Below are 72089 nucleotides of genomic sequence, written 5' to 3' on the forward strand. Positions count from 1 at the left end.
AAAGAGAGAGAATGAGAATGAGGAAGAGAGAGAGAAAGAGAGAGAGAGAGAATGAGGAAGAGAGAGAGAAAGAGAGAGAGTGAGAATGAGGAAGAGAGGGTGGAAAAGAGAGAATGAGAATGAGGAAGAGTGGGGGAAAAGAGAGAATGAGAATGAGGAAGAGAGAGAGAAATAGAGAGAATGAGAATGAGAAAGAGAGAGAATGAGAATGAGGAAGAGAGGGGGGAAAAGAGAGAATGAGAATGAGGAAGAGAGAGAGAAAGAGAGAGAGAGAATGAGAATGAGGAAGAGAGAGAGAAAGAGAGAGAATGAGAATGAGGAAGAGAGAGAAAGAGAGAGAATGAGAATGAGAATGAAGAAGAGAGAGAGAAACAGAGAGAATGAGAATGAGGAAGAGAGAGAAAGAGAGAGAATGAGAATGAGGAAGAGAGAGAGAAAGAGAGAGCGTGAGAATGAGGAAGAGAGAGAGAAAGAGAGAGAGTGAGAATGAGGAAGAGATAGAGAAAGAGAGAGAATGAGAATGAGGAAGAGAGAGAGTGAGAAGGAGGAAGAGAGAGAGAAAGAGAGAGAATGAGAATGAGGAAGAGAGAGAGAAAGAGAGAGAGTGAGAATGAGGAAGAGAGAGAGAGAAAGAGAGAGCGAGTGAGAATGAGGAAGAGAAAGAGAGAAAGAGAGAGAATGAGAATGAGAATGAGGAAGAGAGAGATAAAGAGAGAGGGTGAGAATGAGGAAGAGAGAGAGAAAGAGAGAGAGAAAGAGAGAGAATGAGAATGAGGAAGAGAGAGCGAAAGAGAGAGATTGAGAATGAGGAAGAGAGAGAGAAAAAGAGAGAATGAGAATGAGGAAGAGAGGGGGGAAAAGAGAGAATGAGAATGAGGAAGAGAGAGAAAGAGAGAGAATGAGAATGAGGAAGAGAGAGAGAAAGAGAGAGAGAGAGAATGAGGAAGAGAGAGAGAAAGAGAGAGAGTGAGAATGAGGAAGAGAGGGTGGAAAAGAGAGAATGAGAATGAGGAAGAGAGAGAAAGAGAGAGAATGAGAATGAGGAAGAGAGAGAGAAAGAGAGAGAGAGAATGAGGAAGAGAGAGAGAAAGAGAGAGAGTGAGAATGAGGAAGAGAGGGTGGAAAAGAGAGAATGAGAATGAGGAAGAGTGGGGGAAAAGAGAGCTTGAGAATGAGGAAGAGAGAGAGAAATAGAGAGAATGAGAATGAGAAAGAGAGAGAATGAGAATGAGGAAGAGAGGGGGGAAAAGAGAGAATGAGAATGAGGAAGAGAGAGAGAAAGAGAGAGAGAGAATGAGAATGAGGAAGAGAGAGAGAAAGAGAGAGAATGAGAATGAGGAAGAGAGAGAAAGAGAGAGAATGAGAATGAGAATGAGGAAGAGAGAGAGAAAGAGAGAGAATGAGAATGAGGAAGAGAGAGAAAGAGAGAGAATGAGAATGAGGAAGAGAGAGAGAAAGAGAGAGGGTGAGAATGAGGAAGAGAGAGAGAAAGAGAGAGAGTGAGAATGAGGAAGAGATAGAGAAAGAGAGAGAATGAGAATGAGGAAGAGAGAGAGTGAGAAGGAGGAAGAGAGAGAGAAAGAGAGAGAATGAGAATGAGGAAGAGAGAGAGAGAAAGAGAGAGAGTGAGAATGAGGAAGAGAGAGAGTTAGAATGAGGAAGAGAGAGAGAAAGAGAGAGAGTGAGAATGAGGAATAGAGAGAGAATAAGAGAGAGTGAGAATGAGGAAGAGAGAGAGAAAGAGAGAGAGTGAGAATGAGGAAGAGAGAGAGAAAGAGAGAGAATGAGAATGAGGAAGAGAGAGAGTGAGAATGAGGAAGAGAGAGAGAAATAGAGAGAATGAGAATGAGGAAGAGAGAGAGAAAGAGAGAGAGTGAGAATGAGGAATAGAGAGAGAAAGAGAGAGAGTGAGAATGAGGAAGAGAGAGAGAATTAGAGAGAGTGAGAATGAGGAAGAGAGAGAGAAAGAGAGAGAGTGAGAATGAAGAAGAGAGAGAGAAAGAGACAGAATGAGAATGAGAATAAGGAAGAGAGAGCGATAGAGAGAGAGTGAGAATGAGGAAGAGAGAGAGAAAGAGAGAGAATGAGAATGAGGAAGAGAGAGAGTGAGAATGAGGAAGAGAGAGAGAAAGAGAGAGAATGAGAATGTGGAAGAGAGAGAGAAAGAGAGAGAGTGAGAATGACGAAGAGAGAGAAAAAGAGAGAGAGTGATAATGAGGAAGAGAGAGAGAAAGAGAGTGAATGAGAATGAGGAAGAGAGAGAATGAGAATGAGGAAGAGAGAGAGAAAGAGAGAGAATGAGAATGAGGAAGAGAGAGAGAAAGAGAGAGAGTGAGAATGAGGAAGAGAGAGAGTGAGAATGAGGAAGAGAGAGAGAAAGAGAGAGAGTGAGAATGAGGAAGAGAGAGAGAAAGAGAGAGAGTGAGAATGAGGAATAGAGAGAGAATAAGAGAGAGTGAGAATGAGGAAGAGAGAGAGAAAGAGATAGAGTGAGAATGAGGAAGAGAGAGAGAAAGAGAGAGAGTGAGAATGAGGAAGAGATAGAGAAAGAGAGAGAGTGAGAATGAGGAAGAGAGAGAGAAAGATAGAGAGTGAGAATGAGGAAGAGAGAGAGAAAGAGAGAGAGTGAGAATGAGGAAGAGAGAGAGAAAGAGAGAGAATGAGAATGAGAATGAGGAAGAGAGAGATAAAGAGAGAGAGTGAGAATGAGGAAGAGAGAGAGAAAATGAGAATAAGGAAGAGAGAGAGAAAAAGAGAGAGTGAGAATGAGGAAGAGAGAGAGAAAGAGAGAGAATGAGAATGAGGAAGAGAGACAGAAAGAGAGAGAATGAGAATGAGGAAGAGAGAGAGAAAAAGAGAGAATGAGAATGAGGAAGAGAGGGGGGAAAAGAGAAAATGAGAATGAGGAAGAGAGGGGGGAAAAGAGAGAATGAGAATAAGGAAGAGAGAGAAAGAGAGAGAATGAGAATGAGGAAGAGAGAGAGAAAGAGAGAGAGAGAGAATGAGGAAGAGAGAGAGAAAGAGAGAGAGTGAGAATGAGGAAGAGAGGGTGGAAAAGAGAGAATGAGAATGAGGAAGAGAGAGAGAAAGAGAGAGAATGAGAATGAGGAAGAGAGACAGAAAGAGAGAGAATGAGAATGAGGAAGAGAGAGAGAAAAAGAGAGAATGAGAATGAGGAAGAGAGGGGGGAAAAGAGAAAATGAGAATGAGGAAGAGAGGGGGGAAAAGAGAGAATGAGAATAAGGAAGAGAGAGAAAGAGAGAGAATGAGAATGAGGAAGAGAGAGAGAGAAAGAGAGAGCGAGTGAGAATGAGGAAGAGAAAGAGAGAAAGAGAGAGAATGAGAATGAGAATGAGGAAGAGAGAGATAAAGAGAGAGGGTGAGAATGAGGAAGAGAGAGAGAAAGAGAGAGAGAAAGAGAGAGAATGAGAATGAGGAAGAGAGAGCGAAAGAGAGAGATTGAGAATGAGGAAGAGAGAGAGAAAAAGAGAGAATGAGAATGAGGAAGAGAGGGGGGAAAAGAGAGAATGAGAATAAGGAAGAGAGAGAAAGAGAGAGAATGAGAATGAGGAAGAGAGAGAGAAAGAGAGAGAGAGAGAATGAGGAAGAGAGAGAGAAAGAGAGAGAGTGAGAATGAGGAAGAGAGGGTGGAAAAGAGAGAATGAGAATGAGGAAGAGTGGGGGAAAAGAGAGCTTGAGAATGAGGAAGAGAGAGAGAAATAGAGAGAATGAGAATGAGAAAGAGAGAGAATGAGAATGAGGAAGAGAGGGGGGAAAAGAGAGAATGAGAATGAGGAAGAGAGAGAGAAAGAGAGAGAGAGAATGAGAATGAGGAAGAGAGAGAGAAAGAGAGAGAATGAGAATGAGGAAGAGAGAGAAAGAGAGAGAATGAGAATGAGAATGAGGAAGAGAGAGAGAAAGAGAGAGAGTGAGAATGAGGAATAGAGAGAGAATAAGAGAGAGTGAGAATGAGGAAGAGAGAGAGAAAGAGATAGAGTGAGAATGAGGAAGAGAGAGAGAAAGAGAGAGAGTGAGAATGAGGAAGAGATAGAGAAAGAGAGAGAGTGAGAATGAGGAAGAGAGAGAGAAAGATAGAGAGTGAGAATGAGGAAGAGAGAGAGAAAGAGAGAGAGTGAGAATGAGGAAGAGAGAGAGAAAGAGAGAGAATGAGAATGAGAATGAGGAAGAGAGAGATAAAGAGAGAGAGTGAGAATGAGGAAGAGATAGAGAAAATGAGAATAAGGAAGAGAGAGAGAAAAAGAGAGAGTGAGAATGAGGAAGAGAGAGAGAAAGAGAGAGAATGAGAATGAGGAAGAGAGAGAGAAAGAGAGAGAATGAGAATGAGGAAGAGAGAGAGAAAAAGAGAGAATGAGAATGAGGAAGAGAGGGGGGAAAAGAGAAAATGAGAATGAGGAAGAGAGAGAGTGAGAATGAGGAAGAGAGAGAGAGAAAGAGAGAGCGAGTGAGAATGAGGAAGAGAAAGAGAGAAAGAGAGAGAATGAGAATGAGAATGAGGAAGAGAGAGATAAAGAGAGAGGGTGAGAATGAGGAAGAGAGAGAGAAAGAGAGAGAGAAAGAGAGAGAATGAGAATGAGGAAGAGAGAGCGAAAGAGAGAGATTGAGAATGAGGAAGAGAGAGAGAAAAAGAGAGAATGAGAATGAGGAAGAGAGGGGGGAAAAGAGAGAATGAGAATAAGGAAGAGAGAGAAAGAGAGAGAATGAGAATGAGGAAGAGAGAGAGAAAGAGAGAGAGAGAGAATGAGGAAGAGAGGGTGGAAAAGAGAGAATGAGAATGAGGAAGAGTGGGGGAAAAGAGAGCTTGAGAATGAGGAAGAGAGAGAGAAATAGAGAGAATGAGAATGAGAAAGAGAGAGAATGAGAATGAGGAAGAGAGGGGGGAAAAGAGAGAATGAGAATGAGGAAGAGAGAGAGAAAGAGAGAGAGAGAATGAGAATGAGGAAGAGAGAGAGAAAGAGAGAGAATGAGAATGAGGAAGAGAGAGAAAGAGAGAGAATGAGAATGAGAATGAGGAAGAGAGAGAGAAAGAGAGAGAATGAGAATGAGGAAGAGAGAGAAAGAGAGAGAATGAGAATGAGGAAGAGAGAGAGAAAGAGAGAGGGTGAGAATGAGGAAGAGAGAGAGAAAGAGAGAGAGTGAGAATGAGGAAGAGATAGAGAAAGAGAGAGAATGAGAATGAGGAAGAAAGAGAGTGAGAAGGAGGAAGAGAGAGAGAAAGAGAGAGAGTGAGAATGAGGAAGAGAGAGAGAAAGAGAGAGAATGAGAATGAGGAAGAGAGAGATAAAGAGAGAGAGTGAGAATGAGGAAGAGAGAGAGAAAATGAGAATAAGGAAGAGAGAGAGAAAAAGAGAGAGTGAGAATGAGGAAGAGAGAGAGAAAGAGAGAGAATGAGAATGAGGAAGAGAGAGAGAAAGAGAGAGAATGAGAATGAGGAAGAGAGAGAGAAAAAGAGAGAATGAGAATGAGGAAGAGAGGGGGGAAAAGAGAAAATGAGAATGAGGAAGAGAGAGAGTGAGAATGAGGAAGAGAGAGAGAGAAAGAGAGAGCGAGTGAGAATGAGGAAGAGAAAGAGAGAAAGAGAGAGAATGAGAATGAGAATGAGGAAGAGAGAGATAAAGAGAGAGGGTGAGAATGAGGAAGAGAGAGAGAAAGAGCGAGAGAAAGAGAGAGAATGAGGATGAGGAAGAGAGAGCGAAAGAGAGAGAGAGAATGAGGAAGAGAGAGAGAAAGAGAGAGAGTGAGAATGAGGAAGAGAGGGTGGAAAAGAGAGAATGAGAATGAGGAAGAGAGAGAAAGAGAGAGAATGAGAATGAGGAAGAGAGAGAGAAAGAGAGAGAGAGAATGAGGAAGAGAGAGAGAAAGAGAGAGAGTGAGAATGAGGAAGAGAGGGTGGAAAAGAGAGAATGAGAATGAGGAAGAGAGAGAGAAATAGAGAGAATGAGAATGAGAAAGAGAGAGAATGAGAATGAGGAAGAGAGGGGGGAAAAGAGAGAATGAGAATGAGGAAGAGAGAGAAAGAGAGAGAGAGAATGAGAATGAGGAAGAGAGAGAGAAAGAGAGAGAATGAGAATGAGGAAGAGAGAGAAAGAGAGAGAATGAGAATGAGAATGAGGAAGAGAGAGAGAAAGAGAGAGAATGAGAATGAGGAAGAGAGAGAAAGAGAGAGAATGAGAATGAGGAAGAGAGAGAGAAAGAGAGAGGGTGAGAATGAGGAAGAGAGAGAGAAAGAGAGAGAGTGAGAATGAGGAAGAGATAGAGAAAGAGAGAGAATGAGAATGAGGAAGAGAGAGAGTGAGAAGGAGGAAGAGAGAGAGAAAGAGAGAGAATGAGAATGAGGAAGAGAGAGAGAGAAAGAGAGAGAGTGAGAATGAGGAAGAGAGAGAGTTAGAATGAGGAAGAGAGAGAGAAAGAGAGAGAGTGAGAATGAGGAATAGAGAGAGAATAAGAGAGAGTGAGAATGAGGAAGAGAGAGAGAAAGAGAGAGAGTGAGAATGAGGAAGAGAGAGAGAAAGATAGAGAGTGAGAATGAGGAAGAGAGAGAGAAAGAGAGAGAGTGAGAATGAGGAAGAGAGAGAGAAAGAGAGAGAATGAGAATGAGAATGAGGAAGAGAGAGATAAAGAGAGAGAGTGAGAATGAGGAAGAGAGAGAGAAAATGAGAATAAGGAAGAGAGAGAGAAAAAGAGAGAGTGAGAATGAGGAAGAGAGAGAGAAAGAGAGAGAATGAGAATGAGGAAGAGAGAGAGAAAGAGAGAGAATGAGAATGAGGAAGAGAGAGAGAAAAAGAGAGAATGAGAATGAGGAAGAGAGGGGGGAAAAGAGAAAATGAGAATGAGGAAGAGAGAGAGTGAGAATGAGGAAGAGAGAGAGAGAAAGAGAGAGCGAGTGAGAATGAGGAAGAGAAAGAGAGAAAGAGAGAGAATGAGAATGAGAATGAGGAAGAGAGAGATAAAGAGAGAGGGTGAGAATGAGGAAGAGAGAGAGAAAGAGAGAGAGAAAGAGAGAGAATGAGAATGAGGAAGAGAGAGCGAAAGAGAGAGATTGAGAATGAGGAAGAGAGAGAGAAAAAGAGAGAATGAGAATGAGGAAGAGAGGGGGGAAAAGAGAGAATGAGAATAAGGAAGAGAGAGAAAGAGAGAGAATGAGAATGAGGAAGAGAGAGAGAAAGAGAGAGAGAGAGAATGAGGAAGAGAGAGAGAAAGAGAGAGAGTGAGAATGAGGAAGAGAGGGTGGAAAAGAGAGAATGAGAATGAGGAAGAGTGGGGGAAAAGAGAGCTTGAGAATGAGGAAGAGAGAGAGAAATAGAGAGAATGAGAATGAGAAAGAGAGAGAATGAGAATGAGGAAGAGAGGGGGGAAAAGAGAGAATGAGAATGAGGAAGAGAGAGAGAAAGAGAGAGAGAGAATGAGAATGAGGAAGAGAGAGAGAAAGAGAGAGAATGAGAATGAGGAAGAGAGAGAAAGAGAGAGAATGAGAATGAGAATGAGGAAGAGAGAGAGAAAGAGAGAGAATGAGAATGAGGAAGAGAGAGAAAGAGAGAGAATGAGAATGAGGAAGAGAGAGAGAAAGAGAGAGGGTGAGAATGAGGAAGAGAGAGAGAAAGAGAGAGAGTGAGAATGAGGAAGAGATAGAGAAAGAGAGAGAATGAGAATGAGGAAGAAAGAGAGTGAGAAGGAGGAAGAGAGAGAGAAAGAGAGAGAGTGAGAATGAGGAAGAGAGAGAGAAAGAGAGAGAATGAGAATGAGGAAGAGAGAGATAAAGAGAGAGAGTGAGAATGAGGAAGAGAGAGAGAAAATGAGAATAAGGAAGAGAGAGAGAAAAAGAGAGAGTGAGAATGAGGAAGAGAGAGAGAAAGAGAGAGAATGAGAATGAGGAAGAGAGAGAGAAAGAGAGAGAATGAGAATGAGGAAGAGAGAGAGAAAAAGAGAGAATGAGAATGAGGAAGAGAGGGGGGAAAAGAGAAAATGAGAATGAGGAAGAGAGAGAGTGAGAATGAGGAAGAGAGAGAGAGAAAGAGAGAGCGAGTGAGAATGAGGAAGAGAAAGAGAGAAAGAGAGAGAATGAGAATGAGAATGAGGAAGAGAGAGATAAAGAGAGAGAATGAGAATGAGAATGAGGAAGAGAGAGAGAAAGAGAGAGAATGAGAATGAGGAAGAGAGAGAAAGAGAGAGAATGAGAATGAGGAAGAGAGAGAGAAAGAGAGAGGGTGAGAATGAGGAAGAGAGAGAGAAAGAGAGAGAGTGAGAATGAGGAAGAGATAGAGAAAGAGAGAGAATGAGAATGAGGAAGAGAGAGAGTGAGAAGGAGGAAGAGAGAGAGAAAGAGAGAGAATGAGAATGAGGAAGAGAGAGAGAGAAAGAGAGAGAGTGAGAATGAGGAAGAGAGAGAGTTAGAATGAGGAAGAGAGAGAGAAAGAGAGAGAGTGAGAATGAGGAATAGAGAGAGAAGAAGAGAGAGTGAGAATGAGGAAGAGAGAGAGAAAGAGAGAGAGTGAGAATGAGGAAGAGAGAGAGAAAGAGAGAGAATGAGAATGAGGAAGAGAGAGAGTGAGAATGAGGAAGAGAGAGAGAAATAGAGAGAATGAGAATGAGGAAGAGAGAGAGAAAGAGAGAGAGTGAGATTGAGGAATAGAGAGAGAAAGAGAGAGAGTGAGAATGAGGAAGAGAGAGAGAATTAGAGAGAGTGAGAATGAGGAAGAGAGAGAGAAAGAGAGAGAGTGAGAATGAAGAAGAGAGAGAGAAAGAGACAGAATGAGAATGAGAATGAGGAAGAGAGAGCGATAGAGAGAGAGTGAGAATGAGGAAGAGAGAGAGAAAGAGAGAGAATGAGAATGAGGAAGAGAGAGAGAAAGAGGAAGAGGGAGAGAAAGAGAGAGAGTGAGAATGAGGAAGAGAGAGAGAAAAAGAGAGAATGAGAATGAGGAAGAGAGGGGGGAAAAGAGAGAATGAGAATGAGGAAGAGAGAGAGAAAAAGAGAGAGAATGAGAATGAGGAAGAGAGAGAGAAAGAGAGAGAATGAGAATGAGGAAGAGAGAGAGAAAGAGAGAGAATGAGAATGAGGAAGAGAGAGAGAAAGAGAGAGAGTAAGAATGAGGAAGAGAGAGAGAAGGAGAGAGAGTGAGAATGAGGAAGAGAGAGAGAAAGAGAGAGAGTGAGAATGAGGAAGATAGAGAGAAAGAGAGAGAGTGAGAATGAGGAAGAGAGAGAGAAAGAGAGAGAGTGAGAATGAGGAAGAGAGAGAGAAAGAGAGTGAATGAGAATGAGGAAGAGAGAGAATGAGAATGAGGAGGAGAGAGAGAAAGAGAGAGAATGAGAATGAGGAAGAGAGAGAGAAAGAGAGAGAGTGAGAATGAGGAAGAGAGAGAGTTAGAATGAGGAAGAGAGAGAGAGAAAGAGAGAGAGTGAGAATGAGGAATAGAGAGAGAATAAGAGAGAGTGAGAATGAGGAAGAGAGAGAGAAAGAGAGAGAGTGAGAATGAGGAAGAGAGAGAGAAAAAGAGAGAATGAGAATGAGGAAGAGAGAGTGAGAATGAGGAAGAGAGAGAGAAATAGAGAGAATGAGAATGAGGAAGAGAGAGAGAAAGAGAGAGAGTGAGAATGAGGAATAGAGAGAGAAAGAGAGAGAGTGAGAATGAGGAAGAGAGAGAGAATTAGAGAGAGTGAGAATGAGGAAGAGAGAGAGAAAGAGAGAGAGTGAGAATGAAGAAGAGAGAGAGAAAGAGAGAGAATGAGAATGAGAATGAGGAAGAGAGAGCGATAGAGAGAGAGTGAGAATGAGGAAGAGAGAGAGAAAAAGAGAGAATGAGAATGAGGAAGAGAGGGGGGAAAAGAGAGCATGAGAATGAGGAAGAGAGAGAGAAAAAGAGAGAGAATGAGAATGAGGAAGAGAGAGAGAAAGAGAGAGAATGAGAATGAGGAAGAGAGAGAGAAAGAGAGAGAATGAGAATGAGGAAGAGAGAGAGAAAGAGAGAGAGTGAGAATGAGGAAGAGAGAGAGAAAGAGAGAGAATGAGAATGAGGAAGAGAGAGAGAAAGAGAGAGAATGAGAATGAGGAAGAGAGAGAGAAAAAGAGAGAATGAGAATGAGGAAGAGAGGGGGGAAAAGAGAAAATGAGAATGAGGAAGAGAGAGAGTGAGAATGAGGAAGAGAGAGAGAGAAAGAGAGAGCGAGTGAGAATGAGGAAGAGAGAGAGTGAGAATGAGGAAGAGAAAGAGAGAAAGAGAGAGAATGAGAATGAGAATGAGGAAGAGAGAGATAAAGAGAGAGAGTGAGAATGAGGAAGAGAGAGAGAAAGAGAGAGAGTGAGAATGAGGAAGAGAGAGAGAAAGAGAGAGAATGAGGAAGAGAGAGAGAAAGAGAGAGAATGAGAATGAGGAAGAGAGAGCGAAAGAGAGAGATTGAGAATGAGGAAGAGAGAGAGAAAAAGAGAGAATGAGAATGAGGAAGAGAGGGGGGAAAAGAGTGAATGAGAATGAGGAAGAGAGAGAAAGAGAGAGAATGAGAATGAGGAAGAGAGAGAGAAAGAGAGAGAGAGAGAATGAGGAAGAGAGAGAGAAAGAGAGAGAGTGAGAATGAGGAAGAGAGGGTGGAAAAGAGAGAATGAGAATGAGGAAGAGTGGGGGAAAAGAGAGAATGAGAATGAGGAAGAGAGAGAGAAATAGAGAGAATGAGAATGAGAATGAGAGAGAATGAGAATGAGGAAGAGAGGGGGGGAAAGAGAGAATGAGAATGAGGAAGAGAGAGAGAAAGAGAGAGAGAGAATGAGAATGAGGAAGAGAGAGAGAAAGAGAGAGAATGAGAATGAGGAAGAGAGAGAGAAAGAGAGAGAGTGAGAATGAGGAAGAGATAGAGAAAGAGAGAGAGTGAGAATGAGGAAGAGAGAGAGAAAGATAGAGAGTGAGAATGAGGAAGAGAGAGAGAAAGAGAGAGAGTGAGAATGAGGAAGAGAGAGAGAAAGAGAGAGAATGAGAATGAGAATGAGGAAGAGAGAGATAAAGAGAGAGAGTGAGAATGAGGAAGAGAGAGAGAAAATGAGAATAAGGAAGAGAGAGAGAAAAAGAGAGAGTGAGAATGAGGAAGAGAGAGAGAAAGAGAGAGAATGAGAATGAGGAAGAGAGAGAGAAAGAGAGAGAATGAGAATGAGGAAGAGAGAGAGAAAAAGAGAGAATGAGAATGAGGAAGAGAGGGGGGAAAAGAGAGAATGAGAATGAGGAAGAGAGAGAGAAATAGAGAGAATGAGAATGAGAATGAGAGAGAATGAGAATGAGGAAGAGAGGGGGGAAAAGAGAGAATGAGAATGAGGAAGAGAGAGAGAAAGAGAGAGAGAGAATGAGAATGAGGAAGAGAGAGAGAAAGAGAGAGAATGAGAATGAGGAAGAGAGAGAAAGAGAGAGAATGAGAATGAGAATGAGGAAGAGAGAGAGAAAGAGAGAGAATGAGAATGAGGAAGAGAGAGAGAAAGAGAGAGAGTGAGAATGAGGAAGAGATAGAGAAAGAGAGAGAGTGAGAATGAGGAAGAGAGAGAGAAAGATAGAGAGTGAGAATGAGGAAGAGAGAGAGAAAGAGAGAGAGTGAGAATGAGGAAGAGAGAGAGAAAGAGAGAGAATGAGAATGAGACTGAGGAAGAGAGAGATAAAGAGAGAGAGTGAGAATGAGGAAGAGAGAGAGAAAATGAGAATAAGGAAGAGAGAGAGAAAAAGAGAGAGTGAGAATGAGGAAGAGAGAGAGAAAGAGAGAGAATGAGAATGAGGAAGAGAGAGAGAAAGAGAGAGAATGAGAATGAGGAAGAGAGAGAGAAAAAGAGAGAATGAGAATGAGGAAGAGAGGGGGGAAAAGAGAAAATGAGAATGAGGAAGAGAGAGAGTGAGAATGAGGAAGAGAGAGAGAGAAAGAGAGAGCGAGTGAGAATGAGGAAGAGAAAGAGAGAAAGAGAGAGAATGAGAATGAGAATGAGGAAGAGAGAGATAAAGAGAGAGGGTGAGAATGAGGAAGAGAGAGAGAAAGAGAGAGAGAAAGAGAGAGAATGAGAATGAGGAAGAGAGAGCGAAAGAGAGAGATTGAGAATGAGGAAGAGAGAGAGAAAAAGAGAGAATGAGAATGAGGAAGAGAGGGGGGAAAAGAGAGAATGAGAATGAGGAAGAGAGAGAAAGAGAGAGAATGAGAATGAGGAAGAGAGAGAGAAAGAGAGAGAGAGAGAATGAGGAAGAGAGAGAGAAAGAGAGAGAGTGAGAATGAGGAAGAGAGGGTGGAAAAGAGAGAATGAGAATGAGAAAGAGAGAGAATGAGAATGAGGAAGAGAGGGGGGAAAAGAGAGAATGAGAATGAGGAAGAGAGAGAGAAAGAGAGAGAGAGAATGAGAATGAGGAAGAGAGAGAGAAAGAGAGAGAATGAGAATGAGGAAGAGAGAGAAAGAGAGAGAATGAGAATGAGAATGAGGAAGAGAGAGAGAAAGAGAGAGAATGAGAATGAGGAAGAGAGAGAAAGAGAGAGAATGAGAATGAGGAAGAGAGAGAGAAAGAGAGAGGGTGAGAATGAGGAAGAGAGAGAGAAAGAGAGAGAGTGAGAATGAGGAAGAGATAGAGAAAGAGAGAGAATGAGAATGAGGAAGAAAGAGAGTGAGAAGGAGGAAGAGAGAGAGAAAGAGAGAGAGTGAGAATGAGGAAGAGAGAGAGAAAGAGAGAGAATGAGAATGAGGAAGAGAGAGATAAAGAGAGAGAGTGAGAATGAGGAAGAGAGAGAGAAAATGAGAATAAGGAAGAGAGAGAGAAAAAGAGAGAATGAGAATGAGGAAGAGAGAGAGAAAAAGAGAGAATGAGAATGAGGAAGAGAGGGGGGAAAAGAGAAAATGAGAATGAGGAAGAGAGAGAGTGAGAATGAGGAAGAGAGAGAGAGAAAGAGAGAGCGAGTGAGAATGAGGAAGAGAAAGAGAGAAAGAGAGAGAATGAGAATGAGAATGAGGAAGAGAGAGATAAAGAGAGAGGGTGAGAATGAGGAAGAGAGAGAGAAAGAGCGAGAGAAAGAGAGAGAATGAGAATGAGGAAGAGAGAGCGAAAGAGAGAGATTGAGAATGAGGAAGAGAGAGAGAAAAAGAGAGAATGAGAATGAGGAAGAGAGGGGGGAAAAGAGAGAATGAGAATGAGGAAGAGAGAGAAAGAGAGAGAATGAGAATGAGGAAGAGAGAGAGAAAGAGAGAGAGAGAATGAGGAAGAGAGAGAGAAAGAGAGAGAGTGAGAATGAGGAAGAGAGGGTGGAAAAGAGAGAATGAGAATGAGGAAGAGAGAGAGAAATAGAGAGAATGAGAATGAGAAAGAGAGAGAATGAGAATGAGGAAGAGAGGGGGGAAAAGAGAGAATGAGAATGAGGAAGAGAGAGAGAAAGAGAGAGAGAGAATGAGAATGAGGAAGAGAGAGAGAAAGAGAGAGAATGAGAATGAGGAAGAGAGAGAAAGAGAGAGAATGAGAATGAGAATGAGGAAGAGAGAGAAAGAGAGAGAATGAGAATGAGGAAGAGAGAGAAAGAGAGAGAATGAGAATGAGGAAGAGAGAGAGAAAGAGAGAGGGTGAGAATGAGGAAGAGAGAGAGAAAGAGAGAGAGTGAGAATGAGGAAGAGATAGAGAAAGAGAGAGAATGAGAATGAGGAAGAGAGAGAGTGAGAAGGAGGAAGAGAGAGAGAAAGAGAGAGAATGAGAATGAGGAAGAGAGAGAGAGAAAGAGAGAGAGTGAGAATGAGGAAGAGAGAGAGTTAGAATGAGGAAAAGAGAGAGAAAGAGAGAGAGTGAGAATGAGGAATAGAGAGAGAATAAGAGAGAGTGAGAATGAGGAAGAGAGAGAGAAATAGAGAGAGTGAGAATGAGGAAGAGAGAGAGAAAGAGAGAGAATGAGAATGAGGAAGAGAGAGAGTGAGAATGAGGAAGAGAGAGAGAAATAGAGAGAATGAGAATGAGGAAGAGAGAGAGAAAGAGAGAGAGTGAGAATGAGGAATAGAGAGAGAAAGAGAGAGAGTGAGAATGAGGAAGAGAGAGAGAATTAGAGAGAGTGAGAATGAGGAAGAGAGAGAGAAAGAGAGAGAGTGAGAATGAAGAAGAGAGAGAGAAAGAGACAGAATGAGAATGAGAATGAGGAAGAGAGAGCGATAGAGAGAGAGTGAGAATGAGGAAGAGAGAGAGAAAGAGAGAGAATGAGAATGAGGAAGAGAGAGAGAAAGAGGAAGAGGGAGAGAAAGAGAGAGAGTGAGAATGAGGAAGAGAGAGAGAAAAAGAGAGAATGAGAATGAGGAAGAGAGGGGGGAAAAGAGAGAATGAGAATGAGGAAGAGAGAGAGAAAAAGAGAGAGAATGAGAATGAGGAAGAGAGAGAGAAAGAGAGAGAATGAGAATGAGGAAGAGAGAGAGAAAGAGAGAGAATGAGAATGAGGAAGAGAGAGAGAAAGAGAGAGAGTAAGAATGAGGAAGAGAGAGAGAAGGAGAGAGAGTGAGAATGAGGAAGAGAGAGAGAAAGAGAGAGAGTGAGAATGAGGAAGATAGAGAGAAAGAGAGAGAGTGAGAATGAGGAAGAGAGAGAGAAAGAGAGAGAGTGAGAATGAGGAAGAGAGAGAGAAAGAGAGTGAATGAGAATGAGGAAGAGAGAGAATGAGAATGAGGAGGAGAGAGAGAAAGAGAGAGAATGAGAATGAGGAAGAGAGAGAGAAAGAGAGAGAGTGAGAATGAGGAAGAGAGAGAGTTAGAATGAGGAAGAGAGAGAGAAAGAGAGAGAGTGAGAATGAGGAATAGAGAGAGAATAAGAGAGAGTGAGAATGAGGAAGAGAGAGAGAAAGAGAGAGAGTGAGAATGAGGAAGAGAGAGAGAAAAAGAGAGAATGAGAATGAGGAAGAGAGAGAGTGAGAATGAGGAAGAGAGAGAGAAATAGAGAGAATGAGAATGAGGAAGAGAGAGAGAAAGAGAGAGAGTGAGAATGAGGAATAGAGAGAGAAAGAGAGAGAGTGAGAATGAGGAAGAGAGAGAGAATTAGAGAGAGTGAGAATGAGGAAGAGAGAGAGAAAGAGAGAGAGTGAGAATGAAGAAGAGAGAGAGAAAGAGAGAGAATGAGAATGAGAATGAGGAAGAGAGAGCGATAGAGAGAGAGTGAGAATGAGGAAGAGAGAGAGAAAGAGAGAGAATGAGAATGAGGAAGAGAGTGAGAAAGAGGAAGAGAGAGAGAAAGAGAGAGAGTGAGAATGAGGAAGAGAGAGAGAAAAAGAGAGAATGAGAATGAGGAAGAGAGGGGGGAAAAGAGAGCATGAGAATGAGGAAGAGAGAGAGAAAAAGAGAGAGAATGAGAATGAGGAAGAGAGAGAGAAAGAGAGAGAATGAGAATGAGGAAGAGAGAGAGAAAGAGAGAGAATGAGAATGAGGAAGAGAGAGAGAAAGAGAGAGAGTAAGAATGAGGAAGAGAGAGAGAAGGCGAGAGAGTGAGAATGAGGAAGAGAGAGAGAAAGAGAGAGAGTGAGAATGAGGAAGAGAGAGAGAAAGAGAGAGAATGAGAATGAGGAAGAGAGAGAGAAAGAGAGAGAATGAGAATGAGGAAGAGAGAGAGAAAAAGAGAGAATGAGAATGAGGAAGAGAGGGGGGAAAAGAGAAAATGAGAATGAGGAAGAGAGAGAGTGAGAATGAGGAAGAGAGAGAGAGAAAGAGAGAGCGAGTGAGAATGAGGAAGAGAGAGAGTGAGAATGAGGAAGAGAAAGAGAGAAAGAGAGAGAATGAGAATGAGAATGAGGAAGAGAGAGATAAAGAGAGAGAGTGAGAATGAGGAAGAGAGAGAGAAAGAGAGAGAGTGAGAATGAGGAAGAGAGAGAGAAAGAGAGAGAATGAGGAAGAGAGAGAGAAAGAGAGAGAATGAGAATGAGGAAGAGAGAGCGAAAGAGAGAGATTGAGAATGAGGAAGAGAGAGAGAAAAAGAGAGAATGAGAATGAGGAAGAGAGGGGGGAAAAGAGAGAATGAGAATGAGGAAGAGAGAGAAAGAGAGAGAATGAGAATGAGGAAGAGAGAGAGAAAGAGAGAGAGAGAGAATGAGGAAGAGAGAGAGAAAGAGAGAGAGTGAGAATGAGGAAGAGAGGGTGGAAAAGAGAGAATGAGAATGAGGAAGAGTGGGGGAAAAGAGAGAATGAGAATGAGGAAGAGAGAGAGAAATAGAGAGAATGAGAATGAGAGAGAATGAGAATGAGGAAGAGAGGGGGGAAAAGAGAGAATGAGAATGAGGAAGAGAGAGAGAAAGAGAGAGAATGAGAATGAGGAAGAGAGAGAAAGAGAGAGAATGAGAATGAGAATGAGGAAGAGAGAGAAAGAGAGAGAATGAGAATGAGGAAGAGAGAGAGAAAGAGAGAGGGTGAGAATGAGGAAGAGAGAGAGAAAGAGATGGAGTGAGAATGAGGAAGAGATAGAGAAAGAGAGAGAATGAGAATGAGGAAGAGAGAGAGTGAGAAGGAGGAAGAGAGAGAGAAAGAGAGAGAATGAGAATGAGGAAGAGAGAGAGAAAGAGAGAGAGTGAGAATGAGGAAGAGAGCGAGAAAGAGAGAGAGTGAGAATGAGGAAGAGAGAGAGAAAGAGAGAGAGTAAGAATGAGGAATAGAGAGAGAATAAGAGAGAGTGAGAATGAGGAAGAGAGAGAGAAAGAGAGAGAGTGAGAAAGAGGAAGAGAGAGAGAAAGAGAGAGAATGAGAATGAGGAAGAGAGAGAGTGAGAATGAGGAAGAGAGAGAGAAAGAGAGAGAATGAGAATGAGGAAGAGAGAGAGAAAGAGAGAGAGTGAGAACGACTAAGAGAGAGAGAAAGAGAGAGAGTGATAATGAGGAAGAGAGAGAGAAAGAGAGTGAATGAGAATGAGGAAGAGAGAGAATGAGAATGAGGAAGAGAGAGAGAAAGAAAGAGAATGAGAATGAGGAAGAGAGAGAGTGAGAATGAGGAAGAGAGAGAGAAAGAGAGAGAGTGAGAATGAGGAAGAGAGAGAGAAAGAGAGAGAGTGAGAATGAGGAATAGAGAGAGAATAAGAGAGAGTGAGAATGAGGAAGAGAGAGAGAAAGAGAGAGAGTGAGAATGAGGAAGAGAGAGAGAAAGAGAGAGAATGAGAATGAGGAAGAGAGAGAGTGAGAAGGAGAAAGAGAGAGAGAAAGAGAGAGAGTGAGAATGAGGAATAGAGAGAGAATAAGAGAGAGTGAGAATGAGGAAGAGAGAGAGAAAGAGAGAGAGTGAGAATGAGGAAGAGAGAGAGAAAGAGAGAGAATGACAATGAGGAAGAGAGAGAGTGAGAATGAGGAAGAGAGAGAGAAAGAGAGAGAATGAGAATGAGGAAGAGAGAGAGAAAGAGAGAGAGTGAGAATGAGGAAGAGAGAGAGAAAGAGATTGAATGAGAATGAGGAAGAGAGAGAATGAGAATGAGGAAGAGAGAGAGAAAGAGAGAGAATGAGAATGAGGAAGAGAGAGAGAAAGAGAGAGAATGAGAATGAGGATGAGAGACAGAAAGAGAGAGAGTGAGAATGAGGAAGAGAGAGAGAAAGAGAGAGAATGAGAATGAGGAAGAGAGAGAGAAAGAGAGAGAGTGAGAATGAGGAAGAGAGAGAGAAAGAGAGAGAGTGAGAATGAGGAAGAGAGAGAGAAAGAGATTGAATGAGAATGAGGAAGAGAGAGAATGAGAATGAGGAAGAGAGAGAATGAGAATGAGGAAGAGAGAGAGAAAGAGAGAGAATGAGAATGAGGAAGAGAGAGAGAAAGAGAGAGAATGAGAATGAGGATGAGAGACAGAAAGAGAGAGAGTGAGAATGAGGAAGAGAGAGAGAAAGAGAGAGAATGAGAATGAGGAAGAGAGAGAGAAAGAGAGAGAATGAGAATGAGGAAGAGAGAGAGAAAGAGAGAGAGTGAGAATGAGGAAGAGATAGAGAAAGAGAGAGAGTGAGAAGGAGGAAGAGAGAGAGAAAGAGAGAGAATGAGAATGAGGAAGAGAGAGAGAAAGAGAGAGAGTGAGAATGAGGAAGAGAGCGAGAAAGAGAGAGAGTGAGAATGAGGAAGAGAGAGAGAAAGAGAGAAAATGAGAATGAGGAAGAGAGAAAATGAGAATGAGGAAGAGAGAGAGAAAGAGAGAGAGTGAGAATGAGGAATAGAGAGAGAATAAGAGAGAGTGAGAATGAGAAAGAGAGAGAGAAAGAGAGAGAGTGAGAATGAGGAAGAGAGAGAGAAAGAGAGAGAATGAGAATGAGGAAGAGAGAGAGTGAGAAGGAGGAAGAGAGAGAGAAAGAGAGAGAGTGAGAATGAGGAATAGAGAGAGAATAAGAGAGAGTGAGAATGAGGAAGAGAGAGAGAAAGAGAGAGAGTGAGAATGAGGAAGAGAGAGAGAAAGAGAGAGAATGACAATGAGGAAGAGAGAGAGTGAGAATGAGGAAGAGAGAGAGAAAGAGAGAGAATGAGAATGAGGAAGAGAGAGAGAAAGAGAGAGAGTGAGAATGAGGAAGAGAGAGAGAAAGAGAGAGAGTGAGAATGAGAAAGAGAGAGAGAAAGAGATTGAATGAGAATGAGGAAGAGAGAGAATGAGAATGAGGAAGAGAGAGAATGAGAATGAGGAAGAGAGAGAGAAAGAGAGAGAATGAGAATGAGGAAGAGAGAGAGAAAGAGAATGAGAATGAGGACGAGAGACAGAAAGAGAGAGAGTGAGAATGAGGAAGAGAGAGAGAAAGAGAGAGAATGAGAATGAGGAAGAGAGAGAGAAAGAGAGAGAATGAGAATGAGGAAGAGAGAGAGAAAGAGAGAGAGTGAGAATGAGGAAGAGAGAGAGTGAGAATGAGGAAGAGAAAGAGAGAGAGAGTGAGAATGAGGAAGAGAGAGAGAAAGCGAGATAGGTTTACAGAGTGATTGAACCAAGTTTACATTGTGTTTGGCACTTGTTGTGCGGAGTGTGAAATCTATGGCAGTGCCCACATTGGCAGCCTTTTTGCCCAATGCCAAGTTTCCACCTAGGTACAGGGGACAGGACCTCTTCTCCACCCTTTATCCCTGCTCCACCACCTCACTCACGTTCTCGCTAGCTTTCTAGCTTTCACTCACACCCCCTCTATCTTTCTCTCCCAGCGGTTTGAAACCAGACCAATTTCCTCTCCCAGTCTTTTTCAATCAAAATCTCAATACCAATGTTCAATCTCAATATCCAATCCCCAATATAAATGTATTTTAATCCACAGAATTAAAACCACGGTACAACGACAACGAGACAATGAAACGCTCCCTTGACAAGATGCTGCAAAGAGAATATATAATGATATTAAATATTAAATATTACATATTCAGACGAAAGACGATAAGACGAAATCAAAACTATTGATGTGAAGTGTAATCCCTTTGGTTTTTCTTCTGAGCTCATTACAAGATATAAAAAAAATAAGAGAATATTTTGCGCTGAAGTTTACTAGACGAGGGACTGCAGAGATCAGACTAGACTTTGAAGTCTCTGATACTCTACCCTGTGAAACACTGTGTTTATATATGTGTTAAAATACAGAATAAAATATATCGAATAAAATACCTTCGTTTTAAACAGACACTGATATAGGTCTGTCATCAGACACTGATGTCGGTCTGTCATCAGACACTGATATAGGTTTGTCATCAGACACTGATGTAGGTCTGTCATCAGACACTGATATAGGTCTGTCATCAGACACAGGTAGGACTGTCATCAGACACTGATATATCTCTGTCATCAGACACTGATATAGGTTTGTCATCAGACACTGATGTAGGTCTGTCATCAGACACTGATATAGGTCTGTCATCAGACACTGATATAGGTCTGTCATCAGACACTGATATAGGTTTGTCATCAGACACTGATGTCGGTCTGTCATCAGACACTGAGGTAGGACTGTCATCAGACACTGATATAGCTCTGTCATCAGACACTGATATAGGTTTGTCATCAGACACCGATGTAGGTCTGTCATCAGACACCGATGTAGGTCTGTCATCAGACACTGATATAGGTTTGCCATCAGACAGTGATGTAGGTTTGTCATCAGACACTGATATAGGTCTGTCACCAGACACGTATGTAGGTTTGTGTCATCAGACACTGATACAGGTTTGTCATCAGACACTGATATAGGTTTGTCATCAGACACTGATATAGGTCTGTCATCAGACACTGATATAGGTCTGTCATCAGACACTGATATAGGTTTATCATCAGACACTGATATAGGTCTGTCATCAGACACTGATATAGGTTTATCATCAGACACTGATATAGGTTTGTCATCAGACACTAATGTAGGTCTGTCATCAGACACTGATATAGGTTTGTCATCAGACACTAATGTAGGTCTGTCATCAGACACTGATATAGGTCTGTCATCAGACACTAATGTAGGTCTGTCATCAGACACTGATATAGGTTTGTCATCAGACACTAATGTAGGTCTGTCATCAGACACTGATGTAGGTTTGTCATCAGACACTGATATAGGTCTGTCATCAGACACTGATGTAGGTTTGTCATCAGACACTGATATAGGTCTGTCATCAGACACTAATGTAGGTCTGTCATCAGACACTAATGTAGGTCTGTCATCAGACACTGATGTAGGTCTGTCATCAGACACTGAGGTAGGACTGTCATCAGACACTGATGTAGGTTTGTCATCAGACACTAATGTAGGTCTGTCATCAGACACTGATGTAGGTCTGTCATCAGACACTGATATAGGTCTGTCATCAGACACTGATGTAGGTCTGTGTCATGTCCATTCCATATGTACAGGTTGTAAGCAAGGTGGCCAGCTGAGAGATTCAGAACATCACAGACGCCACCCACACACATTGACGATCAATCAAGATTTCTCAGGACCTAATCCACAACCCTGACAAATAATAGATTGAGTTGGACCTTTAAATTATTAATCACTACTGTACATGAACGACTTTCGCTTTAAAGACCAGTCCGCTTCTCTTAAAAGCAGGCTGCATCCTCTCTCTCTCGCTCTCTCTCCCTCTCTCGCTCTCTCTCCCTCTCCCTCTCGCTCTCTCTCTTTCTCTCTCTCTCTCTCTCTCTCTCTCTCTCTCTCTCTCTCTCTCTCTCCATCTTCCTCTCTCTCCCTCCCTCTCCCTCTCTCTCTCTCTCTCCCTCTCTCTCTCTCTCACGCTTTCTCTCTCTCTCTCTCACTCTCTCTCCCTCTCTCTCTCTCCATCTCGCTCTATCTCCCTCCCTCTCCCTCTCTCTCTCTCCCTCTCTCCCTCCCTCTCTCTCTAATGTGTAGACACCTCATCCAGCAGACTCACACATCCAGAACCCAGCTTTGGAGAAAAAAAGTAACTTTAAAGAATAACAAGAATTTTTTTTTAAACAGGAGGAAGATTTGGGATTGAATTTGAAAAGGGAAGGGTACTTGCTTCACTCTTGGGGGTGAGAGTGCCGTAGGCAGAGAGAGGAGTTGAAACACAGCTTCAGATGAATAATGCATTTTATGGCATGGTATTCAGCAGAGTTAGAGAAACGTCCCATGTATAAGTTTTGAATATTTCAGATTATAGCACCAGAAAGCTGTAGCACCCCTTGCTTTGACCATGTGTCCGTTCTAATTCTGGCCTGGAGTGGCACATGGGTGAGGTTTGCAGTTTTGCGACGATTCTATTGTGCCAGGCAACCTCATTGAAGCCCAGATAAAACATTTTGGAATTATTTCAAATAGTATTTGAACCCAGATCTGGTCTGTTTCCCTTCTAACTGGTAGTTTGTGTCCTTTTCGAGCCGACAGACGCAATATTTGTTTATTATTTTATTTAACCTTTACTGACCTAGGCAAGTCAGTTATGAAAAAAATATTATTTTCAATGACGGCCTAGGAATAGTGGGTTAACTGCCTGTTCAGTGGCAGAACGACAGATGTGTACCTTGTCAGCTGGGGGGGGTTTGAACTCACAACCTTCCAGTTATTAGTCCAACGCTCTAACCACTAGGCTACCCTGCCGCCCCACAATATAGTGTACCTGCTACCACTCAGGATTTATATGCAAACCATAGGAAACTTCAGCAGCCCTTATTAAACAGCTCTGTCTCTCTTGTTCTGTTCTCAGACCCCAGATTTATTCCCTAAGCCTCTGTCAAATAATGCAAAATAAAACCTTAGATCAGAGTTTGACACACCGGGCAGAGGCAATGTAATTGGTCTGTTTGTTCAAGCTTTGCCAGGAAAAACAACAGGCCGTCCACCTTGTCGGAGCAGCAGCAGCACACGCACACAAACAAACACACACTCACACACGCACACAAACAAACACACACTCACACACTCACACGCAAACAGTACACACTCACACTCACACGCAAACAGTACACACTCACACGCAAACAGTACACACTCACACGCAAACACACACTCACACTCACACGCAAACAGTACACACTCACACGCAAACACACACTCACACGCAAACAGTACACACTCACACGCAAACACACACTCACACACTCACACGCAAACAGTACACACTCACACGCATACACACACTCACACGCATACACACACTCACACGCAAACAGTACACACACACACACATACACACACTCACACGCAAACAGTACACACACACACACTCACACTCATACACACACTCACACGCAAACACACACACTCACACTCACACGCAAACAGTACACACTCACACGCAAACACACACTCACACACTCACACGCAAACAGTACACACTCACACGCATACACACACTCACACACACATTCACACGCATACACACACTCACACGCATACACACACTCACACTCACACGCAAACAGTACACACACACATACACATACACACACTCACACGCAAACAGTACACACACACATACACATACACACACTCACACGCATACACACACTCACACGCATACACACACTCACACGCAAACAGTACACACACACACACATACACACACTCACACGCAAACAGTACACACACACACACTCACACTCATACACACACACACACTCACACGCATACACACACTCACACGCATACACAAACAAACACACACTCACACGCATACACACACTCACACGCATACACAAACAAACACACACTCACACGCAAACAGTACACACACACACGCATACACACACTCACACGCAAACAGTACACACACACACACGCATACACACACTCACACGCAAACAGTACACACACACACACACTCACACGCAAACAGTACACACTCACACGCATACACAAACAAACGCACACTCACACACTCACACGCAAACAGTACACACTCACACACAAACAAACGCACACTCACACACTCACACGCAAACAGTACACACACACACGCACACACACACGCATACATACACTCACACGCATACACAAACACAAAAACACAGGCACCGTGTAGGCAGCTCCAGCAACACAAACCCAGCTTTCATATGGCCACTTGGCTAAGTGGGACGGAAGCCAAGATGGCTGTCTGCTCACTTTGACCTGTTCATACGGCAGTCAGCTTCACATGTTTTTCCTAAACACAAGGAATGCTGTTTGAGAGTGCAGGCCGGGCCCTGACTGAAACATATCCATGGGAACTAGTCGTTTTCAGGGGAAATACAGACAGTGGTCACGGAGAAAGAAGTACTGTACACCGCAGAGTTGCACTCTATGAAAGGAACCAGCAGAGAAAGAGGGCCAAAGCCCTAATCACAAACAAACAAGCAGTGGTGAAACGTGTACCCAATACTTGAGTATAAGTAAAGATACCTTAATAGATAATGACTAAATTTTATTTTTAAAACGCATCACCGGGGGCACACTGCCTGCCCAGCAGGACACCTAAAGCACCCAATGTCACAGGAAGGCCAAAAAGATCATCGAGGACATCAACCACGCGAGCCACTGCCTGTTCACCCCGTTATCATCCAGAAGGCGAGGTCAGTAGAGGTGCACCGAAGCTGGGACCGAGAAACTGAAAAACAGCTTCTATCTCAAGGCCATCAGACCATTTTTATACATAGCCCCCCCCGCCCCCCCCCCCATTTTAGGGGTTCAAAAATAATTTGACAAACTAACATATTAGAGCTGCACATATTTTGCAGGCAATGTCTGTCTGGAACCCATAGACATCACCAGATGCTGGGTTTCTTCCCTGGTGACGCTCTGCCAGGTCTTTAAAGCAGCCGTCTTCATTTCCTGCTTGTTCTCGGGGGTGTTTTGCCTTCACTTTGGTCAGTGAAAGAGCATGCTCAATTGGATTCGGGCCAGGTGATTGACTTGGCCATCGCAGAACATTCCACTTCTTTGCCTTAAAAAAAAAAAGTATTGAGTTTCTTTTCGCAGTGTTGCTTCGGGTCATTGTCCATCTGCACTGTGACGAGCCGTCCAATGGGTTTTGAAGCATTTGGCTGAATGTGAGCAGATAATATTAGCACTAAACACTTCATATTTTCATCATACTGCTTTTGTCAGCAGCCACATCATCAATGTCTAATCTGGTCTTCTTGTTTTTGAGGCTTACCAATGATTTACGTCTGGTGGAAATACAATCTCTGTATTTACACTGGCGAAGTCTTCTCTTGATTGTTGACTTTGACACAGATACGTCTACCTCCTTCAGGGTGTTCTTGATCTGGACAACTGTTGTGAAGGTTTGTTTTTTCTTCACCAGGGAAATAATTATTCTGTCGTCCACCACAGGTGTTTTCCGGGGTCTTCCGGGCCTTTTGGTGTTCCTGAGCTCACCAGTGCGTATTTTCTTCTTAAGAATGTACCAAATAGTTGATTTGGCCACACCTAATGTTTTAGCTATCTCAATGATATCTTTTGGTCCTTTAAAAAGGGGGGTCCACCTAGAAAAAGCACTATAATTCCTACACCGTTCACCCGATTTGGATGTGAATACCATCAAATTAAAGCTCAAAGTCTGCACATTTTTTTATTTCAACTTCAATTTGCTGTGGTAGACAGCTAAAATAATAATAACTTTGTCAATGTCCAAATATTTATGGACCTGACTGTATATGCTGTATTCTATTCTCCTGTATTTTGGTCAATGCCACTCTGACATTGCTCGTCCTAATATTTATATATTTCTTAATTCCATTGTTTTACTTTTATATTTGTGTGTATTGTACTGAATTGTTAGATATTACTGCACTGTTGGAGCTAGGAACACAAGCATTTCTCTACACCCGCAATAACATCTGATAAATATGTTTATGTGACCAATGCTATTTGATTTGATTTGATTTGTCTAGTGGTTGTTGAGTTTCAGCCTCGTCTAGTGGTTGTTCAGTTTCAGACTCGTCTAGTGGTTGTTGAGTTTCATTCTTGTCTAGTGGTTGTTGAGTTTCATCCTCATTTAGTGGTTGTTGAGTTTCAGAATAGACTAGTGTTTGTTGAGTTTCAGCCTCGTCTAGTGGTTGTTGAGTTTCAGCCTCGTCTAGTGGTTGTTCAGTTTCAGCCTCGTCTAGTGGTTGTTGAGTTTCAGTCTCATCTAGTGGTTGTTGAGTTTCATTCTTGTCTAGTGGTTGTAGAGTTTCAGTCTCATCTAGTGGTTGTAGAGTTTCAGTCTCATCTAGTGGTTGTTGAGTTTCAGTCTCATCTAGTGGTTGTAGAGTTTCAGTCTCATCTAGTGGTTGTTGAGTTTCAGCCTCATCTATTGTTTGTTTAGCTGACACAAAATGACTCATATAGCGAAGCACAACATCTATGGAAGATTACAAGGCAGTAGTTATCATAAGGGGTCTCTAATGAGACACAGGAAGAGAGCAATCTCCATAAGGTCTGAGGTGTGACCCCTGTAAGTCTCAATCCAAGGTAATACCAGAGGATTGATTATTGTAATAAGAGGTAGAGGGAAGACTAAGGGTTTCACATGTGTAACTGTGTCTCCGTCCGTCCGTCCGTCTGTCTGTGTCTAGAGGTAGTTCTGCTCACTGCATATATAGTGGGTCTAATGACAGAATCATTGTCCATCCCTGGTCTTCATCTCACATCCATGAGGACATCCCCCCCCACCTCTTCCTCTTCCCTCCCTCTCTCCATGTGTCGTCCTGTCTTTCTTGGATAGATCGATTATCCTGGTTGCCATGACAAAGTGTGGTGTCGGCACATGTCAATCTAAGGGCTGCTTTCCAAATGGCACCCTATTCCCTACATAGTGCATTACTTTGACCTGAGCCTGCTAAAAAAAAAGAGTAGTGCACTACAAATGGAATAGGGTGACATTTGGGACACAGACCAGGAAAGCAAGAGCCGAAGTGAAGAAGGAAGTGGTGCGTAAGTAAACTAGCAATTCTGTGCCCCCTCCCCACCCTCCTCAAGAGGAAGCACGGAGAGGAATCCATGTACCAACCATAACCCCTGTCTGGTTAGTTCAATAAAATTTTATGGGAAACACCTGCGTCGTAGTTATCCTAAACAGAGACTTTTAAGGGAACATTTTTCTCTGTCTGTCTTTAATAGAGAATAGAAAGTATCTCTTCACACACACACACACACACACACACACACACACACACACACACACACACACACACTTTTCTCTCAACCAGAACCTAGGGGGTGTTTAAAAATACGACCATTAGAAACAGTGTAAAGTGAAGACAGTTTTGCAGACAGACTGTGACACACAGGAAAGGGCCTTATTTAGTCTTCGCTGCGGCCGTTTGACGTCATTTAATGGCGGAAAGGCAGTCTTAAGTAAACCGACAAAAAATATGAAACCTCTAATGGCTCACACTTGCCATTTGGTTAGGCCTTTGGGGGAGCAGTCACACTGTTGCTGTAAGTCAAGCATAACACTGAATGACTGGCTGGCACTCTTGTCTCTCTTTCTCTCGCTCTCTGAGAACAGTACAGTACGTGCTGCTAGACTAGAGATTTAGTTTGAACTTGTGACAAATAAAAAATAAAATATATTTTAGGTCAGAACTTGGGAGTGAAATTGGCTTCATTTAAATATGGTCTCCTCGTCTTTTTTTCTCAAACTCTAACACGTAGGCCTATTCAATCAACTTTCAGTCAAATGTATTTATAAAGCCCTTTTCACATCAGCAGAATTCACAAAGTGTTTATACAGACACCAAGCCTAAAACTCCAAAGTGCAAGCAATGCAGATGTAGAAGCACGGTGACTAGGAAAAACACCATAGAAAGTCAGGCACCGAGGAAGAAACCTAGAGAAGAACCAGGCTCTTCTGGCTGTGCCGAGTGGCATAAGAGTACATGGCCATAAAATACAGATTGTTCTTCAAGATGTTCAAACGTTCATAGATGACCAGCAGGGTCAAATAATAATCACAGTGGTTGTAGAGGGTGCAACAGGTCAGCACCTCAGGGAGTAAATGTCAGTTGGCTTTTCATAGCCGATTATTCAGAGTTGGAGACAGCAGATGCGGTAGAGAGAGAGAGAGGGAGAGAGAGAGATAAATCAGCAGGTCCGGGATAAGGTAGCATGTCCGGTGAACAGGTCAGGGTTCCATAGCTGCAGGCAGAACAGCAGAAACTGAATCAGCAGCACGACAAGGTAGCATGTCCGGTAAACAGGTCAGGGTTCCATAGCTGCAGGCAGAACAGCAGAAACTGAATCAGCAGCACGACAAGGTAGCATGTCCGGTAAACAGGTCAGGGTTCCATAGCTGCAGGCAGAACAGCAGAAACTGAATCAGCAGCACAACAAGGTAGCATGTCCGGTGAACAGGTCAGGGTTCCATAGCTGCAGGCAGTACAGCAGAAACTGGATCAGCAGCACAGTAGTTTTGGAATTGTTAGTTAGATTACTTGTTGGTTATTACTGCATTGTCGGAACTAGAATCACAAGCATTTCGCTACACTCGCATTAACATCTGCTAACCATGTGTATGTGACAAATACAATTTGATTTGATTTGATTTGATTTGACGAGGTGGACCGGGGATGGGAACAGCCAGGAGTCTTCAGGTCAGATAGTCCTGAGGTATGGTCCTAAGGCTCAGGTCCCCGAGAGGGGAGACAGAGAGAAGGAGAGATTCAGACTTAAAACATGTGTTGTGTAGTCACTGAAAATGTAAACTGCCATTTACTTATGTAAATATGTTATGTCATTATGGGGTATTGTGTGTAGATTGATGAAAAAAACAAAACAAAGAGTGTAATCTATTTTTAAAATGAGGCTGTAACGTAACAAAATGTGGAAAAAGTCAAGGGGTCTGACTACTTTCCAAATGCACTGTATATCACAGGATGTTCAGTGGCCAATCTATGACAGTTAATATTGAATTAACTGTTTAATTATCCTAGTTACTTTTTCAGTTTCCTACTGTACATTGGGGGGGAAAAAACTGTCGAAATTTTTTAGTAGTGTTTTGGGGAATCCAAGCATTTTACAAGCCAACGTACTATAACTACAAGACGTTGAAGAAGCTTTGACCAACAAACAAACTTACAGTGATGACAATGCAAACCCGTCACTCATTGGTTGAAACCTTTCTCCTACACTTGTGTTTCCAAGACGTGTTCTTAAACACTCACATGTCAACCCAATTTTCATAAATTGGCCAAGTCTTTAAACACTGACAATATTTACGTGGTTGCCATGGAAATTGAAGTTAGAGGTAAACCGTCACCCAAATAGAGGCTCGCTTCTCTGTTTGGATGAATGTATGAACGCTTTGCTTTGTGTAGAAAGGAGCAACAGAGTCTGCATCCCAGAAGTAAACCCGTTTCCCTTTACCATACTATGTATGCACAGCTGAACTTGGAAGAGGCTACCACCAAACATTTCGCTCCCTGCTTTTACCACGACCATCCAATCTGGTCTGGATTTGAGCTATTTTAGTACCGTTCGTTCGGGTTAGCGATTGTATCGCCGCCATAGTTTTGTTTTTCGACCTATGGTTATTTTATCCTCTATTGTCATCCTGGATGTCTGCCTAATTGAGGGCCTCTCTTCAGTCCTGGATGTCTGCCTAATTGAGGGCCTCTCTTCAGTCCTGGATGTCTGCCTAATTGAGGGCCTCTTTTCTGCCCTGGATGTCTGCCTAATTGAGGGCCTCTTTTCTGCCCTGGATGTCTGCCTAGTTGAGGGCCTCTCTTCAGCCCTGGATGTCTGCCTAGTTGAGGGCCTCTCTTCAGTCCTGGATGTCTGCCTAATTGAGGGCCTCTTTTCTGCCCTGGATGTCTGCCTAGTTGAGGGCCTCTCTTCAGCCCTGGATGTCTGCCTAGTTGAGGGCCTCTCTTCAGTCCTGGATGTCTGCCTAATTGAGGGCCTCTTTTCTGCCCTGGATGTCTGCCTAGTTGAGGGCCTCTCTTCAGCCCTGGATGTCTGCCTAGTTGAGGGCCTCTCTTCAACCTAAACCTTGGCTCATCTTTAAATATTGTTGTATCTTGTTGTTATTGACCTCCATCTGCTACTGTTGGCTCTCTGAATTGTATTTTTTGAATTGTTATCACAGAATGTCAACTCTTAAGTTTGTCCTGATAGGTGATGTGAATCAGGACTGGCTAACATCTAGCTTTGATCAACTCAAAATGATTTGCAATAGGTATAATCTCACTCAGATTGTCAACAGTGTAATGAGGTTGAATTTAAAGTATCCTCTGAAATCCTCTTTCATTGATTTGATCTTAACCAATACTATCCCTTCGGATCATTCGAATAATCCTTCTAAATATTGGCAAGTAGTGAAATGTTTGTAGTGCGAAAAAAAGATACACAGCTTCCCAAACTATTGTTGGTAGATGCACAGATTTTAACTGAGAGAAGCTCTATTTTTTTATTTTCCGTTATTTTACCAGGTAAGTTGACTGAGAACACGTTCTCATTTGCAGCAACGACCTGGGGAATAGTTACAGGGGAGAGGAGGGGGATGAATGAGCCAATTGTAAACTGGGGATTATTAGGTGACCGTGATGGTTTGATGGCCAGATTGGGAATTTAGCCAGGACACCAGGGTTAACACCCCTACTCTTACGATAAGTGCCATGGGATCTTTAATGACCGCAGAGAGTCAGGACACCCATTTAACATCCCATCCGAAAGACGGCACCCTACACAGGGTAGTGTCCCCAATCACTGGCCTGGGGCATTGGGATATGTTTTTTAGACCAGAGAAAAGAGTGCCTCCTACTGGCCCTCCAACACCACTTCTAGCAGCATCTGGTGTCCCATCCAGGGACTGACCAGGACCAACCCTGCTTAGCTTTAGAAGCAAGCCAGCAGTGGTATTCAGGGTGTTATTCTGAAAGCCTTAAATCAGCATTTTCTAGATGCAGGCAGTTTATTTGAACATGTTAAAGGTGTAATTAAGCCTCCTGTGAATTTACCTGACACCCCTGTTCAGTCCTTCACCAGGTTCTCCTTCTCATCCCTGACACCCCTGTTCACTCCTTCACCAGGTTCTCCTTCTCATCCCTGACACCCCTGTGCTCTCCTTCACCAGGTTCTCCTTCTCATCCCTGACACCCCTGTGCTCTCGTTCACCAGGTTCTCCTTCTCATCCCTGACACCCCTGTGCTCTCCTTCACCAGGTTCTCCTTCTCATCCCTGACACCCCTGTGCTCTCCTTCACCAGGTTCTCCTTCTCATCCCTGACACCCCTGTTCACTCCTTCACCAGGTTGTCCTTCTCATCCCTGACACCCCTGTGCTCTCCTTCACCAGGTTCTCCTTCTCATCCCTGACACCCCTGTGCTCTCCTTCACCAGGTTCTCCTTCTCATCCCTGACACCCCTGTGCTCTCCTTCACCAGGTTCTCCTTCTCATCCCTGACACCCCTGTGCTCTCCTTCACCAGGTTCTCCTTCTCATCCCTGACACCCCTGTGCTCTCCTTCACCAGGTTATCCTTCTCATCCCTGACACCCCTGTTCACTCCTTCACCAGGTTTTCCTTCTCATCCCTGACACCCCTGTTCACTCCTTCACCGGGTTCTCCTTCTCATCCTTTTGTGTTTCAGAAGTGCGTAAAGCCCTGAAAGAAATTGATAGAAAGAAATCCCCTGGCCCTGATGATCTAGACCCCTGCATCCAACACCTAGCTGCAGACATCATTGCTCCCCTCTTAACATGTATTTTAAACCTCACGCTTGACGTTAAGGAAATCCCCAAGTTATGGAAATCTGCTTTTGTACTGCCTCTCCTGAAAAGTGGAGATCCTTTGCAACTTGACAACTATCGACCCATATCAAAATGATCTGTACTGTCAAAGGTACTGGAGTCCTTAGTTAGTAGGCAGCTAAAGCTCTACTGTCACGCCCTGGTCAAAGTATTTTGTGTTTATCTTCATTTATTTGGTCAGGCCAGGGTGTGGCATGTTTTTTTTTATGTGGGGTGTTTGGTCTTGGGATTTTCGTACGTATTGGGATTGTGGCTTAGTGGGGTTTTCTAGGTAAGTCTATGGCTGTCTGAATTGGTTCTCAATTAGAGGCAGGTGCTTATCGTTGTCTCTGATTGGGAACCATATTTAGGCAGCCATATTCTTTGAGTGTTTCGTGGGTGATTGTCCTTAGTATCCTGATGTCCTTGTTCTGTGTTAGTTTACACAAGTATAGGCTGTTTCGGTTTTCGTTACGTTTATTGTTTTTGTAGTGTTTGTGTTTAGTGTGTTTGTCATTAAACATGAATCGCAATCTACACGCCGCATTTTGGTCCGACTCTCCTTTACCCGAAGAAAGCCGTTACATCTACCTCCAAAAAACATCTTAAGTGGAATGAAATCAGGTTTTAGGTCTGGCCACAGCACTGTTTCAGCAACATTGAAGGTTTTAAATGACATCCACTGTGCTTTTGACAAGAAGTTACATTTTGTGTCTGTCTTTACTGATTTGTCGAATGCATTTGACACCGTGGATCATGCTGTGTTGGTGTAAAACTTAAAATGTTGTGGAATTACTGGTCATGCTCTAGATTAGTTTATAAATCACTTATCAAATCGTATACCATGTGTAATGGCGGATGGTTGTAAATCTGAGTTCATAGAGTTCAGGTGTTCCGCAAGGTTCTATTTTAGGCCCACTGTTCATTTTGTATATCACCAACATTGGGGATCATAATGAAACAGCGAATGTTCATTTTTATGCAATGATACTGTTCTTTCTTAAAGTGGTAGTTTATATTTAGCTTTTGAAAATGCCCAAAGTGCGTTTAACACTATACAACAGAATCTATGATTTGAAGCTGGTTCTGAATTTGGGTTCGTTACTAATCATGTCATTGTTACATTGGATGGACATACTATAGAGTAAGTCAAAGTGTACAAATATTAGGGAGTGTGGGTGGATGACAAGCTGAGCTTCACAGTTCAGGTGGAGAATTTGATAAGGAAGCTCAAGCAGAGAATATGTTTTTGTTACCGGCATGTGGATAGTTTTTCTCTGGAGACCAGGAAACGATGTACATTACTGCCGGCTTTAGACTTTAGTGATGTTAGATACACTACCAGTCAACAGTTTGGACACACCTACTCATTCCATGGTTTTTCTTTATTTTTACAATTGTATACATTGTAGAATAATAGTGAAGACATCAAAACTATAGAATCACACCATTTGCCTTGATGACAACTTTGCACACTCTTGGCATTCTCTCAACCAGCTTCATGAGTTAGTCACCGGGAATGCATTTAAATTAACAGGTGTGCCTTGTTAAAGGTTAGTTTGGGGAAATTATTTCCTTCTAGATGTGTTTGAGCCTATCAGTCGCAAAACCATCAAGCACTATGATGAAACTGGCTCTCATGAGGACCGCCACAGGAAAGGAAGACCCAGAGTTACCTCTGCTGCAGGGCATAAGTTCATTTGAGATACCAGCACCTCAGATTGCAGCCCAAATAAATGCTTGACAGAGTTCAAGTAACAGACACATCTCAACATCAACTGTTCAGAGGACACTGCATGACTCAGGCCTTCATGGTAGAATTTCTGCAAAGAAACCACTACTAAAGGACACCAATAACAAGAAGAGACTTTCTTTGGCCAAGCGACATGAGCAATGGACATTAGACTGGTGTAAATCTGTCCTTTGGTCTGATGAGTCCAAATTTGAGATTTTTAGTTTCAACTGCCGTGTCTTTGTGAGACGCAGAGTAGATGAACGGATGACCTCCGCATGTGTGGTTCCCACCGTGAAGCATGGAGGAGGAGGTGTGATAATGTGGGGGTGCTTTACTGGTGACACTGTCTGTTATTTATTTAGAATTCAAGGCACACTTAACCAGCATGGCTACCACAGCATTCTGCAGTGATACGCCATCCCATCTGGTTTGCGCTTAGTGGGACCATCATTTGTTTTTCAGCAGGACAATAACCCAACACATCTCCAGGCTGTATAAGAGCTATTTGACCAAGAAGGAGAGTAATGGAGTGCTGCATCAGATGATCTCGCCTCCACAATCCCCCGACCTCAACCAAATGGAGATGGTTTGGGATGAGTTGGACCACAGAGTGAAGGAAAAGCAGCCAACAAGTGCTCAGCGTATGTGTAACTCATTCAAGACTGTTGGAAAAGCGTTCCCCATTAAGCTGGTTGAGAGAATGCCAAGAGTGTGCAAAGCTGTCATCAAGGCAAAGGGTGGCTACTTTGAAGAATCTTTAAATATCAAATATATTTTGATTTGTTTAACACTCTTTTGGTTACTACATGATTCCATATGTGTTATATCATAGTTTTGATGTCTTCACTATTATTCTACAATGTAGAAAATTGTAAAAATAAAGAAAAGCCCTTGAACGAGTAGGTGTGTCCAGACTCTTGACCAGTACTGTATATGCAGGCCTCAACCACTACTCTGAGAGCACTCAAAAACACTCAAAAACAATACATCATTGTGATCTCTACAGCGCCGTTGGCTGGTCGTCATCGAGCTTGCGTTGGCTTAAACACTGGCATACACTGATTTATAAGGCCATGTTGGGTAAAATGCCACTTTATCTCTGATGTTCTTTAATCAGGTCAGTAAATAAATATAAATTACGTTCATATTCTCATTTGCTTTTAACAGTATCAAGAATTAGAATACATCATGGTAGAAATCGTTTTAGTTACTCAGCTCTGGGAATTCTCTTCTGAACATTAAAAAATTTGATGATCTTGTCACGTTGGTAGAGTTTAAATACTTGGTCGATGTAAATATTATAGAAGAGTGTAATTGTCTTCAGGACAGCTGTTTTTTAGTTAAGACTTTAGTGTTTCTTTATCTAATATGAAATTGTTTTTAGGCCAGCTGTTTTTAGTCAAGATGTTTGTAATGTAATATGTAATTGTTGTACTGTATGTGTGTTTATAGTTTTGTTTAATGTTGTGTTAGTGTGTGTAAGTAGTTTTGTCTGAAATGTTGTTCCCCCTGCTGCTGTTGGACCAGGTCTGTCTTGAAAAGGAGATTTTTATCTCAATGAGAAAATCCTGTATGAATGAAGGTTGATTAAAACATTTAAAACTAAATGTAGCACACTATTTTGACCAGGACCAGGGCTCTGGTCAAAAGTAGTGTACTACTGAATATAAGTAACAAACCTCACTGAGTCAAGCCAAAATAATTTGAACATAATTGTATAATTATATAATAAATGGTTAATTCCAGACTATTAATTAAAGGTTTTACAGATGAATTGTAATGAAAGTTCAAACCTCTTGTTATGTAATGATATGACGGTGGTACGTAAATACGTTATCATTCTTCAGGATACCATCTTTCACCTCCGACATCTATTGAGTAAATTACACAAGATGTCAAAGATGACCTGGAAGATGGATCAAAACCTTCAACACTGAATGACATTCAGTATTCTTCGTAAAATATATAGCAGAGGCAAAGTGTGTCAAACCAAACTGGTGTTTCCACTGTTGTTTGACATTGACCCTTCCTTGTTTAAAAATCCAGAGAGTGTTTTAAAAACAAAGATGTTTTACTGAGGATGTGCAAAAAAAAAACTAACTCATGTCAGATGTGTTTAGAGACGCCTGGTTCATCCATAGACACTGTTTCAGGTACATCCATGTTACCTTTTAAAGGAAAGGACAATGATCCCTGGAATGATGATTGAACTACAGTACCAGTCAAAAAGTTTGGATACACCTACTGATTCAAGGGTTTTTCTTAATTTTTACTATTTTCAACATTGTAGAATAATAGTGAAGACATCAAAACTATGAAATAACACATATGGAATCATGCAGTCACAGAAAAAAAAAGTGTAAAAACAAATCAAAAATATATTTTATATTTGAGATTACTCAAAGTAGCCACCATTTACCTTGATGAAAACTTTGCAGACTCTTGGCATCCTCTCAGCCAGCTACACCTGAATGCTTTTCCAACAGTCTTGAATGAGTTCCCACATATGCTGAGCACTTATTGGCTGCTTTTCCTTCCCTCTGCGGTCCGACTCATCCCAAACCATCTCAATTGTGTTGAGGTCAGGTGATTGTGGAGGACAGGTCATCTGAAGCAGCACTCCATCACTCTCCTTCTTGGTCAAATAGCCCTTACACAGCCTGGAGGTGTGTTTTGAGTCATTGTCCTGTTGAAAAACAAATGATCGTCCCACTAAGCGTAAACCAGATGGGATGGCGTATCGCTGCATAATACTGTTTTAGCCATGCTGGTTAAGTGTGCCTTGCATTTTAAATAAATCACAGACTCACCAGCAAAGCAACCCCACATTATCACACCTCCCCCTCCATGCTTCATGGTGAGAACCACACATGCGGAGATCATCCGTTCACCTACTCTGTGTCTCACAAAGACACGGCGGTTGGAACAAAAAAAAATCGCAAATTTGGCCTCTTCAGACCAAAAGGACAGACAAAATGTCAATTTTTCATGCTTCTTGGCACAAGCAAGTCTCTTCTTGTTATTGGTGTACTTTAGTAGTGTTGTTTTGCAGCAATTTGACCATGAAGGCCTGATTCACTCAGTGTCCTCTGAACAGTTGATGTTGAGATGTGTCTGCTACTTGAACTCTGTGAAGCATTTATTTCGGCTGCAATTTCTGAGGCTGGTAACTCTAATGAACTGATTCTCTGCAGCAGAGGTAACTCTGGGTCTTCCTTTCCTGTGGCGGTCCTCATGAGAGCCAGTTTCATCATAGCGCTTGATGGTTTTGCGACTGCACTTGAAGAAACGTTCAAAGTTGAAATTTTCCGGTTGACTGGCCTTCATGTCTGAAAGTAATGATGGGCTGTCGCTTCTCTTTGCGTATTTTAGCTGTTCTTGCCATAATATGGACTTGGTCTTTTACCAAATAGAGCCATCTTCTGTATACCACCCCTACTTTGTCACCACACAACTGACTGGCTAAAAAGCATTAAGAAGAAAAGAAATTGAACAAATTAGCTTTTAACAAGGCACACCTGTTAATTGAAATGCATTCCACGTGACTACCTCATGAAGCTGGTTGACAGAATGCCAAGAGTGTGCAAAGCTGTCATCAAGGCAAATGATGGCTACTTTGAAGAATATAAAAATATAAATATATATATAATGTATATTTTGATTTGTTTAGCAGTTTTTTTGGTTACTACATGATACCATATGTGTTATTTCATAGTTTTGATGTCTTCACTATTATTCTACAATGTAGAAAAAAAAATACAAATAAAGAATAACCATTGAATGAGCAGGTGTTTTCAAACTTTTGACAGGTACTGTATGTTTTGAAGATGACGTCTGAGTTGTTCATGCCTAGCTACTCACAATATAATGGTCAGCTTGGTAGAAGGTCTGACTTTACTGTTACCCTGAGGGAAGATTATATTTTCGTAGGTCTACAGTTAGTTAAACTACACTAGTTTAGAAGGCTATCTCTTAGTGTTTCCAATTGTCACATGTCCACCATCAATAACCAACAGGAGATAGAAGCATTGAAAGCAGCACTGGGATATTCAACATAGTTTATTGGATCTATCAGATCTCACCAGCATTATGGCATTACCAAGTGCCAGTTAAACTCTCTACACAGTTCATTACCAAGTCCCAGTTAAACTCTCTACACAGTTCATTACCAAGTGCCAGTTAAACTCTCTACACAGTTCATTACCCAGTTAAACTCTCTACACAGTTCATTACCCAGTTAAACTCTCTCCACAGTTCATTACCAAGTGCCAGTTAAACTCTCTACACAGTTCATTACCCAGTTAAACTCTCTACACAGTTCATTACCCAGTTAAACTCTCTACACAGTTCATTACCAAGTGTCAGTTAAACTCTCTACACAGTTCATTACCCAGTTAAACTCTCTACACAGTTCATGACCAAGTGCCAGTTAAACTCTCTACACAGTTCATGACCAGATGCTGGTTAAACTCTACACAGTTCATGACCAGATGGCAGTTAAACTCTCTACACAGTTCATGACCAGATGCTGGTTAAACTCTCGACACAGTTCATGACCAGATGCTGGTTAAACTCTACACAGTTCATGACCAGATGCTGGTTAAACTCTCGACACAGTTCATGACCAGATGCCAGTTAAACTCTCGACACAGGGTCCGTGTCAGCACCATATTTACAATGTGCAGGGATACTGGGGTGTTGGAGGAAGATACTGTATGTAAATATAGGCAAGGATTAGGAGAAAGTGACTGGTAGTAATATACAGTATAATAATAATAATAGTAGTAAACAGTATGGCAGGAGCATAAATGGAAGGTAAGCATTTTTTAAATTTTATTTAACTAAGCAAGTCAGTTAAGAACATATTCTTACTTTCAATGACGGCCTCGGAACAGTGGGTTACTGCCTGTTCAGGGGCAGAATGACAGATTTGTACCTTGTCAGCTCAGGGGTTTGAACTTGCAACCTTCCGGTTACTAGTCCAACGCTTTAACCACTAGGCTACCCTGCCGCCATACGTGTGTGTGTGTGTGTGTTATATTGAGTGTAATTTACATTGGCATACAGCCCCGACATCTCTTCCCGAATGCATCTCATCCTAATCAATAAATCATTAAAGGAATAATTCAGGATTGTATCTATTTCCCCAGAGTCAGAGGAAAAATTTTAGGTCTCTGCGTGCAGTTTTAAAGGAAGTTGCTATCTAGCGTTAGCACAACTGCTAGCATGCTAGTAGATACCATAGACGTCCAGTCATTGCGCTAACGCTAGTTAGCATTGGCTCGCAATTTCCTTCATACTGGTAGCAGAGACATAATGGTATCCGTGATATCATTTTTTTAACAAAGTGTGAAAGTAGATGTAATTTCTTCCGGGTACGAGACCTCCGTCCTTCATGGGTCTAATCATAGAACTACATGTAGAATTGCTTTTAATACAATAGGATCTATGTGGGCCTAGTCGTAAAGAGATGTCATTTAACTTTTCTTTATTTTTTAATATATTACCTTTAAAATAGTGGCATCAACACAACCAGTTACGATGCTTTCATCTGATTTGTCAAACAAACACTTCAAAGAGGTTTTTTCATCCACTTGCAAACATATTTCTAGCCTCCAAACAATGGTGAAAGTGGTAAAGATACATCTTTAATACAAAGCACCAAGAAGTGTAGGCCTAATGACATTTACAATTGTCATTATGCCAGAATTATATGCATCCACTACTGTCCTAATTCATGGTCATTGTTTAAATTGAATTGTGTCTGACTGTAGTGACAACAATAATTATGTTTCCTTAGAGTATACGTAGGTGGGACGCCACAAACAAGCAAGTGTCATTTTTAAGAAGGAGTGTAGAGTGTAGAGTGTGTGTGTGTGTGTGTGTGTGTGTGTGTGTGTGTGTGTGTGTGTGTGTGTGTGTGTGTGTGTGTGTGTGTGTGTGTGTGTGTGTGTGTGTGTGTGTGTGTGTGTGTGTGTGTGTTAAAGTCTCCTGGTGCTGAAGAAACATTTCAGAGACTTCTCTGCATTATGTACCAGCTATTCACAGCTTGCTGGGGCCTTTCAATAATGTAGGGGCTAAAAAGGCACATCTTTAAAAATTGAAACACCAATTCCTCTGCCACACACACACACACACACACACACACACACACACACACTCGAATGGGTGAGCAGGGAGGCTCACACACACACACACACACGAATGGGTGAGCAGGGAGGCTCACACACACACACACACACACACACACACACACTCGAATGGGTGAGCAGGGAGGCTCACACACACACACACACACCTACAGTAATGTTCATCTCACTCCTCACTGTAAGTCCCACCAGTCTGTTGGGGACGGGCGAAAGTTGGCACGTTTTTTGGTTGTTGACTGGTTTTCTGGTTGAGAAGACCACACAATAATTTAACTAGATATCAACCACCTGACCTCTGTTAGCTGCAACCTGGTAAAGACGTAGGAATCATGACGAGATCTACATGTTACCTAGAACCTACATCTGTATGATTTTATTTTCACTGGGAAATATGTTGGTGACAAGACAATTATGATCTTGATTTGCTTATCACAAAACATTTTTATTCTTAAAACCGTTTCACTCAGTGGCTCCAAAACTAGAGGTCTGATGTGAAAATGGGATCGGGGTCAGGGTAAGGCAGAGTGGTCAGGTGGACTCAGAGTGAGGACAGGCAAGGGTCAAAACCAGGGGGGCGAGAAAAAGACAGACTGGGAAAAGCAGGAACTGAGAACAAAATCGCTGGTTGACCTGACAAACAAGACAAACTGGCAACGGACAGAGAACACAGGTATAAATACACAGGGGATAATGGGGAAGATGGGTAACACCTGGAGGGGGGGTGAAGACATACACAACTACAGTGAGATGCAGCCTACTACAGTGAGATGCAGACTACTACAGTGAGATGCAGCCTACTACAGTGAAATGCAGCCTACTACAGTGAGATGCAGACTACTACAGTGAGATGCAGCCTACTACAGTGAGATGCAGACTACAACCTACTACAGTGAGATGCAGACTACTACAGTGAGATGCAGCCTACTACAGTGAGATGCAGACTACTACAGTGAGATGCAGCCTACTACAGTGAGATGCAGCCTACTACAGTGAGATGCAGACTCCAACCTACTACAGTGAGATGCAGCCTACAGCCTACTACAGTGAGATGCAGACTACAGCCTACTACAGTGAGATGCAGCCTACTACAGTGAGATGCAGCCTACTACAGTGAGATGCAGACTACTACAGTGAGATGCAGCCTACTACAGTGAGATGCAGACTACTACAGTGAGATGCAGACTACAACCTACTACAGTGAGATGCAGACTACAGCCTACTACAGTGAGATGCAGCCTACTACAGTGAGATGCAGCCTACAGCCTACTACAGTGAGATACAGACTACTACAGTGAGATGCAGCCTACTACAGTGAGATGCAGCCTACTACAGTGAGATAAAGACTACTACAGTGAGATGCAGCCTACTACAGTGAGATACAGACTACTACAGTGAGATACAGACTACTACAGTGAGATGCAGACTACTACAGTGAGCTGCAGCCTACTACAGTGAGATGCAGACTACTACAGTGAGATACAGACTACTACGTGAGATGCAGACTACTACAGTGAGATACAGATTACTACAGTGAGATGCAGACAACTACAAAGAGATGCAGACTACTACAGTGAGATGCAGCCTACTACAGTGAGATACAGACTACAACAGTGAGATGCAGCCTACTACAGTGAGATGCAGACTATTACAATGAGATGCAGTCTACTACAGTGAGATGCAGCCTACTACAGTGAGATACAGCCTACAGACTACTACAGTGAGATGCAGCCTACTACAGTGAGATGCAGACAACTACTGTGAGATGCAGCCTACTACCGTGAGATGCAGCCTACAGCCTACTACCGTGATATGCAGCCTACTACAGTGAGATGCAACCTACAGCCTACTACCGTGATATGCAGCATACTACAGTGAGATGCAGCCTACAGCCTACTACAGTGAGATGCAGCCTACAGCCTACTACCGTGAGATGCAGCCTACAGCCTACTACAGTGAGATGCAGACTACAGCCTACTACAGTGAGATGCAGCCTACTACAGTGAGATGCAGCCTACTACAGTGAGATGCAGACTACAACCTACTACAGTGAGATGCAGACTACTACAGTGAGATGCAGACTGCTACAGTGAGATGCAGACTACAACCTACTACAGTGAGATGCAGACTACAGCCTACTACAGTGAGATGCAGCCTACTACAGTGAGATGCAGCCTACAGCCTACTACAGTGAGATACAGACTACTACAGTGAGATGCAGCCTACTACAGTGAGATGCAGCCTACTACAGTGAGATACAGACTACTACAGTGAGATGCAGCCTACTACAGTGAGATACAGACTACTACAGTGAGATACAGACTACTACAGTGAGCTACAGACTACTACGTGAGATGCAGACTACTACAGTGAGATACAGACTACTACAGTGAGATGCAGGCTACTACAGAGAGATGCAGACTACTACAGTGAGATGCAGCCTACTACAGTGAGATACAGACTACTACAGTGAGATGCAGCCTACTACAGTGAGATGCATCCTACTACAGTGAGATGCAGCCTATTACAGTGAGATACAGCCTACAGACTACTACAGTGAGATGCAGCCTACTACAGTGAGATGCAGACTACTACAGTGAGATGCAGCCTACTATCGTGAGATGCAGCCTACAGCCTACTACCGTGATATGCAGCCTACTACAGTGAGATGCAGCCTACAGCCTACTACCGTGATATTCAGCCTACTACAGTGAGATGCAGCCTACAGCCTACTACAGTGAGATGCAGCCTACAGCCTACTACCGTGAGATGAAGCCTACAGCCTACTACAGTGAGATGCAGCCTATTACAGTGAGATGCAGACTACTACAGTGAGATGCAGCCTACTACAGTGAGATGCAGCCTACTACAGTGAGATGCAGACTACTACAGTGAGATGCAGCCTACTACAGTGAGATGCAGCCTACTACAGTGAGATACAGCCTACAGACTACTACAGTGAGATGCAGCCTACTACAGTGAGATGCAGACAACTACTGTGAGATGCAGCCTACTACCGTGAGATGCAGCCTACAGCCTACTACCGTGATATGCAGCCTACTACAGTGAGATGCAGCCTACAGCCTACTACCGTGATATGCAGCCTACTACAGTGAGATGCAGCCTACAGCCTACTACAGTGAGATGCAGCCTACAGCCTACTACCGTGAGATGCAGCCTACAGCCTACTACAGTGAGATGCAGACTACAGCCTACTACAGTGAGATGCAGCCTACTACAGTGAGATGCAGCCTACTACAGTGAGATGCAGACTACAACCTACTACAGTGAGATGCAGACTACTACAGTGAGATGCAGACTGCTACAGTGAGATGCAGACTACAACCTACTACAGTGAGATGCAGACTACAGCCTACTACAGTGAGATGCAGCCTACTACAGTGAGATGCAGCCTACAGCCTACTACAGTGAGATACAGACTACTACAGTGAGATGCAGCCTACTACAGTGAGATGCAGCCTACTACAGTGAGATACAGACTACTACAGTGAGATGCAGCCTACTACAGTGAGATACAGACTACTACAGTGAGATACAGACTACTACAGTGAGCTACAGACTACTACGTGAGATGCAGACTACTACAGTGAGATACAGACTACTACAGTGAGATGCAGGCTACTACAGAGAGACGCAGACTACTACAGTGAGATGCAGCCTACTACAGTGAGATACAGACTACTACAGTGAGATGCAGCCTACTACAGTGAGATGCAGACTACAACCTACTACAGTGAGATGCAGACTACAGCCTACTACAGTGAGATGCAGCCTACTACAGTGAGATGCAGCCTACTACAGTGAGATGCAGCCTACTACAGTGAGATGCAGACTACAACCTACTACAGTGAGATGCAGACTACTACAGTGAGATGCAGCCTACTACAGTGAGATGCAGCCTACTACAGTGAGATACAGACTACTACAGTGAGATGCAGGCTACTACAGAGAGACGCAGACTACTACAGTGAGATGCAGCCTACTACAGTGAGATACAGACTACTACAGTGAGATGCAGACTGCTACAGTGAGATGCAGACTACAACCTACTACAGTGAGATGCAGACTACAGCCTACTACAGTGAGATGCAGCCTACTACAGTGAGATGCAGCCTACAGCCTACAACAGTGAGATACAGACTACTACAGTGAGATGCAGCCTACTACAGTGAGATGCAGCCTACTACAGTGAGATACAGACTACTACAGTGAGATGCAGCCTACTACAGTGAGATACAGACTACTACAGTGAGATACAGACTACTACGTGAGATGCAGACTACTACAGTGAGATACAGACTACTACAGTGAGATGCAGGCTACTACAGTGAGCTACAGACTACTACGTGAGATGCAGACTACTACAGTGAGATACAGACTACTACAGTGAGATGCAGGCTACTACAGAGAGACGCAGACTACTACAGTGAGATGCAGCCTACTACAGTGAGATACAGACTACTACAGTGAGATGCAGCCTACTACAGTGAGATGCATCCTACTACAGTGAGATGCAGCCTATTACAGTGAGATACAGCCTACAGACTACTACAGTGAGATGCAGCCTACTACAGTGAGATGCAGACTACTACAGTGAGATGCAGCCTACTATCGTGAGATGCAGCCTACAGCCTACTACCGTGATATGCAGCCTACTACAGTGAGATGCAGCCTACAGCCTACTACCGTGATATTCAGCCTACTACAGTGAGATGCAGCCTACAGCCTACTACAGTGAGATGCAGCCTACAGCCTACTACCGTGAGATGAAGCCTACAGCCTACTACAGTGAGATGCAGCCTATTACAGTGAGATGCAGACTACTACAGTGAGATGCAGCCTACTACAGTGAGATGCAGCCTACTACAGTGAGATGCAGACTACTACAGTGAGATGCAGCCTACTACAGTGAGATGCAGCCTACTACAGTGAGATACAGCCTACAGACTACTACAGTGAGATGCAGCCTACTACAGTGAGATGCAGCCTACTACAGTGAGATACAGCCTACAACCTACTACAGTGACATGCCTTCTACTACAGTGAGATGCAGACTACAACCTACTACACTGAGATGCCGCCTACAGCCTACTACAGTGAGATGCAGCCTACTACATTGAGATGCAGCCTACTACGGTGAGATGCAGCCTATTACAGTGAGATGCAGACTACTACAGTGAGATGCAGTCTACTACAGTGAGATGCAGACTACTACAGTGAGATGCAGCCTCCAACCTCAACTCTCTACTATACTCTAGTATCTACTCTATTCTACACCAGTCTCTACTCTACTCTCTGCTATACTCTAGTCTCTACTCAACTCTCTACTCTTCTCTACTCTACTCTACTCTAGCCTTGTCTCTACTCTATTCTATTCTACACCAGTCTCTTCTCTACTCTACTCTAGTCTCTACTCTAGTCTCTACTCTTCTCTATTCTACTCTAGTATCTAGTACTCTCTATTCTATTCTATTCTACACCAGTCTCTACCCAACTCTCTGCTATACTCTAGTCTCTACTCTAGTCTCTACTCTACGCTCTACTCTACGCTCTACTCTACTATATTTTAGTCTATACTCAACGTTCTACTCTTCTCTACTCTGCTATACTCTAGTGTCTACTCAACTCTCTACTTTTCTCTACTCGAGTCTACTCTCTACTCTACTATACTCTAGTCTCTACTCAACGCTCTACTCTTCTCTACTCTACTCCACTCTCTACTCTACTATACTCTAGTCTCTACTCAACTCTCTACTCTTCTCTACTATACTCTAGTATCTACTCTATTCTATTCTACACCAGTCTCTACTCAACTCTCTACAATTCTCTAGTCTCTAATCTGGTCTACTCTTTTCTAGTCTCTACTCAACTCTCTACTATTCTCTAGTCTCTACTCTGGTCTACTCTACTCTAGTCTCTACTCAACTCTCTACTATTCTCTAGTATCTACTCTGGTCTACTCTACTCTAGTCTCTACTCAACTCTCTACTATTCTCTACTCTTCTGTACACTTCCGGCGCCGACAGAGATGGCCGCCTCGCTTCGCGTTCCTAGGAAACTATGCAGTATTTCGTTTTTTTTACGTGTTACTTCTTACGTTGGTATCCCAGATAATATTAGGTTTCATTACATACAGTTGGGAGGAACTACTGAATATAAGAGCAACGTCAACTCACCATCATTACGACCAGGAATATGACTCTCCCGAAGTGGATCCTGTGTTTTGCCTTCCACCCAGGACAATGGATCGGTTCCCAGCCGGCGACCCTAAACAACGACGCCGTAAAAGGGGCAAGCGAAGCGGTCTTCTGGTCAGGCTCTGGAGACGGGCACATTGCGCGCCACTCCCTACCATACTACTCGCCAATGTCCAGTCTCTTGACAACAAGGTTGATGAAATCCCAGCAAGGGTAGCATTCCAGAGAGACATCCGAGACTGTAACGTTCTTTGCTTCACGGAAACATGGCTCACTCGACAGACGCTATCGGAGTCGGTGCAGCCAGCTGGTTTCTTCACGCTTCACGCCGACAGAAACAACCATCTTTCTGGTAAGAAGAGGGGCGGGGGGGTATGCCTTATGATTAACGAAACGTGGTGTGTTCATAACACCATACAGGAACTCAAGTCCTTCTGTTCACCTGACTTAGAATTCCTCACAACGAAATGTCGACCGCATTATCTACCAAGGGAATTCTCTTCGATTATAATCACAGCCGTATATATTCCCCCCAAGCAGACACATCGATGGCCTTGAACAAACTTTATTTGACTCTAGGTAAACTGGAAACCACATATCCTGAGGCTGCATTCATTGTAGCCGGGGATTTTAACAAGGCTAATCTGAAAACAAGACTCCCTAAATTCTATCAGCATATCGTTTGTGCTACCAGGGCTGGTAAAGCCCTGCATCATTGTTATTCTAACTTCCGCAACGCATATAAGGCCCTCCCCCCTTTCGGAAAAGCTGACCACGACTCCATTTTGTTGCTTCCAGCCTACAGACAGAAACTTAAACAAGAAGCTCCCGCGCTCAGATCTGTTCAACGCTGGTCCGACCAATCTGATTCCACGCTTCAAGACTGCTTCGATCATGTGGATTGGGATATGTTCCGCATTGCGTCCAAAAACAACATTGACGAATACGCTGATTCGGTGAGCGAGTTCATTAGAAAGTGCATCGGCGATGCTATACCCACAGCAACGATTAAAACATTCCCAAACCAGAAACCGTAGATTGATGGCAGCATTCGCGTGAAACTGAAAGCGCGAACCACTGCTTTTAACCAGGGCAAGGTGACCGGAAACATGACCGAATACAAACAGTGTAGCTATTCCCTCCGCAAGGCAATAAAACAAGCTAAGTGTCAGTATAGAGACAAAGTAGAGTCGGAATTCAACGGCTCAGACACAAGAGGTATGTGGCAGGGTCTACAGTCAATCACGGATTACAAAAAGAAAACCAGCCACATCGCGGACCAGGATGTCTTGCTCCCAGACAGACTAAATAACTTTTTTGCTCGCTTTGAGGACAATACAGTGCCACTGACACGGCCCGCTACAAAAACCTGCGGGCTCTCCTTCACTGCAGCCGACGTGAGTAAAACATTTAAACGTGTTAACCCTCGCAAGGCTGCAGGCCCAGACGGCATCCTCAGAGCGTCCTCAGAGCATGTGCAGACCAACTGGCTGGTGTGTTTACAGACATGTTCAATCAATCCTTATCCCAGTCTGCTGTTCCCACATGCTTCAAGAGGGCCGCCATTGTTCCTGTTCCCAAGAAAGCTAAGGTAACTGAGCTAAACGACTACCGTAGCACTCACTTCCGTCATCATGAAGTGCTTTGAGAGACAAGTCAAGGGCCATATCACCTCCACCCTACCTGACACCCTAGACCCACTCCAATTTGCTTACCGCCCCCAAAGTTCCACAGACGACGCATTCGCAACAACACTGCACACGGCCTTAACCCATCTGGACAAGAGGATGTGAGAATGCTGTTCATCGACTACAGCTCGGCATTTAACACCATAGTACCCTCCAAACTCGTCATCAAGCTCGACACCCTGGGTCTCGACCCCACCCTGTGCAACTGGGTAATGGACTTCCTGACGGGCCGCCCCCAGGTGGTGAGGGTAGGTAACAACATCTCCACCCAGCTGATCCTCAACACTGGGGCCCCACAAGGGTGCGTTCCTGAACTCCCTGTTCACCCACGACTGCGTGGCCATGCACGCCTCCAACTCAATCATCAAGTTTGCGGACGACACTACAGTGGTAGGCTTGATTACCAATAACGACAAGACGGCCTACAGGAAGGAGGTGAGGGCCCTCGGAGTGTGGTGTCAGGAAAATAACCTCACACTCAACATCAACAAAACAAAGGAGATGATTGTTGACTTCAGGAAACAGCAGAGGGAGCACCCCCCCATCCACATCGACGGTACAGTTGTGGAGAAGGTGGAAAGTTTTAAGTTCCTCAGCGTACACATCACGGACAAACTGAATGGGTCTACCCACACAGACAGCATTGTGAAGAAGGCGCAGCACAATCGAGAGCATCCTGTCGGGCTGTATCACCGCCTGGTACGGCAACTGCTCCGACCACAACCGTAAGGCTCTCCAGATGGTAGTGAGGTCTGCACAACGCATCACCGGGGGAAAACTACCTGCCCTCCAGGTCACCTACACCACCCGATGTCACAGGAAGGCCATAAAGATCATCAAGGACAACAACCACCTGAGCCACTGCCTGTTCACCCCGCTATCATCCAGAAAGCGAGGTCAGTACAGGTGCATCAAAGCAGGGACCGAGAGACTGAAAAACAGCTTCTATCTCTAGGCCACCAGACTGGAAAACAGCCACCACAACCATTGCGTGGCTGCTGCCAACATAATGACTCAACTCCAGCCACTTTAAAAAGGGAATTGATGGAAATTGATGTAAAAAATGTATCACTAGCCACTTTAAACAATGCCACTTAATATAATGTTTACATACCCTACATTACTCATCTCATATGTATATGTATATACTGTACTCTATATCATCTACTGCATCTTGCCATCTTTATGTAATACATGCATCATTAGCCACTTTAAACTATGCCACTTTATGTTTATATATCCTACATTACTCATCTCATATGTATATACTGTACTCTATACCACCTACTGCATCTTGCCTATGCCGTTCTGTACCATCACTCATTCATATATCTTTATGTACATATTCTTTGTCCCTTTACACTTGTGTGTATAAGGTAGTAGTTGTGGAATTGTTAGGTTAGATTACTCGTTGGTTATTACTGCATTGTCGGAACTAGAAGCACAAGCATTTCGCTACAATCGCATTAACATCTGCTAACCATGTTTATGTGACAAATAAAATTTGGTTTGATTTGATCTCTACTCTACTATACTCTAGTCTCTACTCAACTCTCTACTCTACTCTTCTCTTCCATACTCTTCTCTTCCATACTACTAGTCTCTACTATTGTCTACTATACTCTAGTCTCTACTCAACTCTCTACTCTACTCTGCTCTAGTCTCTACTCTGGTCTACTCTGCTCTAGTCTCTACTCTGGTCTACTCTGCTCTAGTCTCTACTCTGGTCTACTCTGCTCTAGTCTCTACTATGGTTTACTCTTCTCTAGTCTCTACTCTGGTCTACTCTGCTCTAGTCTCTACTCTGGTCTACTCTGCTCTAGTCTCTACTCTGGTCTACTCTGCTCTAGTCTCTACTCAACTCTCTACTCAACTCTACTTTACTCTATACTGATTCTAAGTGGTTGGGTTAAATGCGGAAGACACATTTTAGGTGAATGGATTCAGTTGTACAACTAACTAGGTATTTTCTGTACTATATTCTACTCTTCTCTACTCTACTGTAGTCTACTCTAAACTAATCTCTACTGTACTCCACTTTACTCCTTGTAGTATCAGCATGAGGGCATAATGACTTCCAGTCCAGGCCATTTCCTGTCTCTATTTTCTGCTTCTCCACTCAGCCTGCTTCTCTCTCTTTCTGTGTGTGTGTGTACATGCATTGGTGGTGTTGTGTGTGTATCTGAATGGGACTTGACCTGTGGCATGCCAGTCTGCTCAGCAAGGCCCCAGTCCCTAGAGATAGGGCTTCCACGTACACCACTAAAACCCAAAGACCTCCGAGCTCCCAAATGTCTGTCTGTCTGTCTGTCCCTAGAGATAGGGCTTCCACGTACACCACTAAATCCCAAAGACCTCCGAGCTCCCAAATGTCTGTCTGTCTGTCTGTCTGTCTGTCTGTCTGTCCCTAGAGATAGGGCTTCCACGTACACCACTAAAACCCAAAGACCTCCGAGCTCCCAAATGTCTGTCTGTCTGTCTGTCTGTCTGTCTGTCTGTCTGTCTGTCTGTCTGTCCCTAGAGATAGGGCTTCCACGTACACCACTAAAACCCAAAGACCTCCGAGCTCCCAAATGTCTGTCTGTCTGTCTGTCTGTCTGTCTGTCTGTCCCTAGAGATAGGGCTTCCACGTACACCACTAAAACCAAAAGACCTCCGAGCTCCCAAATGTCTGTCTGTCTGTACCCAGACATGCCAATAAGCCTCTAGCTGATCTAATCTATACAGAGCCAGGAAGCTCAGCAGAACGTTGTTCGCAGACCCGACACACACGCAGACCCAACACACACACGCAGACCCAACACACACACACAGACCCGACACACACATGCAGACCCAACACACCAACAGACCCAACACACACACACGCGCAGACCCAACACACACACGCAGACCCAACACACACACACAGACCCGACACACACATGCAGACCCAACACACACGCAGACCCAACACACACACACACACAGACCCGACACACACACGCAGACCCGACACACACACGCAGACCCGACACACACACGCAGACCCGACACACACACACAGACCCGACACACACACGCAGACCCAACACACACAGACCCGACACACACACACAGACCCGACGCACACACAGACCCGACACACACATACAGACCCGGCACAGACACGCAGAGCCAACACACACACACAGACCCAACACACACAGACCCAACACACACACGCAGAGCCAACACACACGCAGACCCAACACAGCAACAGACCCAACACACACACACGCGCAGACCCAACACACACACGCAGACCCAACACACACACACAGACCCGACACACACATGCAGACCCAACACACATGCAGACCCGACACACACACGCAGACCCGACACACACACACAGACCCGACACACACACGCAGACCCAACACACACAGACCCGACACACACACACAGACCCGACGCACACACAGACCCGACACACACACACAGACCCGGCACAGACACGCAGAGCCAACACACACACACAGACCCAACACACACAGACCCAACACACACACGCAGAGCCAACACACACGCAGACCTGACATACACACACACAGAGCCAACACACACACACAGACCCGACACACACACACAGACCCGACACACACACGCGCTCTGACTCTGGCATTGACGTACAGATAAGATACAGATACGCCACCAGACCAACTAACTAAACCGTTGAGGAATCTCCTGATAAAGACCTGTGTGTGTGTGTGTGTGTGTGTGTGTGTGTGTGTGTGTGTGTGTGTGTGTGTGTGTGTGTGTGTGTGTGTGTGTGTAGGTACTCCAGATGCTCAACATATGGTCATACTATCATCAAGCTATCTGTTGCTAAGGTTAAGGTTAGGATTAGGTTTACGTTAGGGTTAGGGTTAGGTTTAGGTTTAGAGTAAGGGTTAGGGTAAAGTTTAAGCCTAGCTTTTTATAATCTACTGCATTATTGACCAAGTTAACAAAGTCAGGTCAGGAGAGTGGGTCAGGCTTACAAAAGGCTTGATTGAGATTAATTGTAGAATTTATTCCTTTGCATTCTGGGGGATAAATTAAGTGTGACAGCTCAGGCGGTGGTATCGGGCCTTTATGAGTAGGCTGGAGGCAGGCTCCTGTGTTGAGTGTACAAGGTGTTGACTTAGTGTGTATCTAAAATAGCACCCAATTGTCTATTTTGTCGAAGGCACACAGGGTATAAGGTGCCTGTTAGGAAACACTGTAGTTGACCCACAACCCTGTGTCAAAGGTCAAAGGTAATGCACTATCTAGGGTACAGACCGGGTGCCTTTTCACACGCAGGACATACAAGGCCTCTGGTGGAATGGGGTTTTAGGATGGGGCTTTGACAGAATACATTAGTGAACACTCCAGTCTGACACTCAGCATAACAGAGGGAACACTGAACAGACTTTAACTGCTGCCCAGACCCCCCTCCCCCCAGGGTTGTTTAACTAACCCTAAAAAAAAAGCACAACAGCATCTACATCTAGTAGACTCTAGAACCCTGACAACATCATCTACATCTAGTAGACTCTAGAACCCTGACAACCGCACAACAGCCTCTACATCTAGTAGACTCTAGAACCCTGACAACAGCACAACAGCATTCTATATCTAGTAGACTCTAGAACCCTGACAACCGCACAACAGCATCTATATCTAGTAGACTCTAGAACCCTGACAACCGCACAACAGCATCTATATCTAGTAGACTCTAGAACCCTGACAACCGCACAACATCATCTATATCTAGTAGACTCTAGAACCCTGACAACCGCACAACAGCATCTATATCTAGTAGACTCTAAAACCCTGACAACCGCACAACAGCATCTATATCTAGTAGACTCTAGAACCCTGACAACAGCACAACAGCATTCTATATCTAGTAGACTCTAGAACCCTGACAACCGCACAACAGCATCTATATCTAGTAGACTCTAGAACCCTGACAACCGCACAACAGCATCTATATCTAGTAGACTCTAGAACCCTGACAACCGCACAACATCATCTATATCTAGTAGACTCTAGAACCCTGACAACCGCACAACAGCATCTATATCTAGTAGACTCTAAAACCCTGACAACAGCACAACAGCATCTATATCTAGTAGAATCTAGAACCCTGACAACCGCACAACAGCATCTATATCTAGTAGATTCTAGAACCCTGACAACAGCATCTACATCTAGTAGACTCTAAAACCCTGACAACAGCACAACAGCATTCTATATCTAGTAGACTCTAGAACCCTGACAACAGCACAACAGCATCTATATCTAGTAGACTCTAGAACCCTGACAACCGTACAACAGCATCTATATCTAGTAGACTCTAGAACCCTGACAACCGCACAACAGCATCCATATCTAGTAGATTCTAGAACCCTGACAACAGCATCTACATCTAGTAGACTCTAAAACCCTGACAACAGCATCTATATCTAGTAGACTCTAGAACCCTGACAACAACATCTACATCTAGTAGACTCTAAAACCCTGACAACAGCACAGCAGCATCTATATCTAGTAGACTCTAGAACCCTGACAACCGCACAACAGCATCTATATCTAGTAGATTCTAGAACCCTGACAACAGCATCTACACCTAGTAGACTCTAGAACCCTGACAACAGCATCTACATCTAGTACACTCTAAAACCCTGACAACAGCACAGCAGCATCTATATCTAGTAGACTCTAGAACCCTTACAACAGCGCAACATCATCTATATCTAGTAGACTCTAGAACCCTGACAACAGCACAACAGCATCTATATCTAGTAGACTCTAGAACCCTGACAACAGCACAACAGCATTCTATATCTAGTAGACTATAGAACCCTGACAACAGCACAACAGCATCTATATCTAGTAGACTCTAGAACCCTGACAACCGCACAACAGCATCTATATCTAGTAGACTCTAGAACACTGACAACAGCACAACAGCATCTATATCTAGTAGACTCAAGAACCCTTACAACAGCACAACAGCATTCTATATCTAGTAGACTCTAGAACACTGACAACAGCACAACAGCATCTATATCTAGTAGACTCTAGAACCCTGACAACAGCACAACATCATCTATATCTAGTAGACTCTAGAACCCTGACCACAGCATCTATATCTAGTAGACTCTAGAACCCTGACAACAGCACAACAGCATCTATGTTTAATGTTTACATACTGCTTTACTAATTTCATATGTATATACTGTATTCTACTCTATTAATTTTGTCAATGCCATATTATTTATAGATACATTTCCTAATATTTATATTTTTCTTAATTCCATCATTTTACCTTTAGATTTGTGTGTATTGCTGTGTATTGTTAGGTATTGCTGCACTGTTGGAGCTAGAAACACAAGCATTTCACTACACCTGCAATAACATCTGCTAAATATGTGTATGTGACCAATGCAATTTGATTTGATTCGATCTGATGTCTTGTAGGCTTCCGTGAAAAGGGTTGAATAGAGCACTATGTCTGGGCTCAAAAACCAGACCAAAACAAATGATACTTGGCTCTAACGAAAAGGTGAATCAGATGGTATGTGGAACAAAACAATGTATGTCTGTGCTTAAACATCTATGTATATTCTGTTAATGCTTTTTCATACATCATTTGACTTGACCGTTTGTGAAACCTGCACTCCGTAGTTACCGTAGTTACCGTTGGAATGTTAGAATGTTCTACGGCAATACTGCTCAATGGGCTTAGCAAACATTTGGGACCAACACAAATTACTGCAATTAATGTTTCCATTTTGTAATCAGAACTATCTCCATCAGCAGCAACTGCTGTTTTCTCAGAGATAAGGCAGGCAATTTCAGATATAAAACACGCTATTTCAGCACCAATTTTCCTGTACCTCATACTAAGGAGAAGAAAAAAAAATGTTTCAGACAGTCTATATCAGGGTTTGATCAACAGAAGGATCTGCTTAGTGGTCACTGAGAAATCTGAACAGTAATTTAGGGTTAAGGTTGTGAGAAAAGGTGGATTAGTGGGTCATTTAAAAATAACTGTCCAGTGAAAATCTCACTTTTAGTAGTTCATTTTCCGTTAACTCATAACCAAATAATGTTTTTTGAACAGTTTGGAGATAATGGGAAAATTGTTAGACCAAAAGGTGAGTACATAACAGTTCACTTGACTGAATCCAAACATTACACTGTTGATTTGATGTGCATTTTACATTTTAATGTACTTTTCACCGCATTTGTTGATAACGAAATCTGAAAATATTCTAGATACATTCAGTAGCATGATAAGAATATTCCTGGAAAATGTGGGGTAGGTGCAACATAAGACATACAAATTACAAGTGTTTTGAGTGAAAATAATTACTGGGGTGTCTTCAAGTGGCCACACACACCTCTCCAAAGTGTGCACACTTCCAAATCAATTTCATAACTCAAAGAAGAGCCTTCAACTATAAGGTGTTTTTAAGCTCTCCTAGATGTGCCGTTGAGGAACTAGAGAAAGCACACTTGCAGTTGTTTCGTTTGGAACACAACCCTGCATCCCCGACATAATTACTGTTTACGCAATCCAAAAAAACGGTCCATTATAAATCGCAATCTGGGTCAGATGGGGTATGATTTGACAGCTTATTCTATTGCCAACATGACTAAGTTATAAAATATGATCTGACAGTGTAAAGCTTTCACAGGGCAACTCCGAGAAACAGATGGTCATTTTGGTGCACGTAGAAGGGAGTCATGCCTGCATTCAGGTGCGTGTACCAGAACACATTTTCATCACAATTAACAAACAGACTCATTCTGTTGAGAACACCCCCGGGTATGGACCCCGGGTATGGCCCCCGGGTATGGACCCCTGGTATGACCCCCGGGTATGACCCCCGGGTATGAAACCCTGGTATGGCCCCCGAGTATGACCCCTGGGTATGATCCCCGGGTATGACCCCCGGGTATGACCCCCATGTCATTTTGTAACTGTACATCATACATTGTGATTGTCAAGGTTGACTGTATGTAACATGAGTTTAATGATTTGGAGACCCCACATAGCCTGGTTCCTCTCTAGGTTTCTTCCTAGGTTTTGACCTTTCTAGGGAGTTTTTCCTAGCCACCGTGCTTCTACACCTGCATTGCTTGCTGTTTGGGGTTTTAGGCTGGGTACAGCACTTTGAGATATCAGCTGTACAGCACTTTGAGATATCAGCTGATGTACGAAGGGCTATATAAATACATTTGATTTGATTTGATTTAGATGTGGGGCTCCCGAGTGAAGCAGTGGTCTAAGACGCTGTATCTCAGTGCTAGAGGGGTCACTGCAGACACCCTGGTTTGAATCCAGGCTGTATCACAACTGGCTGTGATTGGCAGTCCCATAGGGCGGGGCACAATTGGCCCAGCGTTGTCTGGGTTTGGCCGGTGTAGGCCATCATTGTAAATAAAACATGTTTTCTTAAACTGACTTGCCTAGTTAAATAAATAATGTTTAATGTGAAGTGCTCACGGATGTTTGGCTCTGCTTCTATGACATCAAAGTGGTATTTATTATAATCCTCAGTGTCTCATCTTTCAAAATAGATCGAGTCATCTTTAATGTACAGCTTTTCCCATCACTCAGACAACAACAAATGTGCAAAAGTTGCCCAATTAGCAACTTGTTGTAGCGTGCAGTGCTCAAGTTCAGAACGTCTGTCAGTCAAAACCGAGACAGCGCTGTGAAGCACAGAGCCTGAGCTCTGACGTCATTTGTAGCATCTTACTGCACAGTCACTACATTCCAATTTAGGCGCTTATTAGTACCCAAATCTTCAATTTTCAAGCAGTATATGGGTGACGAATGTAAAGAGCTAGCGCTGCTGTTACACTATTCTTGAAATGTGGTGACTACTGACCAGACCACTGAGTAGTCACCTCCAGCTGCAGCTAGGAGGACATTTTCTATCAAAGATGACCTAAATATCCCAATTCTGGCTCCAAACCCCCTGAAAGCATTTTGGGACTGTTTTCAGGAGAAGTGATTTGGATGAAGTAGAAGTTTATTATGACATTAAAAAGTCAACTACTCTATACTTTAAATATTTATCAAACATTTCAGTGGCTTCTTTCTTCCGTCAAACAAACAGGACTTGTAATGGACTTAAGGGAGATCACTGATTTAAAAGATAGGTTATTTTATTTGGAAAATGTTACTAATTTAAGATTAAACAGAGACAGACATAGTTCCCAGGAGATTTGGATTTGTGTCCATGGAACAGTAGTAGAAATGTTTGGTTTATTTTCACAAGGAGGAGTGAGACAAATTATTTTTGAACTGATGCCACTGTTTCCAAGGAGACCACTTGGTCAACAATGCTGTGTTTTAAAATGTCCTCTTTCAAAAAGTCAAAAATTCCACATTTTACACAGCAACAGACTTTGGACAGGGTTGAAAGTTCGGCGTTATCTGGTTCTGACATCACTGACAGTTAAAACGGAAATGGGGTGAATTACCATTACCAGAGACCACAACTACTTTGAGGGAGATTATGGATCTGAAGGAGGTGGCTTGGGAAGAAAAGCAACATAATGTCTAGTAGGGAATGACGAAGGTGGACTATTTGCATTCTGCCCCTCCCCCCCTCTCTCTACTGTATATAGCCTCTCTACTGTCTATAGCCTCTCTACTGTATATAGCCTCTCTACTGTATATAGCCTCTATACTGTATATAGTCTCTCTACTGTATATAGCCTCTCTACTGTATATAGCCTCTCTACTGTATATAACCTCTCTACTGTATATAGCCTCTCTACTGTATATAGCCTCTCTACAGTATATAGCCTCTCTACTGTCTATAGCCTCTCTACTGTCTATAGCCTCTCTACTGTATATAGCCTCCCTACTGTATATAGCCTCTCTACTGTATATAGCCTCTCTACTGTATATAGCCTCTCTACTGTATATAGCCTCTCTACTGTCTATAGCCTCTCTACTGTCTATAGCCTCTCTACTGTATATAGCCTCCCTACTGTATATAGCCTCTCTACTGTATATAGCCTCTCTACTGTATATAGCCTCTCTACTGTATATAGCCTCTCTACTGTCTATAGCCTCTCTACTGTATATAGCCCCTCTACTGTATATAGCCTCACGACTGTATATAGCCTCTCTACAGTATATAGCCTCGCTACTGTTATTTTTCACTGTCTTTTTACTGTTGTTTTATTTCTTTACTTACCTATTGTTCACCTAATACCTTTTTGGCACTATTGGTTAGAGCCTGTAAGTAAGCATTTACTACACCTGTTGTACACCTGCATCTACTACACCTGTTGTATTCAGCATTTTACTGTAAGGTCTACCTACACCTGCTGTATTCGGCATTTCACTCTAAGGTCTACCTACACCTGTTGTATTCGGCATTTCACTGTAAGGTCTACTACACCTGTTGTATTCAGCATTTCACTGTGAGGTCTACTACACCTGTTGTATTCAGCATTTCACTGTAAGGTCTACTACACCTGTTGTATTCAGCATTTCACTCTAAGGTCTACTAACACCTGTTGTATTCAGCATTTCACTGTGAGGTCTACTACACCTGTTGTATTCAGCATTTCACTGTGAGGTCTACTAACACCTGTTGTATTCAGCATTTCACTGTAAGGTCTACTACACCTGTTGTATTCAGCATTTCACTCTAAGGTCTACCTACACCTGTTGTATTCGGCATTTCACTGTAAGGTCTACTACACCTGTTGTATTCAGCATTTTACTGTAAGGTCTACTACACCTGTTGTATTCAGCATTTCACTGTAAGGTCTACTACACCTGTTGTATTCAGCATTTCACTGTAAGGTCTACCTACACCTGTTGTATTCAGCATTTCACTGTAAGGTCTACTACACCTGTTGTATTCAGCATTTCACTGTAAGGTCTACCTACACCTGTTGTATTCAGCATTTCACTGTAAGGTCTACTACACCTGTTGTATTCAGCATTTCACTGTGAGGTCTACTACACCTGTTGTATTCAGCATTTCACTCTAAGGTCTACTAACACCTGTTGTATTCAGCATGTCACTGTGAGGTCTACCTACACCTGTTGTATTCAGCATTTCACTGTAAGGTCTACCTACACCTGTTGTATTCGGCATTTCACTGTAAGGTCTACTACACCTGTTGTATTCAGCATGTCACTGTGAGGTCTACTACACCTGTTGTATTCAGCATTTCACTGTAAGGTCTACTACACCTGTTGTATTCAGCATTTCACTGTGAGGTCTACTACACCTTTTGTATTCAGCATTTCACTGTAAGGTCTACTACACCTGTTGTATTCAGCATTTCACTCTAAGGTCTACCTACACCTGTTGTATTCAGCATGTCACTGTAAGGTCTACTACACCTGTTGTATTCAGCATTTCACTCTAAGGTCTACCTACACCTGTTGTATTCGGCATTTCACTCTAAGGTCTACCTACACCTGTTGTATTCAGCATTTCACTCTAAGGTCTACCTACACCTGTTGTATTCAGCATTTCACTCTAAGGTCTACCTACACCTGTTGTATTCAGCATTTCACTCTAAGGTCTACCTACACCTGTTGTATTCGGCATGTCACTCTAAGGTCTACCTACACCTGTTGTATTCGGCGCATGTGACAAATAAACTTTGATTTGATTTGAATTGATAGTGTTTTTCCACTAGTGTTGGTAAACCATCCAGCAAATCTGGCAAAAAACTGTCATTCGAACCAGTTCTGCCCACCGGGGAACCTCTGTGTCACAGAAAACAATGGCAACCAGTTTCACCCCTGTGGCCACGCTCCACTTGATACTCATTGACAAGTCAGTGACCATGTTAATTAAGAAGTGCATCACATGTATAATTTAATTCAGTCTCAAATAAATAGCATCATTTTTTTTAAAGGTTTGAGTGTCATGGTGTATCTTCCATGGTTTGGAATATGCCCCCAAATAAAACGTACTTTGTACCTAAGACCAAGAGCAGAGGGGTTAAGGACATCCATAATACACTCATCGAGAAAAAGGATTCCAAAAGAGTTCTACGGCTGTCCCCATTGAGGAACACTTTTTGATTCCAGGTGGAACCCTTTTTGGTTCCAGGTGGGACTCTTTTGGTTTCCTCTATGGTAAGGGTTCTACATGGAACTCAAAAAGATTCTACCTGGAACCAAAAGGGTTATACCTGGAACCAAAAAGGGTTCTTCTATGGGGACAGCCGAATAATCATTTTAGGTTCTAGATAGCACCTTATTTTGTAAGAGTGTAGAGATGTCACAACAGCTCTTTGTGAGGCTGGGACATAAGCTGAATAACTGATGCTAAACTACATTAGCAGAGAGGGCTCTGGGTAATAATGAGTGTTGTGTCGAGTGACACTTGCAGGGCTAGATTCATCTTAAATATTTTATATTTTTTATTATTTTGTATTTATTTATTTTATTTCACCTTTATTTAACCAGGTAGGCCAGTTGAGAACAAGTTCTCCTTTGCAACTGCGACCTGGCCAAGATAAAGCATAGCAGTGTGAACAGACAACACAGAGTTACACATGGAGTAAACAATTAACAAGTCAATAACACAGTAGAAAAAAAGGAGAGTCTATATACATTGTGTGCAAAAGGCATGAGGAGGTAGGCAAATAATTACAATTTTGCAGAATAACACTGGAGTGATAAATGATCAGATGGTCATGTACAGGTAGAGATACTGGTGTGCAAAAGAGCAGAAAAGTAAATAAATAAAACAGTATGGGGATGAGGTAGGTAAAAATGGGTGGGCTATTTACCGATAGACTATGTACAGCTGCAGCGATCGGTTAGCTGCTCAGATAGTAGATGTTTGAAGTTGGTGAGGGAGATAAAAGTTTCCAACTTCAGCGATTTTTGCAATTCGTTCCAGTCACAGGCAGCAGAGAACTGGAACGAAGGGCGGCCAAATGAGGTGTTGGCTTTAGGGATGATCAGTGAGATACACCTGCTGGAGCGCGTGCTACGGGTGGGTGTTGCCATCGTGACCAGTGAACTGAGATAAGGCGGAGATTTATCTAGCATGGACTTGTAGATGACCTGGAGCCAGTGGGTCTGGCGACGAATATGTAGCGAGGGCCAGCCGACTAGAGCATACAGGTCGCAGTGGTGGGTGGTATAAGGTGCTTTAGTGACAAAACGGATGGCACTGTGATAAACTACATCCAGTTTGCTGAGTAGAGTGTTGGAAGCAATTTTGTAGATGACATCGCCGAAGTCGAGGTTCGGTAGGATAGTCAGTTTTACTAGGGTAAGTTTGGCGGCGTGAGTGAAGGAGGCTTTGTTGCGGAATAGAAAGCCGACTCTAGATTTGATTTTCGATTGGAGATGTTTGATATGAGTCTGGAAGGAGAGTTTACAGTCTAGCCAGACACCTAGGTACTTATAGATGTCCACATATTCAAGGTCGGAACCATCCAGGGTGGTGATGCTAGTCTGGCGTGCGGGTGCAGGCAGCGAACGGTTGAAAAGCATGCATTTGGTTTTACTAGCGTTTAAGAGCAGTTGGAGGCCACGGAAGGAGTGTTGTATGGCATTGAAGCTCGTTTGGAGGTTAGATAGCACAGTGTCCAAGGACGGGCCGGAAGTATATAGAATGGAGTCGTCTGCGTAGAGGTGGATCAGGGAATCGCCCGCAGCAAGAGCAACATCATTGACATATACAGAGAAAATAGTCGGCCCGAGAATTGAACCCTGTGGCACCCCCATAGAGAAATATTGAATGATGGCTTATCAATTAAATATTTAACCATACAGACACACATACAGCTTTCTCTATTTTTATTTTATTTTGTGTTATTGACTGTACATTTGTTTGTGTAACTCTGTGTTGTTGTTTTTGTCGCACTGCCTTGCTTTATCTTGGCCAGGTCGCAGTTGTAAATGAGAACTTGTCCTCAATTGACCTACCTGGTTAAAGAAAATGAAATACCATATTTACATAAGTATTTAGACCCTTTGCTATGAGACTCGAAATTGAGCTCAGGTGTATCCTGTTTCCATTGATCATCCTCGACATGTTCAAAATGTTTATAGGAGTCCACCTGTGGTAAGTATTCCTAACTTTTGAATTACTTTACAACTACCTAGCATGTTACCTAACCCTTCCCCTAACCTTAACTCTTTAACCTTTGTGGCAAGGTAGCCTATTGGTTAGAGCATTGGACTAGTAGCCGGAAGGTTGCAAGTTCAAACCCCTGAGCTGTCGTTCTGCCCCTGAACAGGCAGTTAACCCACTGTTTCCTAGGCCGTCATTGAAAATAAGAATTTGTTCTTAATTTACTTGCCTAGTCAGGTAAAAAAAAATACTAGCCGCCTAGCTAGCATTAGCCACCTACCTAACATTAGCTGCAACAAATTTGAATTCGTAACATATACTAGCTTTGGGAAATTTCTAACATATTGTAAGGCATTGCAATTCATAACATATTGAACGATTTGTAACATCATACAAATTCATTGGAATTCGTTACATGACATGGATGATGGCTATCCACAAATTAATACATACTATACAAAATGTAATATATCATATTAATTAGAGTGTTACAGATTTATATTTCCTGTGTTACATCTAAACCTGAGTCAAAATCAAATAAAATCTAATTGTATTTGTCACATGCACCGAATACAACAGTGAAATGCTTACTTAACCAACAATGCAGTTAATGAAAAATAAGTGTTTTAAGAAAGTATTTACTAAAATAAACAAATAATTAAAGAGCAACAATAAAGTAGCAGTATCGAGGCTATATACAGGAGGTACCGGTACAGAGTCAATGTGCATGTAGGTAGAGGTAAAGTGACTACGCTTAGAAAATAACAGAGTAACAGCAGCGTACAAATTAAAATAGTCCTTGTAGCCATTTGATTAGATGTTCAGAAATCTTATGGCTTGGGGGTAGAAGCTGTTAGGAAGCATTTTGGACATAGACTAGGCGCTCCGGTAACGCTTGCCATGCGGTAGCAGAGAGAACAGTCTAAGGCTAGGGTGGCGGAAGACTTTTTAGAGAGGTCCTGGATGGCAGGAAGCTTGGCCCCAGTGTTGTACTGGGCCGTACGCACTACCCTCTGTAGTGCCTTACGGTTGGAGGCCGAGCAATTGCCATACCAGGCTGTGATGCAACCAGTCAGGATTCTCTCGAGGGTGCAGCTGTAAAACTATTTGAGGTTGTGTCGTCGGCAATGCAGTTCTGAGTGAACAGGGAGTAGAAGAGGGGACTGAGCACGCACCCCTGAGGGGCCCCTGTGTTGAGTATCAGCATGGCAGATGTTTTGTTACCTATAATTACAACCGGTGGAAGGTCTGTCAGGAAGTCCAGGATCCAGTTACAGAGGGAGGTGTTTAGTCCAAGGGTCCATTGCTTAGAGATGAGCTTTGAGGGCACTATAATGTTGAGCGCTGAGCAGTAGTCAATGAATAGCATTCTCACGTAGGTGTTCTTTTTTATTTATTTTTTTTATTTCACCTTTATTTAACCAGGTAGGCTAGTTGAGAACAAGTTCTCATTTGCAACTGCGACCTGGCCAAGATAAGGCATAGCAGTGTGAACAGACAACACAGAGTTACACATGGAGTAAACAATTAACAAGTCAATAACACAGTAGAAAAAAGGGGAGTCTATATATACATTGTGTGCAAAAGGCATGAGAAGGTAGGCAAATAATTACAATTATGCAGATTAACACTGGAGTGATAAATGATCAGATGGTTATGTAAAGGTAGAGATATTGGTGTGCAAAAGAGCAGAAAAATAAATAAATAAAAACAGTATGGGGATGAGGTAGGTGAAAATGGGTGGGCTATTTACCAATAGACTATGTACAGCTGCAGCGATCGGTTAGCTGCTCAGATAGCAGATGTTTGAAGTTGGTGAGGGAGATAAAAGTCTCCAACTTCAGTGATTTTTGCAATTCGTTCCAATCACAGGCAGCAGAGAACTGGAACGAAAGGCGGCCAAATGAGGTGTTGGCTTTAGGGATGATCAGTGAGATACACCTGCTGGAGCGCGTGCTACGGATGGGTGTTGCCATCGTAACCAGTGAACTGAGATAAGGCGGAGCTTTACCTAGCATGGACTTGTAGATGAGCTGGAGCCAGTGGGTCTGGCGACGAATATGTAGCGAGGGCCAGCCGATTAGAGCATACAAGTCGCAGTGGTGGGTGGTATAAGGTGCTTTAGTGACAAAACGGATGGCACTGTGATAAACTGCATCCAGTTTGCTGAGTAGAGTGTTGGAAGCAATTTTGTAGATGACATCGCCGAAGTCGAGGATCGGTAGGATAGTCAGTTTTACTAGGGTAAGTTTGGCGGCGTGAGTGAAGGAGGCTTTGTTGCGGAATAGAAAGCCGACTCTTGATTTGATTTTCGATTGGAGATGTTTGATATGGGTCTGGAAGGAGAGTTTAGAGTCTAGCCAGACACCTAGGTACTTATAGATGTCCACATATTCAAGGTCGGAACCATCCAGGGTGGTGATGCTGGTCAGGCGTGCGGGTGCAGGCAGCGAACGGTTGAAAAGCATGCATTTGGTTTTACTAGCGTTTAAGAGCAGTTGGAGGCCACGGAAGGAGTGCTGTATGGCATTGAAGCTCGTTTGGAGGTTAGATAGCACAGTGTCCAAGGTGGGAAAGGGCAGTGTGGGAGTGCAATAGAGATTGCATCATCTGTGGATCTGTTGGGGTGGTATGCAAATTGGAGTGGGTCTAAGGTTTCTGGAATAATGGTGTTGATGTGAGCCATGACCAGCCTTTCAAAGCACTTAATGGCTACAGACATGAGTTCTACGGGTCGGTAGTCAATTAGGCAGGTTACGTTGGTGTTCTTGGGCACAGGGACTATGGTAGTCTGCTTGAAACATGTTGGTATTACAGACTTGGTTAGTGACAGGTTGAAATTGTGAGTGAAAACACTTGCCAGTTGGTCAGCGCATGCTCGGAGTACACGTCCTGGTAATCCGTCTGGCCCTGCGGCCTTGTGAATGTTGACCTGTTTAAAGGTCTTCGGCTAAGGAGAGCATTATCGCTCAGTTGTCCGGAACAGCTGATGCTCTCATGCATGCTTCAGTGATGCTCACCTCAAAGCGAGAATATAAGTATTTTAGCTAAGTCTGGTAGGCTTGTGTCACTCGGCGGCTGTGCTTTCCTTTGTAGTCCATAATAGTTTGCAAGCCCTGCCACATCTGACGAGCGTCGGAGCCGGTGTAGTACGATTCAACCTTAGTTCTGTATTGACTAACCACTGTTTGGAGGTTCATCTGAGGCCATTGCGGGATTTTTTTTATAAGAGTCCGGGTTAGAGTCAGCTCCTCGAAAGTGGCAGCTCTATCCTTTAGCTCAGTGGGGATGTTGCTTCGGGTTGGGGTACGTACGTACGGTCACTGTGGGGACGACGTCATCGATGCACTTATTGATGAAGCCAGTGACTAATGTGGTGTACTCCTCAATGTCATCGAAAGAAAGAATCCCGGAACATGTTCCAGTCTGTGCTACCAAAAATGTACGCTACCGTCCCACATATCCCAGAGAGGTTAATCACACTGAGAACTTGTGGTCAATCCTCAAGAGGCGGGTGGACAAACAAAAACCCACAAATTCTGACAAACTCCAAGCATTGATTATGCAAGAATGGGCTGCCATCAGTCAGGATGTGGCCCAGAAGTTAATTGACAGCATGCCAGGGTGGATTGCAGAGGTCTTGAAAAAGAAGGGTCAACACTGCAAATATTGACTCTTTGCATCAACTTCATGTAATTGTCAATAAAATCCTTTGACACTTATGAAATGCTTGCAATTATACTTCAGTATTCCATAGTAACATCTGACAAAAGTATCTAAAGACACTGAAGCAGCGAACTTTGTGGAACTTAATATTTGTGTCATTTTCAAAACTTTTGGCCACAACTGTAGATTCCATGTCACAAGACTTTGTTAAATGATGCTGAAACATTAATATAAACGTATGCATATTTGTATATACAGTACATAGCTCAGTATACAAATTATTTATTTTATACAGTCATTTTTGCTCATCTTAATCAAGGGTATCAATAATTTCAGACCCCACTGTATATGTGACATGTCATTCGAAGCTAATGTCACCTTATTATCATTGTGTAGTGCACAATTATCATTGTGCTATCGTGCTCTGGGTTCCGTGGTTGACATGCCACTGTGAGGTCACCTAGGCAGAGAGCTCTATAAATAGTGTTTTTTTGTTGTATTTTTTGTAAATAAATAAAACATGGTGGGGATGGACTACTCTAGGGTTTAATCACTTATTTTGTGTGGTCTTGAGTCTCAGAGTTGCAGAATTGGGATGAAAGGTCTACCCTTTTGGCTTACAGCTAGCCAGCTAGTTAGCTGTCTGTTTGGCTGTTTTAACCTCTTGGATCTCTAGGGGCGCTATTTCATTTTTGGATAAAAAACGTTCCAGTTTTAAGCGCAATATTTTGTCACAAAAAGATGCTCGACTATGCATATTATTGACCGTTTTGGAAAGTAAACACTCTGAAGTTTCAGAATCTGCAAAGATATTGTCTGTAAGTGCCCCAGAACTCATTCTACAGGCGAAACCAAGATGATACGTCAACCAGGAAATGAGCAGAATCTCTGAAGCTCTGTTTTCCATTGTCTCCTTATATGGCTGTGATTGCGCAAGGAATGAGCCTACACTTTCTGTCGTTTCCCCAAGGTTTTAGCAGCATTGTGACGTATTTGTAGGCATATCATTGGAAGATTGACCATAAGAGACTACATTTTCCAAGTGTCCGCCTGGTGTCTCTGCGTCGAAATTTGAGAGCAAGGAGAAACCAGGCTTCCACGAAGGATATATCATCGAAGAGATATGTGGAAAAACACCTTGAGGATTGATTCTAAACCACGTTTGCCATGTTTCAGTCGATATTATGGAGTTAATTTGGAAAAAAGTTCGCGTTTTGAGGGCTGAATTTTCGTATTTTTTTTTGGTAGCCAAATGTGATGTACAAAACGGAGCTATTTCTAATACACAAAGAATCTTTTTGGAAAAACTGAGCATCTGCTATCTAACTGAGAGTCTCCTCATTGAAAACATCAGAAGTTCTTCAAAGGTAAGTTATTTTATTTGAAGGCTTTACTTGTTTTTGTGATAGTTGCCTGCTAAATGCTAACGCTAATGCTAACGCTAAATGCTACGCTAGCGAGCTACTGTTACACAAATGATTGTTTTCCTATGGTTGAAAAGCATATTTTGAAAATCTGAGATGACAGTGTTGTTAACAAAAGGCTAAGCTTGAGAGATAGCATATTTATTTCATTTCATTTGAGATTTTCATGAATAGTTAATGTTGCGTTATGGTAATGAGCTTAGGTCTATAAATAGAATCCCGGATCCGGGTTTGGTCGTCGCAACAGGTTAATTGAAATAATGCAGCCTTGGATTTATTGTTTCATCTGTGGGAAGAATAACAATCAAGGATTGTATACTGTATCCAGAGATGGCAGAGGAGTCTCAGGGACTGATGTAGTGCACTTTTCAGCAGCCGTGGGATCACCCAGGTGGGTGCTATATGTTCGGCAACGGAGGAGTGGGACCTACGGAGGAGTGGTACCTACGGAGGAGTGGTACCTACGGAGGAGCGGGTCCTACAGAGGAGCGGAACCTACGGAGGAGCAGGTCCTACGGAGGAGCGGTACCTACGGAGGAGTGATACCTACGGAGGAGCGCTACCTACGGAGGAGCGGAACCTACGGAGGAGCGGGACCTACGGAGGAGCGGGACCTACGGAGGAGCGGGACCTACGGAGGAGCAGGTCCTACGGAGGAGCGGTACCTACGGAGGAGCGGTACCTACGGAGGAGCAGGTCCTACAGAGGAGCGGGACCTACGGAGGAGCGGAACCTACGGAGGAGCGGAACCTACGGAGGAGCAGGTCCTACAGAGGAGCAGGTCCTACGGAGGAGCGGTACCTACGGAGGAGTGATACCTACGGAGGAGCGCTACCTACGGAGGAGCGGAACCTACGGAGGAGCGGGACCTACGGAGGAGCAGGTCCTACGGAGGAGCGGTACCTACGGAGGAGCGGTACCTACGGAGGAGCGGGACCTACGGAGGAGTGATACCTACGGAGGAGCGCTACCTACGGAGGAGCGGAACCTACGGAGGAGCGGGACCTACGGAGGAGCGGGACCTACGGAGGAGCGGGACCTACGGAGGAGCGCTACCTACGGAGGAGCGGAACCTACGGAGGAGCGCTATCTACGGAGGAGTGGAACCTACAGAGGAGCGGAACCTACGGAGGAGCGGAACCTACGGAGGAGCAGGTCCTACAGAGGAGCAGGTCCTACGGAGGAGCGGTACCTATGGAGGAGTGATACCTACGGAGGAGTGATACCTACGGAGGAGCGGGACCTACGGAGGAGCGGGACCTACGGAGGAGCGGGACCTACGGAGGAGCGCTATCTACGGAGGAGCGGAACCTACGGAGGAGCGGGACCTACGGAGGAGCGGAACCTACGGAGGGCGCTACCTACGGAGGAGCGACCCCTCCGGAGGAGCGGGACCTACGGAGGAGCGGGACCTACGGAGGAGCGCTACCTACGGAGGAGCGGAACCTACGGAGGAGCGCTACCTACGGAGGAGCGGAACCTACGGAGGAGAGGGACCTACGGAGGAGCGGAACCTACGGAGGAGCGGAACCTACGGAGGAGCAGGTCCTACAGAGGAGCAGGTCCTACGGAGGAGCGGTACCTATGGAGGAGTGATACCTACGGAGGAGCGGGACCTACGGAGGAGCGGGACCTACGGAGGAGCGGGACCTACGGAGGAGCGCTATCTACGGAGGAGCGGAACCTACGGAGGAGCGGGACCTACGGAGGAGCGGGACCTACGGAGGAGCGGGACCTACCGAGGAGCGGGACCTACGGAGGAGCGCTACCTACGGAGGAGCGGAACCTACGGAGGAGCGGGACCTACGGAGGAGCGGGACCTACGGAGGAGCGGGACCTACGGAGGAGCGGAACCTACGGAGGAGCGCTACCTACGGAAGAGCGGAACCTACGGAAGAGCGGGACCTACGAAGGAGCGCTACCTAAGGAGGAGCGGAACCTACGGAGGAGCGCTACCTACGGAGGAGCGGGACCTACGGAGGAGCGGAACCTACGGAGGAGCGGAACCTACGGAGGAGCGCTACCTACGGAGGAGTGGAACCTACGGAGGAGCGGGACCTACGGAGGAGCGGGACCTACGGAGGAGCGGGACCTATGGAGGAGCGCTACCTACGGAGGAGCGGAACCTACGGAGGAGCGCTACCTACGGAGGAGCGGAACCTACGGAGGAGCGAGCCCTACGGAGGAGCGGGACCTACGGAGGAGCGGAACCTACGGAGGGCGCTACCTACGGAGGAGCGACCCCTCCGGAGGAGCGGGACCTACGGAGGAGCGGGACCTACGGAGGAGCGCTACCTACGGAGGAGCGGAACCTACGGAGGAGCGCTACCTACGGAGGAGCGGAACCTACGGAGGAGAGGGACCTACGGAGGAGCGGGACCTACGGAGGAGCGCTACCTACGGAGGAGCGGAACCTACGGAGGAGCGGGACCTACGGAGGAGCGGGACCTACGGAGGAGCGGGACCTACGGAGGAGCGGAACCTACGGAGGAGCGCTACCTACGGAGGAGCGGAACCTACGGAGGAGCGGTACCTACGGAGGAGCGCTACCTACGGAGGAGCAGAACCTACGGAGGAGCGCTACCTACGGAGGAGCGGAACCTACGGAGGAGCGGGACCTACGGAGGAGCGGGACCTACGGAGGAGCGGAACCTACGGAGGAGCGGGACCTACGGAGGAGCGGAACCTACGGAGGAGCGGGACCTACGGAGGAGCGGGACCTACGGAGGAGCGGGACCTACGGAGGAGCGGGACCTACGGAGGAGCGGGACCTACGGAGGAACTGACCTGCCGGAGAAGCAGATGTTGTGCACTGATGAAGTGCTCCGGGCCTGTTTGTCAGACTGTCTTTGTTTCTCTCTGGCTGTACCATCGATGCCACCCTGCCGCAGAAGCTACACTTGATTTCCAATCAAAATTACCTCGACTCCCAGCCTTTTCATCATCTGAAGCCAACTTGAGAGAAATTCAATCTCCCTCATCTTAATTTAAATGTGTTGTTTTGTTTTTCTCCGTGCACTGTAGTGAACACATTGGAAATAAATCTCTTACTTTCCTGTGTTATTCCTGTCATGTTTTTAAAAAAAAGTGCTATATATACTGTGATTATATGTGTTTTTTTCAATGGCATTGTTTTTTTGTTTTTTTTATCTATCAATCAATCATGACTGACATACCGTGTGATTCCCAAAATGGCACCCTATTCCTTATATAGTGCAATACTTTTGTCCATAGCCCTATGGGCCCCAGTCAAAAGTGGTGCACTATAAAGGGGATAGGATGCCATTTTGGCTGCAGCCCCTGCGTGGTTTCATGGTTGACATGCTGTCTGAAGTGTAGTCTCTGTAGCCTAATTAGCCACTACAGCAGCTGCTTTGAAAGAGGAGAATGTGGGGGCTTCCTCGGAGCAGGGCTCATTTCTTCAGAGCAGGGCTCATTTCTTCAGAGCAGGGCTCTGGCTTCTGATCTACAGAATGTAATTCCCTCTTTCATGAAGCCTCCTTTAAAAAATGTGACTGTGATGGCAAGACACTAGATAGAAGAAATTATAAGAAGTGGTTGGTTGAGATTGGGAAACATCTTGCATCAGGTTTTGAGGTGGTTGGGATTGGGAAACATCTCGTATCAGGTTTTGAGGTGGCTGGGATTGGGAAATGTCTTGCATCAGGTTTTGAGGTGGTTGGGATTGGGAAATGTCTAGCATCAGGTATTGAGGTGGTTGGGATTGGGAAATGTCTTGCATCAGGTTTTGAGGTGGTTGGGATTGGGAAAAATCTTGCATCAGGTTTTGAGGTGGTTGGGATTGGGAAAAATCTTGCATCAGGTTTTGAGGTGGCTGGGATTGGGAAACACCTTGCATCAGGTTTTGAGGTAGTTGGGATTGGGAAACATCTTGCATCAGGTTTTGAGGTGGTTGGGATTGGGAAAAATTTGCATCAGGTTTTGAGGTGGTTGGGATTGGGAAAAATCTTGCATCAGGTTTTGAGGTGGCTGGGATTGGGAAACACCTTGCATCAGGTTTTGAGGTGGTTGGGATTGGGAAACATCTTGCATCAGGTTTTGAGGTGGTTGGAATTGGGAAACGTCTCGCATCAGGTTTTGAGGTGGTTGGGATTGGGAAACGTCTCGCATCAGGTTTTGAGGTGGTTGGAATTGGGAAACGTCTCGCATCAGGTTTTGAGGTGGTTGGGATTGGGAAACGTCTTTAAGTGGTGACTTCTTCTATGATGCTTGAACATTGTATTTATTCTGTCCTTATTTGAGAAGACGCCAGATGATTTGACAATAACTATAGTGGTGGGTTACAAAACAACGACTGGGATTGGATCAGGTTGTGAAGAGTTGTCAACAAGGAAGGTGACCTCTTCAAGACTGGGTGTGGCAGGTAGCCTAGTGGTTAGAGTGGAGGTACGGCAGGCAGCCTAGTGGTTAGAGTGGAGGGGGCGGCAGGCAGCCTAGTGGTTAGAGTGGGGGGCGACAGGCAGCCTAGTCGTTAGAGTGGAGAGGCGGCAGGTAGCCTAGTGGCTAGAGTGGATGTGCGGCAGGTAGCCTAGTGGTTAGAGTGGAGGGGCGGCAGATAGCCTAGTGGTTAGAGTGTAGGGACGGCAGCGTAGCCTAGTGGTTAGAGTGAAGGGGCGGCAGGTAGCCTAGTGGTTAGAGTGTAGGGACGGCAGCGTAGCCTAACGGTTAGAGTGTTGGTCCAGTAACTGAAAGGTTGCAAGATCAAATCCCCGAGCTGACAAGGTAAAAATCTGTCCATAGGCTGTCATTGAAAATAAGAATTTCTTCTTAACTGACTTGCCTAGTTAACCTGTTAAGCCTATAGGGGCGCTATTTCATTATTGGATAAAAAAACGTGCCCGTTTTAAGCGCAATATTTTGTCACGAAAAGATGCTCGACTATGCATAGAATTGACAGCTTTGGAAAGAACACAGTCTAACGTTTCCAAAACTGCAAAGATTTTATCTGTGAGTGCCACAGAACTCATTCTACAGGTGAAACCAAGATGAAACGTCTAACAGGAAATGAGCAGAATCTCTGAAGCTCTGTTTTCAAATGTCTCCTTATATGGCTGTGAATGCAGCAGGAACGACCATGTGCTTTCTGTGGTTTCTTCAAGATGTCTGCAGCATTGTGACGTATTTGTAGGCATATCATTGGAAGATTGGCCATAAGAGACTACATTTTCCAGGGGTCCGCCCGGTGGCCTTTATCTAAATTCGTGCGTAATCTCCAGTTGCGGTCATTTTGTCCTGGGATTCAGAACGAAACGCACACTTCCACGAAGGATATATCATCGAAGAGATATGTGAAAAACACCTTGAGGATTGGTTCTAAACAACGTTTGCCATGTTTCAGTCGATATTATGGAGTTAATTTGGAAAAAAGTTTGGCGTAATTGATGACTGGATTTTTTTTTTTTTTGGTAGCCAAACGTGACGCACCAAACGGAGCGATTTCTCCTAAACAAATAATCTTTCAGGAAAAACTGAACATTTGCTATCTAACAGTCTCCTCATTGAAAACATCTGAAGTTCTTCAAAGGTAAATGATTTTATTTGAAGGCTTTACTTGTTTCTTCTTTTCTGGTTTTTGTGAAAGTGTTGCATGCTAAATGCTAACGATAATGCTAACGCTAAATGCTACGCTAGCTAGCTACTGTTACACAAATGATTGTTTTCCTATGGTTGAGAAGCATATTTTGAAAATCTGAGATGACAGTGTTGTTAACAAAAGGCTAAGCTTTAGAGCTAGCATATTTATTTCATTTCATTTGCGATCTTCATGAATAGTTAACATTGCGTAATGGTAATGAGCTTAAGTCTGTATTCACGATACCGGATCCGGGATGGGTAGATCAGAGAGGTTAAATAAAAACAAGTTTGAGGTAGTATTGTATGTCATGGAGAGAGTGTGGTGGATATTAAGTTGGAAGTGTCCTGGACAGATCTGTTGTGGGTAATATCTTTTATGACGCATTAAATCGTTTTTGTCCTTCCTTGACAAGCCAGATGACAAGGACTACTGTGATCCTTTGTA

This window comes from Oncorhynchus clarkii, chromosome 2 (genome assembly GCF_045791955.1).
Source record: "Oncorhynchus clarkii lewisi isolate Uvic-CL-2024 chromosome 2, UVic_Ocla_1.0, whole genome shotgun sequence".
Classification (NCBI taxonomy): Eukaryota; Metazoa; Chordata; class Actinopteri; order Salmoniformes; family Salmonidae; genus Oncorhynchus; species Oncorhynchus clarkii.